General features: G+C 45.8%; 2 protein-coding genes and 1 non-coding gene across 6 annotated transcripts; 2 read left to right on the top strand and 1 right to left on the bottom strand.

Annotated features, from left to right (window-relative positions):
- Positions 1 to 5615: 5615 nt before the first annotated feature.
- Positions 5616 to 5689, bottom strand: TRNAR-UCU (transfer RNA arginine (anticodon UCU)). Its single transcript has one exon. It is a non-coding gene; the product is annotated as a tRNA-Arg (tRNA).
- Positions 5690 to 28886: 23197 nt separating this feature from the next.
- CADM3 (cell adhesion molecule 3) lies at positions 28887 to 57955 on the top strand. 3 transcript variants are annotated; one of them, XM_061183243.1, is made up of 10 exons: positions 28887 to 29091; positions 46971 to 47072; positions 49124 to 49264; positions 49773 to 49925; positions 50610 to 50747; positions 51125 to 51295; positions 53562 to 53652; positions 54089 to 54258; positions 56667 to 56792; positions 57703 to 57955. In XM_061183243.1, the coding sequence occupies exons 1-10, from the start codon at positions 29010 to 29012 to the stop codon at positions 57819 to 57821; spliced, it is 1293 nt and encodes a 430-aa protein (XP_061039226.1). In that variant the 5' UTR covers positions 28887 to 29009; the 3' UTR covers positions 57822 to 57955. The 3 variants fall into 3 exon arrangements, with proteins under 3 accessions (XP_061039226.1, XP_061039227.1, XP_061039228.1); XM_061183244.1 differs by having other exon boundaries at positions 57683 to 57795; XM_061183245.1 differs by lacking the exon at positions 46971 to 47072.
- A 3637-nt stretch (positions 57956 to 61592) lies between these two features.
- ACKR1 (atypical chemokine receptor 1 (Duffy blood group)) lies at positions 61593 to 63453 on the top strand. 2 transcript variants are annotated; one of them, XM_061183246.1, is made up of 2 exons: positions 61593 to 61805; positions 62420 to 63453. In XM_061183246.1, the coding sequence occupies exons 1-2, from the start codon at positions 61785 to 61787 to the stop codon at positions 63401 to 63403; spliced, it is 1005 nt and encodes a 334-aa protein (XP_061039229.1). In that variant the 5' UTR covers positions 61593 to 61784; the 3' UTR covers positions 63404 to 63453. The 2 variants fall into 2 exon arrangements, with proteins under 2 accessions (XP_061039229.1, XP_061039230.1); XM_061183247.1 differs by having other exon boundaries at positions 61594 to 61805; positions 62432 to 63453.
- Positions 63454 to 70981: the final 7528 nt, after the last annotated feature.

The raw sequence follows: 70981 nt of genomic DNA, 5'->3' as shown, positions 1-70981 counted from the left end.
AAAGTTGCATATTCCTTCAAAAGAAGTATAATTGGCTCTAAATTGTCTGCTATTTTGGATGGTACCATTTCCCTAAAAGGAAAGAAGGAAGAAGAATATTTGGGGTTGTTAGTGATTCCCAGATGATGCTTCTCCGAGACTCAGGACTGAACTGGGTGCATGGCAGGCAACACTCCCAGAAAGTGCCCTGGTCAGGAACACAGCAGCCAATCTCTGGTATCCTATCTCCTCCCAGCTCCCCAGGAATTTGTCTTTAGTCTCATCCCACCTTCCCTGTATAGACATACTTGCCCTCATACCTAGCTTTAAAGCCTTGCATTGCTCCTAGCAGAAAAGGCTTCGCATGACCCTCTCCACAGGGCCTGTGAAACCTTGTCCCCAGGGCTGGCCTAAGGATTGCTGCAAGGTTTCGATGCTCAGAGCCCTAGAGAGAAATCCAGGGCTCCCACAGTGACCACAGGGGAGTGAGTCCTCTTGAGGGTAACTACTATAGAAGATACATTGTGCACTTCTTACTTCCCTTGGCACTCTACTATGTCCAAGCATTTTCAAGGTGGAGAAACATGTGGTCCATGGCTAAGTCCCCCAGAGCCTCACGCAGGATCTCCAAGAAAATAGCTTGAGGTATGCAGTCTGAAGAAGTCTGGTTGGACAAACTGTCCATAAACAAAGGAAGCCAGTGTTTGTTTTTGCACCTACTATGTATCTACGTATCCAGACACTTTTCCATTTTACCTTATTTAATTCTAGATATTATTTGGCTCATTTTCTAGATGAGAAAACCAAGGCTCAAGAAACCTAGTGCATGCCCAAAGTTATGCAAGTAAAGAGGAAGCCCTCTGATGCAGACCCAGGTCCGTGTCATCCCCATGCAGTTTCTTCCTCCGCTATGCTCGTGTTTCCAGCTTCTCGTATCATATGACTCTGTGTCTCACCTGCTGTCCATTCTCTCAATGGAACCACCACAGGAAAACATTACCATTACAGAAGCAAAAAGATATATCTTCCAAGGAAGACACGGAGAAGTTTAAAGACATTCTGTTCCATTATAATTTATAGAAACTGCAAAAGACATAAACACTGAAATCATGATTAGGAGAATAAGTTCCATTTCCTACGGCTCTTAAATACAAACAAAATGAACATTTTTTTTCCCTAGTAAGTGGAATCATTGTAATGACAATAAATAAAAGTAGTTCCTAGACAAAATATAAATGATCCATGCCAGGCTGGCTCTCCAGAGATGATAAATCACTTTTGTAGGTGGGCATTGTTATAAAATCCTCCACTTCTGGTGGTACTAGCTCCACCACTTGCGAACCACAGTGCCACGTCCTGCTGCTTCTAAAAGATGTTGGGTCCAGCAGACCTGCAAACATTCCACTCCCCCCAATCCAGTCTATTCTTTACCAACAGCCAAAATTATCCTTTTAACATCTAAATCAGATTCTACCACTTCTATGCTCAAACCCACCAATGATTTTCATTAGTATGAAGGAAAGTTTGACCTACAAGCCTTATGTCAGCACTTGCCAGTTGGTCTGCAATTGCCCCGAGGTAGTGGTTTGAAAATTTAGTGGAGTATTTTTTGTTTTTGTAATGACTGGGGACCACTACTAGCCGCAGAGAGGAAGATTACCTGGGATTTGTGTGTCCTGCAATGTGTAGATGCATCTCACACAAAGAAGACTTTGCCCCATGTTGTGCACTTCTTTTGAATAACCTACTGAAAGGCTAGTTGTTGGTGTCTGGACCTAGGGTCTATCTTATTTTTCCATATAACTACAGTTTATGCGTGGTTTAAAACTTCCTAAAATATTCAGGAATGGAAAATGCTGCATACTTTGCAAGAAGATTTAATTTGTTTTGATCATAAATTTATCAAGTGTGCACCAGCTTGGAAAACCACAACACTGCTTGTGACTGACATTCCTTGTGATATTTAACACATGCCTGCATTTTTTTGGCATATATAACATCTATAGCTGTTGCACTGAAGGTGATTCTTCATATAGGTATGACTGCCAGTGTGGCATTTATGTATTAAAATACACAGCATTTATTACAAATTTATTTCCTTATATTACAAAGAGGATATTTTATTGATTTGTTTTAATTATGTGCATAGGAAGTTATATAACCTATAAATTTCACTGCAAGATATTAAAGGAAAAGTGAGGAGACACTGGACTTATTACACAAGGCAGAGTTGGCTGTGATAGGGTTGAGTACATTATCCTATATGACATGTCCCATATTAATCTCTGAACTTTACTCTTCATCACTCCCTCCCTTCCAACCACACTGACCTTTGTGCTTTCCCTCAAAGCCATCAAGCTCACGCCCAACTCAGGTTCTCTGCTCTTGCTGTTTCTCTGTTTGGAACACTCATCTTCTGGATCTCATTGAGCCCTCTTGCTTCATTCACTCTTCACTCAAATGCCACCTCCTGGGAAAGTCTTCTGTGACCACCACACTTCACATCACTCTATCTTTAATCATTAGTTCCTCCAGCAGGTATCCCTACCTACAATTCTATCATAATATTATTTACCTATCTATTCTTTATCTCGCCCATGGGAATATGCATTCCATGAGGGAAGTGGGCAATGCTATTTTGGATCCCAGTGCCTGCAACATGGAAAGTGGCATAAAGTGGGCACTTGATAAATATTTGTAAAGTGAATGAATTAATGCATGAAGATATCGCCTGTGTTCCTGATCTCTAGGAGCTCCGGTTCTTTCTCTTTCTTATCTACATAATTTATAGCCAGTCTAAGTCATCATTCATTCTTTCAAACATATCCATCAAACGCCGACCATATTTCAGGCAGTGCGAATACAATAATAAATAAGACATATCCTGCCTGCATACTTTGTAACTAATGATCATCGTCAGCACCTGTGAAGCATTTGAGTCCTACAGTGAAATGAGTCTATTAAAAAAACCCCACCCATTTCTATTTTATATTCTGAGTATGTTTAAGATACAATAATTATGATATTCATAAATTAGAAGTTCTCTCTCGTATGTTAAGAAGAAAGTTGTTATCACATATAAAAGAATTTTTACCAATGTGGAAAATCTTGCTGCCGCTGCTGGTGATGTCCTTCTTCAAGTCCCCAAAACATTACCCCTCAGAGGCTGAGGGAGCTAAAGGCTGATGATGTTTGAATAAGTGGAAGCTTTTATTTCCCTTCAGTGGTGTAGCCAGCAGGGGCCTCTACCCACCTGGCTGAGATGAACCCACCTCTGTAAGGCACAGAGGGACCATCTGCCCTCTGAAGGACTCCACTAGCTAGAAAGTCCATTCCATCCTCTTTGTTAGGGTGGCACAAGTCTGCATCAGCCCCAATTGGTGGCATACAGCCACAGTGGAGGTTCCAGGCAGGAGTTGATCATTCAGACCCTTTCATTTCCCTACTCTCTGGCCAGGCATCTTTCCCACATGCTGAGGAGAGAGACAAAAGCAATCCCAAAACTAACAGAGCCTATATACTTGTACAGAGCTGTACAATGGACTTTCTCATTCATTTTTACGTTTGGAGGATAGATAGTACCATTTTGTATTTATAAACTAGCAAATTAAAGTTCAGAGAGGTGGTTTAGAAACTTGGCAAAGCTGCAACTTAAACCAAGGTCTTCCGGTTCTAAGTTAGAAAATGGACATCATTGGCTAAAATAAGTTTGGGGGATTATCTGTGGGGTTTAATTCTCACTGGTATAGAACTTCACATAAGGAGCAGGCTACATTCCACCCTGATCAAACACTTGAACGAATCTCAATTCAGTGCCTACTTGGGCACACATTCCCTCCCAGTTCCCACAATTTCATAAAAACGACATTCCTAGAAAGCTTCTAGAAATGAGAAAACCTTAGAGTAGGCCATGATGAACCTGTACGCTTACCCCAAACTTTAACAGTGACAGAGGAACAACCCTCTTAACTTTTCAAAACTGTTACTGTTGAGCAGCACAATTATAATCGAATGATGCGGGGGGGGGGGGGGGGGGGCGGGGCTAAAAGATGTAGGTAGTATTCTGAATTAAGGCTGAAAACTCTGATATGCCCCTTCCCTAAACCTCCCCCCAAAACGCCCTCCCGCCACACACCCCCATCCACACACACAGACCAATTTCCTTTCAGGCCTGACCTTTAAGCAAAAATATCTAGGATAAACTGAGCTAAAAATAGGCTCCAGAAGGGCTGCCCAGGGATTTCAGGTCCACACCAGTATCCTCCAAAGGGCATATCCATGGGGCTGGTAGGAAAGAGTTAATATTCGAATTGGTGTTCTAGCAAAGTAACTCAGGAAGGTAAAGCTGTGTTGGTTCTTACTGCAAGAATCCTAAGTCCCTTTAAAGTACCAGACTGCTTCGAAAGAATTTCAGGAGTTTCAACTTGCTACAAACATGCATGTGTCCTAAAGGCTTAAAACACATCAGTCTCCTTCCAGTGTCCTCCTGTCTGCCCTATCAATTCCCCACCTCTTGGCATGGTTTGGATTCTCCTCTCTCAGCCCGCCCCAGCTTCCTTAGCGCAGGAGTGCACAGCTGGCTGTGTCCTCTGGTCGCCCGTCCAGAGCCCCATGTGGGAGAGATGCTGACTCCACAGCAGTCAGGAGGAGAGGTGTGTCTTCTCAGGTTTCCTGAGTTCACCTGAGGTAGAGGTCAGTTCCTGGCTTGGGTGGCTCCCTCTAGCTAATAGACTAGAGGCTGCAATGTGAAAGGGAGAGAGCCAGGCCAGCCCAAAGTAGAAAACCAATCTGACCGAGCTCCCAATCTTGCTGAATATGGCCCATTAGATGAGATAGGGAACGAGAGCAGAAGTGGATGCAGGGTGAGAGAGGTGGTGAGAAAAAGGCTTGCTGGAAACCAGGAATTATGAAAATAACATTCAGATACAAACTTCAAACTTTGTCCTGCAATCAGGAAAGGCTGCAAACTTTTCACAGCAAAGAGGACTTAAGACCTTGACTTTCTTGTACAAGTTTGTCTGCTGCTGGTAATTAGCATGCTGTTGTGTAGTTTATTCCACTGAGACAAAGAGCAATGATTACATCTCACCTTGTAGATGAGGAAGTGGGTGATGAGCATTAGCACAAAAAGCCCACCCTTTGGAATACAAAAGTATAGCCAACAAAGATAGCACAAGAAATCATCCTCTGCATGACCTCATCCATCTCCTGACCCACCTTGGTCAAGGTGATTGTCACCTTGGAACACAACTGGACCTTTCCTCATCAGCATATGGGACGATCTGCTTTTTTGTTTTCTCAGAGGTAAAGGGATGGAACCATAGTGGTTCCAAAACCTATGGCCAGGCGTCTCCGTCCCTCTGTGCCAATGATTTTTCTATGAAGCAAAGGATTCAAAGGCTGTGTCAGGCTGAGCAGAGAGATGCAGCAGACATCTGAGCCTTCATTAGACAATGAAAATTAGTAAGGGAGGAACAGAGAAAGAACAAAGAAGGAGGAGACAGAAAAAGAGGGGAGGTCCAGGATTCCCAAGGAAAGGGGTTTCCTTTCTCTTCCCAGAGCCCCAGGAAGGAATAAATATAATTATCGACCTAGCATGACAGCATACAAAATAAAAGAGGTACCTGCCAGGTGACCATCTCTGCCGGGACTCGAACCCGGAACCTCTGGATTAGAAGTCCAGCGCGCTCGTCCATTGCGCCACAGAGACCTCACCACACACACAGCATCAGCACCAGAACTGAAAAAGCACATACCTTCTGCATCACCGAGCCATCTCAGCATCCTGCTCTCTGAGCGGTGGGGGGACAGGGACAGCTGGAAAATCTGGAGTGGAGATCTACCAGCCGGCTCCATCAAAGCTTTTCTCAATACCGTGGGTCCTGGGGTCCTCAGAGGATTGCAGAAATGTGAAGGTGGTCATTTTCCCAGTCCCAGAATCTCTGATGGAGTAGGACAGAGCTACAGCCTTTGCTCTTCTTTCCTCTCCATCCCTAAGGGAGGATAGGGAGAATGCCTTTCTATTCTCATGCTAATTAAGCAGAGCGCACCCAGCCCAGCAGAGAAAACTGAAGCCTTCTCTACCTCCACCCCTCTCCCTCGCTGTGGTTTCATCCCATTCCAGCTATTCTCACACAGGGGCTGGGTAAAGCTGGGAGATTCAGGAAAACCCTCGATCCCTGAGACAAAGGAGCTGCCTCCGTAAAGAAACAGTGTGAATGGCAGCAGCGGCTAGCGGGGAAGCTGGGCTCCAGGAGACTGGTCCAGTTCTCAGCTTTGAGAGCAGTATCTGTCGAGTCTGGGGAAGAGGTAACGGGAGTCTGACATGATGTTCCTTTAGCATCTTCACTAGAATTAAGGATGGGAGTGGAGTTGGAGCAGCAGTGAGTGCGTGTGTATGTGTGTGTGTGTGTGTGTGAGAGACAGAGAAAGTGAGAGAGAGAGAGAGAGAGAGAGGGAGGGAGAGCATACACAGGGAAGAGGGTGAGAGTGGCAGCTCTGTAATGAAATACAGATGGTCTTCAAGCAGCCCTCCACGAATACCTGCTTCCCTTCCCCCACCTTCCCCAGCTCCAAGTCTGCCTTTCTTTCCTTCCAGGACTGTCTCATTTAAAGAATGAGGATTTCTCAGCTGTCTGGGCTTGCTAGACGTGTCCCAGGACAATCAAACTGACCATCCCTCCACAACCATACATAAAGACCTCCATACCCAGCCCAGACCCAGTAACACAGTTCCTATTTTTAAAAGCCTCCTAGAGAAGACAATGCCATAATCACTGTTTCCACTATGCCAGTCCTTCTGAAAGTCTAATCTAAGCCCTTCTTACCTCACCTTCAGCTCATTTTATCTTATTTGATTCCCAGATACATCAGGGGACAATGCATTGATCTGAAGACTTTGATTCAGTGTTCAGGACCCCACTCCCACTCAAAAGGTTGCAATAAGAGCAAAGCGCCGGCTCAGACTCCCCTCCTGCTCCCTCAGTGTGTGCTTCTTAGGGCCCACGGCTCTGGGCACTGCCACCTGACTCCGATTATAACTCAAGATCTAGGTGATGGCCAAGTGAAGAACAATATGACAATATGAAGGGCTTCAATTAGAGGAATCTTTAAGGGCTCTTGTAACTCTCAGACTACATCCTAGTGCAATATCTCACACTTCCCTATCCGTTCCTATAGCCCCAACGATGGGATCTGGGAGAGAACGGACCAAGGTGATTCAGTCAGGCTGGGATAAAAGGGGAAGACTAACACCTGGGGAAAAACAGCCACTCCAGTCAAGCTTGCCTTCCATCTAGGACCTAGAGATAGGAGCTCAGAAAAGTGAAACAGATTATGCATATTACAAACCTAAAGCAAGGAGGCACATTATAGGCCATTCTTAATACATTTACCCTAGACAACTCCAAGAACCTGACACATAGAACTCCATGCTGGCCAGAGATTGTATTACTTTGAGTGGCTAGTAGCAAGGTCAAGTCAAGGAATTCACCAGGAGATCCGTGTGCCTGTAAAGGGAAGCTCAACCCTTAGGCCAGCCATGAACCCCTTGGGCACAAGGAATAGGAAAGCCTAGGTTCTCAGGGTACTTCGCACCAGGCTCTGTCCATGTTCTCTGAGACACGACACACATCCTTTGCTCTTCATAACGATATAGCCCTACACCCAAGAAATCTATCAGTCCCAAGTTTTGCCCAAAGCTTCACTACCTTAAGAGATCATGTGTTCTCCACAACCTGAATGAAGAGCCCCAGCTCTCCAACTCCCTCCAGGACCTTCATTCGCTGTTCGTAATGTTCTCACTTGGGGCTGGGGATACAATGATGAGAGATAATAATGACATGGTCCCACCCTCAAGGATCCTGTAGGCAAATTCTAATCTAGGAACAACTCTGAAAGACTTACAGGAAAAGATGGAATCAGTCTTATTACCCACCAAATAAGGTGTCCATTTTCCAAGTTCACACCAAGACTGTAACTCTGGAAACAGAAAGATCCAGCTTCAGTAGCAAGCTGTGCAGCTTACTTGCTTCAAAACCCTGGGAAAATGACTTATCTTCTCTATCTTCCATTTCCTCCTTATAAACTGAGGCAAATAAAAAATGCTGTTGAGAAAGATGATCTGAGACTTCATGGTACACGCCGTTGTCCCCTTCCTTCCTCTGTCCCATGAGTTATAATTCTTGACTATCTTGCCTGGATTGCCTCCTTCCTCTCAAATACCCTTCACCCCCACAGCAACTTCTCCATTCTCTCAAAAAAAAACACCCCTCCTCAACAAGAGTCTTTCCAGGACCCCTTATACTTACAATCTATATCAATAAAAATACCCTTGGACTTTGTCCAAGGGTTTTTTATCAAATAAGGAATGTCCCTCTGACATCTGTTATTTCACTTTCCATTCATAAATCAGATAAAGCTTCTTGATAAGTGTGAATACTGTCTCTCAACTAGGTTTTAATTTAAAAATAAGAAGGGAAACAATCAAAGAAAGTGATAGCTTTTAAAGGGGCAGGAAAGATAAGGTTAAGCCATTCAAAATGATTAAAGAGAGTACATCTTTTTTCTTCTTTTAAACTAGGTAGGTCATTTGTGTTTATGTAAACCCTTAAGAAGATGAGTACATTCTCCTTCCAAAAGAAATTTTGTACTGATTGAATTCTCCAAAGATCTGTGACTCAAGCATTACTCATGCCTCTAATTGAATACCACCCTTTGACCCCACAGACACACTGGTGATGCTCATACATTATTTCATTCACAAAGTGTTGCTGGGATACATATGATAAATGCCAAAATAAATTCTCGCATTGGCCCAGAAACAAATACAATTAAATCCCACATCCTACTGTGGTCCTGCTGACAGCTTCCCTAAAGGTACTTATACCAACTAGTCCATGTTTTAAATACTAAGGGATATTAGATGGAGTAAGACAGTGTAATAGTCATTTGGATATCACAGCCTTTAAACACTATACTTTCATCTTTCAGTCCCTACAATGTTCCAAACCTTATTCATTCACATCTATGTGGGCACATCCTCCAGAAGTGGTTTCCATATACCATTTTCTAGTGTCCCTAATGACTAAAAGTTCCCTCTTACTTTTTCACCCCTACAAGTCAGCCCACTTCATTCCTCCTGTCAGCACCTCCCAGGGAGGTTGAGAAACGTGTTTTGCAAGGTCAGGCCTGTGGGGCTAGGCCCATTCTGCAGAAGTAACAGATGCTCAGCTCCTAACTCCCTACCCCTTAAAGAAGGGCAGCAGAGACATATCCATAAGGCTGGCAAAAGGCCTTGAGTTCTTTTCCAGATATTGCATCCTTTTTGGGCCTTGCTCCGTGTCATTTGTCTATTCCTCTCATGCATTTTTCTAACCCATGATAATAAAGCATTTATGTTCCTAAAGCCTTCTATTTCCTTCCTTCTTCAGTCAAGGAGCTTGACTGAAGATTGCTTGTTCCATCCTCGTCTTTTTCCTGTTCTCTAAGCAGAAAGAAGTGAGTTAATGCAGGTAATAATTGAGCCTGAGATCAAGCCAAAGGAGAACAAATACTGAGCAAATTTTGCTTTAATCATCACATCCAACTTTCAGAAACCATTCCATGTCTAGCCCAGTCCCATTGGGTTACCCAGCCCTCTCAAGCTTCCCCAAAGGTAGACCTAGAACCAATCTATCTTGACAACGGGCTGGACTTCCAGTGATTAGTCAAGGTCACAATGGAGTCCACCCAGGGTCAACCTCCTACGGGAGTCTAAATAATGCCAAAGAATCTGGAGATAGAATCTGCCTTTCCTGGTTGCCTCTATCTCCCATCTTTCTCAACCTTCTCTAGGAAACTGTCTACAAAGTTCAAGAGGGCATGTCTCCAAGGATATGAATTCTCTGTTTGGTCAAAAAAGATGAGGCAGCTAGCAGTGTCTAACAAAAGAAGAGGAAGTGAGTCGATATGTCCCACCAGATCTTTCTGGGAATTTGCTGGAAAATGTTCCCCCCAAAATGAATTAATTTCTGGTATTTCCTCTCTAGTTCAACGCCTTTTCTTCTTTTTAAAATCCAGGGTCTTGCAGACATAGAGAATGGACTTGAGGACACGGGGAGTGGGAAGGATAAGCTGGGACGAAGTGGGAGAGTGGTATGGACATATATACACTACCAAATGTAAAATAGATAGCTAGTGGGAAGCAGCCACATAGGACAGGGAGATCAGCTCGGTGTTTTGTGACCACCTAGAGGATAGGGAAGGTGGGAGGGAGACGCAAGAGGGAGGAGATATGGGGATATATGTATATGTATGGCTGATTCACTTTGCTATACAGCAGAAACTAACACACCACTGTAAATCAATTATACTCCAATAAAGATGTTAAAAAAATTTTTTTTAATTAAAAAAAATAAAATAAAATAAAATCCAGGGTCTCTATGCCTCCATTGCTAACCCCAAGCCATCCCCTTCTTGTGTGTTCAGTACTAACTCCCCCGTCGTGTTTTCTTACAGTTTCTTCTCATCATCTCCATCAATTTCTCCTTTTTCCTCAGGGTACATCAACCTTAGTCATTTCCTGATTTAAAATGTCCCTTCCCCCTCTGCCCACACCACTCCTCACTCGTGTTCATTTCACTTCTTCCCACATTCTGCAGTTGACATTCCCTAATCTTTTCCCACCCAGTCCCTATCCCCTGCAAGGCTCAATTTCTTGGCCATTTTCCTACCTGTTCTCATCTGCCCTTGGATTCATCTATTCTAAGGACTATTGCCCAAACTCACTGTGCCTGGTCTTTCCCGGATTCAGCCCACTGCTCCTCTCTGTCTCTGTCCCCGTAGCCACCATCCTGAAGACTTTCTGAGTTTCGCAGGCCCCCAAGCTCCTCGACCCTCACCCTAAATCATTATACTCTGTCACTTGGCTCCAGAGTCTTGGTATTGTCTTTCCTTCATCCTCAGGCTTTTTCCTTCCTCTAGATCTCATTCCCCAGATCTCTTTATTTTCCTCCCATCTTTTCAGCCCAGATCTCTTCTCCTTCTTAAATCTTCAGTCTATAGTACCTGTTCTGAATCTCCTCCTACCCAGTCCATACGGTGCCAGATTTCTGAGGGTTGTCCAGAATGACTTGCTGGTCCTTCCCTTCTTCACCATGTTCACCTCCAGACATCCTGGAATCTTCCAGTCTCTACAACACACCTGTGTCTCTTTTACTTCTTTGCCTGGGACTCCGTGCACCACTGGCTTTAAAACTGGGAGACCCTGAATAGGGTCCTGCTAATCCCCACGGCACTGAGTTACCATAGGGATGGGCTGGCAACCAGGATCCTTAATCTTCACAGTGACCATGGGGCCCTTGGTCCTTAAAGGGACAGATGTTCTAGGACAGAGGCCAAAGAATTAGAAGATGGATCCTCAAAAGGCCAATTATTCTGTAGTCATTGGCCAAGGGATTCAAGAACCTTGGTTTTGCCTAATACTAGGAGTAAACTGAGCTTTCTTTCTCTTTCGTTTACCTCAGCTCCACTTCCCTTTCAGCCTGGAAGGAACCTTGAGGTGAACACAATAAAGCAGGCTCCACAATGGCCAGACAAGAAAGGTACTCATCTTTTACAATGCATCAGTTTAATTAAACAAAAAAGTACAACCATGAAAGTTTCAATCCCAGGATCTAAACTTGTCCTTACATAAGGACCTTCTGTTTGACAAACCATAGCAACATCTATATACAGTTTATCCTTACACAACAGTTTATCACTGCCTACAGAGGATTGGGCCTTCTAAAGTCTGTCCTAAAGAGTGTTCAGTCCCCACAATGAAAACAGGGTCAAGGGAAAGCATTTTACCTTGAGTAAGCCAGTTAATCTCCTTCAGGCTCAGCTTCTCCTCCTTTAAAAGGTGGTAGCTGAATTTTCAAGGTCCTTCCTCATGCTACCTGTCTGCGATTCTAAGAAACATTATTAACAGTAGTCATAATGATGATAAAAGGTTTTGGAATTCTTTATCTCATCTTATCATCAGAACGACCCTAGATTGTGGAAAAAGTGATTATCGTTATCCTCCTTTTACAAAGAAAAACTTTGATCAAAGACATTAAGTGGCTTGGGACTTCCCTGGTGGTGCAGTGGTTAAGAATCCGCCTGCCAATGCAGGGGACACGGGCTCAAGCCCTGGTTCAGGAAGATCCCACATGCCATGGAGCAACTAAGCCCGTGCACCACAACTACTGAGCCTGCGTGCCACAGTTACTGAAGCCACTGTGCCTAGAGCCTGTGCTCTGCAACAAGAGAAGCCACCACAGTGAGAAGCCCGCGCACCGCAACGAAGCGTAGCCCCACGCACAGCAACAAAGACCCAGTGCAGCCAAAAATAAATAATGAATAAAATAAATAAATAAATAACACAACCTTTAAAAAAAAAAAGACATTAAGTGGCTTGCCCAAAGTCACTCAGCTCAGAAGTGGTGGGGCAAAGAGCCACCGGTGCCGTGTTCTGACTTCTGCCACCACTCCAGCCAGCTGTCCACAGAAGAGATCTGCTGATAGGCACAGGCTGCCTGTAAGATTTGTCCCAGGAAGTGAGATTCTGAGACATTTCCCCGCCTTTGCACACACAGGGTGGTGGCCCAGGGAAGGACAGAAGGGCCAGGCAAGTCTGGAAAGAGCCGCAGGGCGGAGGAAGAGGCTATGGTGCTTAGAAGACAGACAGCAGCATTGGGTAAGGCAGCTCTCTACGGGCTCCCCTTTAGTGGCTCACTCCCCTTTCAGTTACTTTAAGTCAAAACACAGGAAACATTTATCTGATATCCAGATAAATAAAATAACTTGCTCAAGATCAGTCAACTAGTCATTCACAAAGCTGGCACTCAATTCTAGGTTTTCTGACTCCTACTTTAGTGCAAAAAAGTAGGAGTCAGAAAACATCAAACATCTTTTAATGAAATACATCAAATAACAGGTAAGCGAAAAAAGCATTTTAACAGATTCAATCCTTAGAGAAAATACAGCGCTCATTCATTTCATACAGATACAATTTTTTAAAAATATTTTTCCTTGTGCTGAGAACTCTCAGGATTTGCTCTCTTAACAACTTTCCTAGATAACACACAGCAGTGATAAACTTCAGCGCCCTTTTTATTCTATTATAGTGTCACCAATTCACTCTAGAATCTTCAGTATCGCCCTATGCAGTGCGTGTGGGGAAGGGGAGGGAAGACCAACATGCTTAGTATTCCGTCTTAACTGAGAAATTAAAAAATCAAAAGTATTGAATAAACTCTTCCCAGAATCACTGAAGGCTCAAAATAGAAAAAGAGTTTAAAATAATTAAGTCTCCATTTTTAACCTTATGCATCAGTTGAATTTTTACCACATGCTCTTATGACACTAATAAATTAAAAAAAAACTGATTTGAAGATTAAACTGATAATGCTAAGTGGGTGCATGCTTGCTCTTTATTTTCTATATTTCTGTAGTCTGTAATTTTTGTCGACCCTCTCCATCTGTAATTACATAGATTAGTAAACTCATGACCATAGAAATTAAATTACTTATCCAAAATTACAAAAATAGACTAATCATAGTGGTCCAATTGGAAAACTACAGACTTTAAAGTCAGGATTGACCAAGGTTTGAATCTCAGTTCTGCAACTTACTATGTGATAATGGGCACCGAAGGGCACCTAAATGTACCTCTCTGGGGTTTGAATTACTCATTTGATTTTTTAAATGCACACAAGTAATAATGCCATGTAAGGTCATTATAAGGAATAAATGAGATAAAGGATGAGAAAATCCTTAGTAGACTAGTGCCAGGTAGTCTCCATTTTTACAGAGAAGAACTTATACCCAGGCTTTTTCCCTTACCCCCGACCCATACCACGATTGACTTCAACCTAGCTAATGCAAAAATGTTCTCACTAAAGTCACTAATGGCTTCCTAATTGCCAAATTCAATAGTCTCACTTCACCTTTCTGCAGCATTTCACACTAGTGACCACACCTCTGTTCTCGAAAATGTTCACTCCTCTGGTTTCTGTGACACATGCTACTCTCTTCTAATTTGCCTCCTACTTCTTGCCCCCCACCCCTTTTCAGTCTCCTTCACTAGCCCCTCCTATTCCTTCTTAAATATCAGTGTTCCACAGAGCAGCGTTTATCAGACTGCCAGTCAGCATGTTAGCAGCATTTTTATATTATTAAACAGAAGAGAAAAGAAATGATGGGATAGGATGAGACAGGACAAAATAAAAAAGAAAATATCAGAGGGCATCACCTTCTAATAAGATCATGTACTGGTTCATAAAATTTTGTTTTAGTTACATGTACATGGATTTGTGTGGACTTGTATGTTCTGGGGCACAATAAAAATTAACTTTTTCTGTGAGTTGTGGTCAAAAGTACTGTGCCAAAGTGTGCCTCGCTCTCTTCTCATATTTTCACCCTGAATGATCTTAAATAGCACCATACCACATACTACCAACTACGAACTAAAAATTCCCATACCCATATTTTAAAGCCAGACATCTCACCTGAAAGCCAGATTGGTGTATTTGGCTGCCTTGAAATAGCCATCCCTATGTGACTCACAGGCATCTCAACTGTAAAATGTACAAATCTGAACTTATAGTTCCCCGTAAATCTCCTGCTCTTCATAATCCACCAATCTAGCTAATGTTAGTGCCATCCACCTACTCATTTATTCATTTATTGATTTCGCAAACCCACAAACATGTACTATATACCAAGAAAGTGCTAAGCATTTGAGACACAGAGATCATGAAGATACCATATCTGCCCTGGATAGAGTCACAGTCAGAAACAAAATATACAGATTCATAAAACAAAAAAGTTGCCCAACTGTAGACATAGGTCCAGCGTCCTACAATATCAAAGAATATGGGCAAACTAATCCAGGCTGGAGAACCTGAGAAAGTTTTCTAGAGCTGCAGACCTAACCTGAGGTTTAAAGTAAGAACAGTTGTGAATCTGAGCAAAAGAGGTTAGAGCGGGGAGAGTGCATGCATATGTGCGTGTGTGCGTGTGTGTGTGTGTGTGTGTATGTGTGTGTTGGGGAAACAGAGAAAGAAAGGCATTCTAAGGAGAGGGGACAGCACAAGCAATGATATAGCTCTGTGTAAGATACTACAAGAAATGAGGGGTTGCTTAAGTCCAAAGTCTCAGGCAGGGAGTTACAAAGAACGTGGCTAGAAAGACCACATCCTGGAGACATTCATATGTCATGTTAAAGGCTTTCGATTTTCATCCTGCAGCAGATGCAGAGGCAGTGATGGACAAGTTTTAAGTGAGGGAGAACTATGATTTGATTTGCATTTAAGATAGATCGTTCGGGATGCGGCACGGTGGATAATTTCAAGAGGTCACAGTGAGGAGGCTTTGGCAGTCATCAAGGTAAGTTATGATGGAGATCTGGACCCCAGTATTAGAAGAGATTCCACAACAGTAAATTGACAGGAGAAGACTGATTTGACATAAAGAGTACTGAGGAGAAAGAACTGGTCATCCATTCACTTAAGCTGGAAACATGGAGACTGTCAAGGCTCCTTCCCTCACCTTTATCCTCCAAATTTAATCAGCTACTGTGTTCTATCAATTCTGCCTCTTTTCTAGCTCTCAAATCTATCCCTCACTTTCCATTCTCATCGCTTTTAGTTCATCCTTTGTAACCAGGGCAATTTAAAAATTTTAATAACCCATCTCCTGTCTACCTGCAACCATCCCTGTGCCCCTTCTACCGATCTGCCATACCACCAACAAGAGCAATTGTGATTTTTCTGGAAGGCGAAACCCCTCAATGTTTCTCCATGGCCTAGAGAAGAGCCTAAAGGCCATTTATGATCTGATCTCTGCCCCCCTTTTCAATGCATTTACTAATACTCCCCACCCCTACCCCCCATGTTGTGCCATGCCAAAGTACTTACAGTTCCCTAAAATAGAAACAAAATAAACCAGAATGAAAAACCTGTTCCAATCCCATGCTAACATGCTTTGGGATGCAATGCTTCCTCTTTCTGGAAGGCCCTTCCCTTCTCCCCACCCTCACATCTGCCTGGAGAACTGCTCCTCCTGCTTGAAGATTCAACTCCGTCACCTCATTTTCTATCATATCTTCCCCGACCTCCTCCATAGCCCTAAGCAGACTGGATCACACCCATCTTCACACAACCCTGTGCAGATGGCACCAAGCACACTGTACTGCAATCAATTTTGTGCAGGTCTCTCTCCGACCAGATGGTGAGCAACTGAGTTCCTTCTACTTCGTCAGTCCAGCAGCGTCTGGCACATGGGAGTTGCTCAACATATGTTTGCTGGGTAAAAAAAAAAAAAAATGAATAGACAAACAAACTGACTAGAACTGGTCTCTGTCCCACCCCCCAGCCACCCAGAAATTGTTCTATAATACTACAATAATTTTTTTTATAATGGAAATATTAGATGGAAACCCTTAAAATGAGTCCTAAGAACTGGAGACTTTTTCTGCTGTTCTACCTCAAAGCGGTAGTTGGAACTTTCTCCAGAGCTCCAGTTTTTATATCCAATCTACTGAATATTTATTAGATGGGTTTCCAGAAGCTTAAATAACATAGTTTAAACAAAACTAACCTCCCTCCATCCCAAAATACTACACCCCACAGAAAGATTCTCCTGCCTCCACTATTTCTTTCCAGGGTTCAGCATTTTCCAAGTCAATCACTCAAACCCGCAAACTGAGAGTGGCCCCTGCCTTCTCCCTCTCTCGGTCTTTCCATCACCAACACCAAACACAGAGCTTCCTTTCCATTCCCAGTGCCATCACCCTAGCTCAGGACTATTTGACTTTGTTCTTGGATTTCTATAATCATCTTTGGACAACCTCTTTAAAATAAGCTTTTAAAATTATCTTAAATCTGAAAATCTCACTCCCACCCCCAAAATAATAATTTTCCAAGTTTAATATGTGTCTGAATAATAGGAGCACTCATCAAGTATGTCCTATGTGCCAGGCACTATTCAAAGCACTTTAAATAGTTTAATTTATTTAAGCCTCACATCACACAACCCTAGGACACATGTACTCTTATTATCTCTATTTTCCATTCAAGGAGAATAAAATATTGAGAGGTTAAGCATCTTGCCCGAGGTCACACAGCCAGCAAGTAGCTATTCATTTACTTAAACACATTTTCACATATGTTATATGTGAAATATAACATATACAAAAATATCGTTTTAGTCCTTTCTCTTATTTTACACAAAAGGGATAACAGTATGAGTATTTTCTTTGCATTTGCTCTTAACAATACATCTTGGTTATCTTTCCATGTTGGTACATATAGATTCACCTCATTCTTTGTTATATGTTATTACAAAGTATGGCTATAGCATAATTTATTTGACCAATTCACTGTTGATGGATATTCAGGTTGTTTTCCATTTTTCACTACTGTAAACAATGACGTGATTCCTATGTACATAAATCACAGCACTCATGTGAATAGATTTATAGCACAGATTGGTGGAAATAGCACTGCTGGTATTTCCATTTTTAATTTTGATACATTCTGCCAAAATATCTCCAAAAAAACTGCACCGATTTACATTCTCACTAACAATAAATAAATGTGCCCGTTCTTCCAAATGCTTGGCAGCCTGGATATTATCCATCATTTTAATTTTTAACAATCTAGGGTCTCTTTGTTGCTTTAACTTGCATTTCTCAAAATTCACAGGCAGTAGATCATCTTTTCAGATGTTTATTGGACAACTATACTTTTTCTGAAAATTCCTACTCATGCCCTTTGTCCAATTTTCTATTGAATTGTTTGCCTTTTACGTGTATTTATTAAATATTCTACATATTATCAATTTAATACTTTGTTATATATGTTGTAAATAAAATTATCCCAATCTGTAACTTACTTTTAAATTTTGCCTACAGTGTCTACAATTATATCAATCTTTAAAAATCCTGCAGTAACCTACTGTATAGCACAAGGAACTCTCCTCGATATTCTGTAATAACCTAAATGGGAAAAGAATTTGAAAAAGAATATATATATATATATAACCAAATCACTTTGGTTATTCAATCACATAACATTCTGCACAAAAATTTTTCTCACTGACATTGGGCTAAAGATAAAACTTTTCAGTGTCTGGTTTTCACGTCCTACCTTCTCAAATTTGGTTTAAAGCCACCTCACCAAATTTATTTCCCTTTATTCTTATCCACAAAGTTTTTCAAACAAACTAGTGTACTTGACTGTATCCTAAATAATCCTTCATTACCTTTGTTAGACATGCTTTGCAATTAGGAGAGAAAGAAAGCAGATACATTCTTTGTCTACACATCTTTAGTCTGAAGTACTGGCATTGTGGGTCTATCCAAGGTCCACCACTACCCTTTGGCAAGGCAAGAATGGGTGTATTTTCTGTTACTAACTTAAAAAGCTCTGACGTTGAGGGCAAAAAAGAGGGGATTTCTATGATTAAATAACCTATGGCAGCATACCGCTCTTTCAGCATTCTTAGGCCAGAGAACTTGGTGTTAAACAAGGCAACAGATAATGGGATCTGAAACTTGAAGAAGCCTTACTGGCATCCAAACTCGTAACATTCAGGATGCATTTCTTACAGAGTCTCTGACTGATGAGATGAATATTAGAAAGGAATCAGGAGAGGTTAGAAGAACTGAGATAATACTACCTGAAGAGAAAAGACTGAAGTTAACCTGAAAAATGCTGTATGTATGTGTTCAAAACTCAGAGGAGTTGGGAGCCAGTTCAGCTGAGAAGCTGGGAAGAGGCTGCATTACAGCAAAGCAACCACGGCGAGGGAGCAGAGGACCAGGAATGGTGAGGGGTCAGGGTGGCCACACGAGGGTAGCAGAGAGCAGGCTAAACAGAAACGCTCTGGGTAAGACTGAACAAGTTATTGGAACCGAACATCTAGACCCAAGAAGTACTTTCTATTCAGACAATGGGCACAGAGCAAAATTGCATGGTACACACAGGCAGAACAGAGAAACATCCCTCACACATCTGCTCTAAGGTGAAGGGGCACACAGAAAGGTAACTAACATGGATTGAGTTCTTAGCTAGGAGTTTTGCAGAAATGTCTTCATTTAATCTTCACAACAAGATGGAAAATAATAATGTGGAATATTCAACAAGTGAAAAGACTGATCTCAAATAAAAGAAGTGGCACGGTTGGTATTTAAGCCCAGGAGAGTCCAACTTCAAAAGCCATCCTTTGTCCTGCACTGTTTCTACAAGGAGTCAGGAATAGCTCCTTGCAGCTGGACCCCAGAACCTGTTTAACTTCCTTAGAGCAGGACACACAGCCTTTCCTGGCCTCCTTCGTCCACACCAGCACTAGCCAGGGCTCCACGTGACTGTAGAAAGAACACCCTAATGTACCTGCCTCGGCGTCTGGCTTCATTCGCCACAAGAAGAGCAGCAGCAATGGTCAGCCTGACAGGTGGTGACAGGTAGTGGGGATAGTAGTCCACAAGGAAGCCCTGGGACTGGAATCTCTGGTGGCGAATCTCATCAAGTGTCACCTGGCAAGGGAATACTACTCGAGTGGTAGCAAGCTCTGGACTTTTAGGGCTTAAAAAGGTCTTAGGACCAACATGGACCACAAGTGATCATGAGTTAGCCAAGAAGACAGATTTAAAATCAAGGATAGCAGAAAAATATACAAGAGAGCCTGGAATAGTATCTCATGTTCAACTCATAACCATCAGCCATGGCCTTACTCACCTACTGGGACCTGTTCTGAACTCAACTATCTAAGAGAAATCAGAGGAAAGGTTCTGAAATGAGAAAGGATATGGCAGAAGGTTAAGAATTAGAACACTTCACCTGATATATAGGAGGTTGAGGGGCAATTTAATAACAGTCTTGAAGCCTCTAGAGGGACATTACACAGATGCTAGGAAAGAGAAAGAGATGTCTTCTTTCGTGAACCAGAGGGAAAAGCCTTTAATGACAGTGGGAGGTTCTTGATTGTAAAATCAACGTGTAGAATCAAAGAATGTGGACACTCTTCTCCAAATGTGATGGATAGAGTTCTCTTTCATGCATTCATTCAAACAACATTTAATAAGCACCGATTATGTGCCAAGCATTCTAATGTGCAATATCCTTTCTGTTTCTGACAACACAACTTGACAGAAAAATTGACAGGGCTTCTTTCCTCATGAAGTTTACATCTACTGGGAGAAGGAGTACAGACAACAAATAAACCAAAGATAAATTATTAAGAAAATCGCAGAAAATGCTAACTGATTACAAGGCAATGAGAAGGCTTCTCTGAGGAGGCGACATTTTAAGCTGAGATGTGCAAGCAAGGCCAGCTTTGCATAGAGCAGAGAGGGAAGATTCCAGATCAGGAAGGCCAGCCAGTGCAAAGGATTAGGGTGAGCATGAGCTTGGTGCATTAGAGATACAAAAGGAAGAACAGTGTGGGAGGAGTAGTGTGGCCAAAAAGTAACATGAGGTCAGAGGCATAGGCAAGGGCCAGATTGCATAGGGTTTTATAAACAAGGTCAGCAATCGCTGGAGAGGAAGAGTCAAGGAAATTATGTGTTGAAAGACTCAGTTATATTTTTTGGTTTTAAAACTTAACACAAAAGACTATTTACAGACACAGTTCTCTCAGGAGTCAGTGAGCCCCTTATGAGGAGACACAAGCTGTGGTATGTTGCTTCTCAGGAATGTCAGAACCTAGGCATCATTTGGAAGCACTTATTAACAGTGAGGTCAGGAATCTTTATTATTACCCTATGGAACAAGAATCTCCTGGGTACCTGTATTATTTTTAACCAGTGCCCCCGTGTAATTCCTATGATCAGGCACAGATGGATATACTGGGTTTCTGGATGACCAAGGACTCCACCAGTTAATGTGTGACTTGTAGGAAGTTACCACATTTCCTGAGCCTCATTTTCTTCATCTGTAAACTGGGAATAATAATCCCGACAAGACACAGGGCCGTGTGTGAAGGCTGAATGATATAGCATGAGCAAAGTGCCAGGCACATAGTAAGCACTCCATGAATGCTGAAGGAATAAATATATGTGTGAATATTTGTCACCCTTCAGTAACCACAAGGAATGGGTTCCAGGCCCCCACCCCTACCCCCAGGATACCAAATCTGCAGATGCTCGAGTCCCTTACAATTGGCGCTCGGTATCGTCAGGTCCCACATCCTCCAACGGAGAGGGCTGACTACATGTATTGAAAAAAATCCACGTGTAAGTGGACCAGTGCAGTTCAAACTCGTGTTGTTCAAGGGTCAACTGTATATGAACTCCATGCATGAATGAAAAGCTAAATATATACATTCAATTCATTCTTTGCAATCCTTTCTGTTTCAAGTCTGCAGTGCTCCTTACCACCAGCAGAGAGCCCAGGATCTCAGAGAGAATGGAGGTGAGATCCTGGACCAGAAACCAACTTCCACCCTCTGCCTCCTACTTAGCCTTTCCTCTTCCCTCTTGTTCAACTGGCCTAGCTATTCTGACTCATCGCCACCTCTACCCCTTCCCACTGCTACCCTCCCCTAAAACAGAAAAGAGAACACTCAGCTTTCCTCCCACTCCAGCCTGCCCTGGAGATGACCCCAGCTTGCCAGGGAGATGGTCTAAGTAACAGGTGCCCCTGAATGCAGGCTGTTTCTGCCAGGAACTGCCTAAGGAGACCAACCTCATCTGAGTTTGTCTGGAACTTTGCCAATTTTAGCACTGAAAGTCCTGGCAAGTGCCTCTGGCAAGCAGGGACAGTTGGTCATGGTACCTAACCCCTTTCTCTATACAACTTTACATTGCTGTGCACCACTGTTTGGGTCTGTATGCTCCACAGCATTGTCTACACTATATATTGATGTCTGGGTCCTACAACAGTATCCTGGGGTTATCTTCACCCTACCCATAGGATCAGACAAGACCACACTCAGTGGGTCCTATTCAATGTCATGGAACTGGATTTGTGGTCCCCAGAAGGGTCAGCCTTCTGAATCAAATGATGTGCCTCCTCCAGTACATCCATCCACCACTGCCAGAGTTATCGCTCTAAAATGCAAATGTGGCACTGACATTTCCCTGCTTAAAACCCCTCAATGACTGCTTGTCTGCAGAATAAAGAGCAATCTCTAGCATAAATTCCCTTCACAATCTAGCCACAACAGACTATACTGTTGCCTGCTTTCCTGCTTTTGTATATGCTGTTCCCTTTTGCAATACCTTTCATGCTTTTTATACGTGACCAACTCCTAGTCATTTCTTAAGGTTTTCCATAAATTTAATCCCCGCCCCTTCCCTGATTCTATGATGCCGTATATATAATTGTACTGTAGCATTTATCACATGGTGTAGTAATTATATGTTTGCCTATCTTTCCTACTGGACTATGAGTTCCTTGAAGGTAAATTTCATGACTTATCTTTGTATTCTCTAGAGGCCAACGCTAGACATAACATTTTTTAACGTTCACTCCTACTTTATGATTCTAAAAAGTAAACCATTACTGTCAGATTGGTCTTCATCATCATGAACTTTGCATCCCTGAATATTATCCCGACCCTTGCATTATTCCTTGCAGATAAAGTGAGGCTCAAAAAACAGGGTGGGAATTGGGGATGGGGTAAGAGCATCCACTGATCATTTTGTTTTGTCATTATAAAAATAAAACCTGGGTTTATAGATTTTTTTTATAGATTGCAACAAAACAGCTGTGTCAAAACACCCACTTTCAACTAGCATTGTGCACTGCACATAAAAACTCAATAAACTATAAATGAATGAATGAATGAATGATCAGGGATCTATTCTGGACAAATGATTTTTTGTGTCCTTATACTCGAGTGTGACTATAAAATGACAAAACTCCTGTTTGACTTTGTTTGTATTTACAAACTGATCAGAATGTCACTGCTCAGAAATTTTCTAGAACTCCTCTTCAGAAACTGCCTTAAGAACCAACATATTAGTCAACCTATAAGCCATTTACTATTACTTTACAGCCAAATCTTGTTTTTGTATTACCCAACATGAACCACCACTTATCTATAAGGCTTGAATGCCAAAGACTTTGGCTATTTTCAAAATTAAAAGCTAACCTCCAAGGATAAAAATTTTCCACAATTGAAGATATGTAAAAGGAAGAGGCAGGCTCCAAGTCAACTCCAAGAATTACAAAATGTATCTTGAATAAGTGGATGAAAATATGTGTACATGTGTATTAGACTCATTCACCTAATTTGGGACACATTGTATCTATATGAACACATACAAACGTACAGGAAGTATATACCAATGAAATCAGTGTGCCCATGCTTCTGAAAAAAAAATCGGTTGATTAAGCCTATGTGTTTGTAAACATATCATTTCAGTTTAATTCAGCAGAATTAACTGAGAATCTACTATTTTTCTGTTTCTACACTAAGCACTGGGAATAACAAGATTCATAAAATATTATTCCTGCCCTCAAGGAGCTCACAGTTAGAAGAGAAAAACATGTAGACAAACTATCGTAACACAGTGAAAAAAGTGTAACAGTGGAAGGATATATGCAATATCGTGGTAGCACCTAGCAAGGAGTGATTAACTCTGTGCAGAAGGCTTCACAGAGGCAACGACACCTAATCAAAGTTTGGATGAATAAACACAAACACAAGTTTCATCAGGCTTAATAAGATGGGCAATCCAGGTATAGAAAATAGTATGTGCAAAGACACTGAGGCATGAAACAACATACTGTGTTTGGGAAATTACAAGCCATTTGATATCGATGGAGCACGGAATGTAAGGGGAGGGATGCGGAGATATTTTGTTGGAGAGGCTACAGATACCCATGTAACTGAAATGTGTATTTTTGTTTGCAGATGATTATGTGTGCCTACTGTCTTTCCAAAATACATCAACCAGCCTGTAGCTGAAACAACAGTGGCACACATATTTATTACATGATTTTATTTTTGCCTGAATTCATCACAAAAAATTCCCCGGGGTCTCTGCTCGTATTTGTTCTATTTCCCTGTTATGCTCTCACCTTTTACTCATTTCCCTCCATTTGTTAGCCACCTTGCTCCTTTTCCCCTTGTATTGTCTCCTCCCATATCGATCTGAGTCTATCTACAGTCTCATAGGTCATCCTCCTCTCTAATATCAAGCAACTTCCCTTCTCTCCTTTAGAACAAAGCTCAAATGACCTCTTTCTCTAACAAGCCTCCTTGGCTAAGTCTAGTGGTTAAAAATTGAGGCTGTGTAGTAAGACAAATCTGTCTTTGAAACCTGTGTCTCCCATTCACGTCTTTGTGATTTTGTGCCAGTCATTTGGCTTCTCCAGGCCTTGCTGTCCTCATCTGTAAAATAGGGGTAAGGCATACTCTGCACCAGGAGCTAGTGAATATTAAAAGGGATAATAAATGTAAAGAGCTCAGCATAGAACCTGGCACACCCCTAGCCTTTAACAGTTATTGTTAATCGTAAATTCAAATTGTCTAGAGGGCCTCAAGCCTAAGTCGTGCATATATACGGTGATTTCATTGGTAGGTATTTATTTTGACTTTAAGTGCTTTCCTGATACACAGTGGGAGGCAGGGCAGCTGTGCTGCAAAACTCCAATGGGAACAATGCCCCCAGGGGTAGCGCAAGCCTGGGGAGGAGAAGGAGGCTTTTCCTTTTAGTTTGTTTCTTTCCATAGTTTGATTAGTTTAACTCTATAAATACATTACTTTAATGTTTTAAAGTGTCAGTGGGGTTTCTGGGCAGGGAAAATTTGGGCCTTTTCGTTGGTTTGTTTGGTTTCTATTTTGTACCACTATTTTTTTTTTAAAGGTAACTAATAATATACTTTCAAGAAACTCAGTATTTTAGAAGTTATTCTAGTCAGAATTAGGATTTTAGGAAAAGATGGATCAGAAAGTATTTGTTAGCAGAAAGAGAGATGAGCATCAACAGTGGATTTGGATCCACTATTTACAAATTACATAATCTCATTAAACCTTTATTTCCTCATATCTGTAAGGCAGCTAATAATTCCAACCACATTAGGGTACTTTCAGGTACCTAAATAACATACTGTGCCTGTAAAGTACCCAGTACAAAGTCTGGCATACAACGGATTCCCAAAAAATGGTACCTGTGATCAATTTTATTATGTGCAAGTTGCTGTCCTAAATTGGTGGCTTATAGCAGGTTAGAATTAAGAGGTTGCTTAAAATTAACAATTAAATTGGGGTTGGTATTAGGATTAGTAGTTAGAGTCTGTAATAGATTAGGGTTAGGGTTGAAATTAGAATTCAATTAAGGTTAGAATTAAAACACGTACAAAGGTTATTATCAAGGATAGGGTTAATTAAAACTGTATAATAGAAACAAGAAACAGTATGAGGAATCCTGGTTTAGTTGGGTGGAAAATTAAAGGGGAAAGCAAATATGGAAACCTGTGTAGAATGTACTGATAAAGAAGAAGTCATACAGAGGCGAAGGGTTAGAGGGCAAAGCAGAACTGAGCCAGGCTTCTGAGATTTTTCCTTCAGGTGCTGTCATCCCCCTCCTAGATGAATATGTAGTATTCCCCCTACTCAGGCCGAGTTCCTGCCCTCCCCCCTCCCTGAGAGGAGGCGCGTGGGGAAAGGAATGCCCAGGGCCCACACAGCTGCATCCAGCCCAGCACCAGTGCCAGCACCACATTCCTCAACCCTAGCCACCCAGGCTGCTGCTGAGTGGATAGGGGCACCCAGGAGCCAGAACTCGCCTTCTCTCCACTCCCCTTCACTGTCCCCCCCAGTTTTCACTGTGGTGACCAGTTCTTTAATCCCACAGACAACCTACTCCAGACTTTGTGCAAGTCTCTGGGAAACGCAGATTGTATGTCGTAGCATTTTAGAGTGAAAAGTAACCATAGAGATCACAATGCAGCATGGATACTTTTATTTTACCTGTTTTCAGGATGAGGATAATCCTTGTAGGTCAGGCTTTCTTTGTAAAATTCTATTCCTAGTGAAAAGGGTGCCTGTAAGATGCTGGGTACACAGGGACAAAGGGCATTAGAGTGATTATAGGTAATGAGTTATTCCAAATGGAGACATCTGCCTCTGTAGGAGACACTACCCTTTCACTCTGAGATACGCAGAAGAGGAGATTCCTCAGAGGACACTGCTGGAGAGTAATGATTCTCCTTATTCCTCCTGCCCCCAAGAGTATATCTGCCTCCTTTATCCAATACCTTAACCCCTCTACTACATACCGGTGTGAACACAGAAAGTCACCTAACTTCTCTGAGTTTCATTTTCCTCATCTGTTCAGCAAGGGGTATTAATTAGGTAATCCTGAAGGTCCCTTACAATTCTAATACTCTTTTATCCTATAATTCTAAAAGCCAATGACTGCTTCCTATTCCCAGGGCCTAAAGTGCTGCCAAACTGATGCTAATGATGCAGAAAAGAGAAGGAGCCAGTAGGAAAAGAGCATTCCAGAGTCTCATTTGCTTGCTCTAATACTCTCTCTCCACAAAAGCTCTCCCCCTCTCCTCCCACCCTTGGTTCTCATCCCGTGCAGCTACAGTAGAGGGTGGGGACAGACTAGCAGAGTCATTAGAGAATTAAAGGGGATCACGGCAGAGTAGCAGATGGAAAAGGTGATTAGTTACAGGAGCTTGGGACCTAATCCCACATCCTGCCATCCCAATCCCACCCATCCCCACTCTCATTCCCCCCAACACTAACCTGTCCTCTCTTAATCCCACTTAGATGATCTCTAAAACTTCTTCTAGCTCCAAAGATAATACTCTTTATCCATCAAGGCTCTTTAACTAGGATAGCCTGATCCTTATTTGAAGCCTTATTCTCTCTTTGAAAACACACCCACTCGTTCCTTTTCTCTGCAGGACTGAACTCATGCCAACCTAATCCCACCTCTGTCAGAAGGTCCAATTTTCCCCTTATCTCCCCTCCTGCCCCACCCCATAGCCCAGTCTCACCTCTCTCTTACATTCAGGTGTCTGTATCCCTCGACCACACTCCTCCCTCTAGCTTTGCCTCTTACAGATTTCAAGGTGTCAGAGAACCCCCAGGGAGGCAGAATGGTTTGGAGTCACTAAGATGTGTCAAGGTAGGCAAGTCAGGCAACCCAAGGTGGTCAAAAACTCTTACAAATAATTCTTAATAAACACCCAAACACTCAGGAAGTGTTCAAGAGGTAGGCAGAGCTCTTCTCCCAGAAACCATAGATAAACTCCACGAACAGCGAGAAGAAAAACAGAGGGGCAGCTTTCTGGCTATCCTCAAGGGTCTTCCTGGAGAATATTCTCTCTCATCCTCGCCACCAGTGACTAACATTTATATAGAGCTTTACTGATTACAAAGTACTTTCCACATCCTTGTCCTTGAGTTACTAGGTGACAGAGACATTAAGTCCATCACAAACAGCTGCGAAAGCCTATCTGAGAGGAGGAAAGATTACCCAAACGCTGAAGATTAGCACAGTGAGGTACAGGCAGTTCAGAGAGGGGACTGGTCCAGGGCTTAGAAGACAGGCACCCAAATCCCTCATCTAGGGACAAAATTGGCCTCCCAAGATTGGATGGCACTTTAAAAATCATATGATTCCATGTCCTAGCCAACACTTGTGTTTTCTACTATTAATTGTCAGTATAACCTTGGGTAGATCAATTCATATACCCTTTGGATCTCAGTTACACCTGTGTAATAAGGGATTGGACCAAATACTTTCTAAGAATCCTTATATACATAAAATTCTTTGATTCAGAGATTCTAAAATTTAGGAATGTATTCCCGAAAGCTAAGTTTGAGCAAAACTGACTCAGAAGGATCTCTTTCTGAGATGTACCAAGACTCTTCCAGAGAACTTCAATCACAAAAAAAAAAGCAAACCCCAGGGGCTTGGGATTCATGAGCCAAGAGCAAGTACAGACACCCCGCCTCTCCCATTCATCTTATATCTGGCCTCAGGGGCAAGAACTGCATTAGCCACAGATGCACTGGCCCTTAAGAGGGCAGCTTCCTGAGGGTCTGTAGATCGGATCATTCACCCAGGAATCTTACTCACTAAAATTTGAGAAGGAAGGACAAACTCCTTTGAAATATTAAGAAGAAAAATATTGGGGGTAAGGGCTGGGAGTAAAGTGGGTGAATAGGAAGGATTAAGGTGGGAAACCACTGAGTTGCTTTGTAGGCAGTTTGGCTGGGCAGAGTCTGAAGGGAAGTCATTGTTTTTAGATGGAGAGTAATTTCTTGGAGGAGGGATTGAGGGAAGTGTTGATTCCCATGGCCTGGGGGCTTGCTGGAAGATGCCTTTCAAAGGAAATTGCCTGGGGCCACAAATTGTTACTGGGCGTATAACTAGGGGCTCGTTTGGTCAGAGGAACTAGGGATGTTAGTGCTTTGGAGAATGACCAGGGTAACTGGTTACCCATTGAAGAGACGTCCCTGGGCATACTGTTGATAGGGGAACCCCAGGGCTCCTGGGGATCCCCGGTTGCCAAAGGAGGGAGGGCGGGGCTGGAGGATCTCGGACTAGTGGGCACGCCCTTGCCCAGGCCTGCAGTGGCCTCTCCCGCCAGTTGGCCCAGGGCCCTGCCCGACCCCCCGTCTCCCTCCACCCCAAGCCTAAGAGGGGTGGGCGCCAGGTCCCACTGCTGAGCCAGCTCTCTCCCTCTGCTCCACGCCCGAGCCGGGCTGCTGGAGCTCCCGAGGGAGAAGGTGGAAGGCACCAGGACTGCGCGGAAGGGGTGCAGGAGGCGGGGGGGAGTCGGGAATGCGGCAACCTGTCCCCCCCGCGACCAGCCCAGCCCCCGTCACCCCCCCTCCACCTCCAACCGAATGGTTTGCTCCGAGCGCCCTATTTAATCCCCGCGACTGCAGCAGCGCCGGCTCCCTCCCGGTCCCCGCCTCGGCCCCGGGCTCCGAAGCGGCTCGGGGGCGCCCTTTCGGTCAGTGTCGTCGTCTACCCCCTCCCCAGCCCCAGCCCCTGGGGACCCAGGCTCGCCAGCGCCCAGCCAGGGAGCCGGCCGGGAAGCGCGATGGGGGCCCCTTCCGCCCTGCCCCTGCTCCTGCTTTTCGCCAGCTGCTGGGCGCCCGGCGGGGCCAACCTCTCCCAGGACGGTGAGTGAGGGAGGGGGCGGCGCCAGGGGAGGTGGGGAGGGACCGGGGCGGGGGTTCCGACCGGCTGCGGGGGCGGGGGGAGCCTGTTGGCTTTGTTTGGAAGCGGGGGTTAAAGTCGCCAGCCGCTGCTGATACCCCTGTGTCTGTCTCTGAGCGTCCGTGTCTCTGTGGATCGTGGGGTGTGCCGGGTATGCCCCCTCCTTGTACACCGTCGAGTGTGTCTGCGTGTGCAGTCGGGGTTTGGGTCTGTTATGAGCATCCCGGGGTATGGATGTGTTGATGTCCGTGTGTGTGTCTGGGTGTGCGCGTCTGTGTTGGTGTCTGGTTCTGCGTTTCTGTGTCAGTATCTGTGTGTATGTCTGTGTCAGTGTGTGTTGGGGGCGGAGTGAGATTTGTCGCTGTTTCAGTCAGGGCGTGTGTCGGGTGTTTGTGTATGTATGTCTGGAGGGGTTGGGTAGCCAGTGCAGTCCCCCAAACTGCTGTATGCAAACATTTCTGCTCCCCAGCCCGTCCCCCCCACCCACGGCGGAGCTCCGAGTGGGCAGGGAAGGGAGCCTGGGTGAGGCTCTTGAGGGGGGCGTGGGCAAGAAAGTGGGGGGCTTCTCCTTGGAGCAAAACAACAACACTGGGCGGAGAGGGCCCCGGGATGGCAACATCCCTAGAGGTGGCAGAAGCTGGTAAAAGAAACCCAGACGAGAGCGGAGGAGGGGGGCGGGGGGGCAGTGGGGAGAGGCTGGGCAAAGGGAAGGATGAAGACATTTGGGGAGGAGAATGCATAGAAAACCCAAAGCTTTCCTGGGCTAAGGATTGATTTGCCAAATTTGGGGTGGGGTGTCTTGCCTAGCCTCCTTTGCTTCAGTCAGGAACTCAAACCTTCTTGGGTTTGTCACGGTAGAAAGATGAAGGAAGAGAGTGGTGAGGGGGGGGAAGGAGGCGGGGCCAGGGGTGAGGGGACTTGGGGCCCCCTCCTGCCCTGGACCGGGCTATGTAGGTCAGCTCTGTCGGAGCACCTCATCTTTCTTAAAGGCTGCTGACGATTAATGGGGTGGCAGGGGGCAGTTTGTAGGGAGACCAGGAAGGGAGCCACAGCTTCGAGCCTCAGGTCCCTGGAGGAGGGAGGGCAGGCTGTGAAGGGACTAAAGGAATGCATCCTTCGGTCTCTCCGCCCCTATCTGAGGCAGGCTGGGCTGGGGGAGGGGAAGAGGGACCGGGACCTCTGCAGAGCCAAGGGATGTGGGGACAGTGAAGGGGAGGGTGGTGGCTATGCCCGGCCAGATGCCAACGAAAAACAGAAAGAACCGCAGGGGAGGAGAAAGGGGAGGCGGCTCCTGGGTGATGGACCCAGTGGCCAGAAAGGATGGGCACAGGGCGGGGCGGGGGTGGAGAGGGGAGGGGTTGAAACTGGGGATGATGATGTAGAGAATTTCATCTGAAGGAAACAGGCGAAGAGCCAGGGTGCTGGAGGAATAATTGCTCCATCTCTCCTGACCTGCTCCCCCAGCCCTGTCTCCATCATGATAAAGGAGTTTCTGCTGGTATGAGGACACTGGGGATCCCCTACCTACAGCTGGCTGGCTGAGTCCTTCTACTCTGTACCCATTAACACTCCCCAAGGGAGTTCCTGCCCAAGTCACCATAGAGACAGCGGCCCCTCCTCTCCCCTGTGTGGAATCCCCCTTCCCCAGAGGACTGTACTGATGACCTTACTCACTGAGGAGGTGAAGAGAGTCCTGAGGGAGGGCAGGCTAAGTGCAAGGCAAGGAGAGGCTGCTGGGTGTATGTACCACAATAACGAGTCTCTACTAAGCCTTGACTTTCAGCTGCAGCCCCTGGCCTTCCCATCCTGGTAGCTGGGTTTAAGAGAGACAAGCATGACCCAAACTGCCCCTGTTCGGCAATGGGAACTGATGGGGCCAGGCTGAGACCTAAACAGAATGAAGTCATCCCAGAAAGCTGTGCGCTCAATTCTAGGATGTAAACATTGGAGAAGAGAGTAAATCCATATCCTAGCCAAGTCTTTCTTCACCAACTGCACTATTCTTTCTTGGTCTTCAATTTGGGCTCCAGCCCCTACTCAGGCTTTAAGGTTTAGAGGAAGAGAAATGCTTTATCCATATATATATATATATATATATATATATATGTATCAGAGCAATGGCTTGAGGGAAGAGTGGAAGGAAGTAAATTTTGAATGGAGAATGTCCGGAGGAGGGGTTGAGAATTTGGGGATGGGGAGGGAGATCTGTTCCCAAGAAAGAGTCAAATCAAGCATCACTTTCCTTGTAGAGCATCATCTGTCCAGACAGTGGACATATGTCTGGTTGTAATGTCTCAGGATGTACTGATGTACAAGAGGCACAACCACATGTGATCTTCTATCTAAATTAATTCTACTTCTTAGCTTCAGGATCAAAAAAGACCCACTCTGATGGGGGAGGTAGGTGCATAGATTTAATGCTCATGGGTGGTGATCCTAAGGCCATTCTGCCCAGGATCATGAAGAAGGTGTGTCTAGTACCCCTGACTTGGCCTGAGGACCCTGGGCAGGGAGCTAGGCAGTATATAGCTTACTTGGTAACATTTGACCAAAACAAGAAAAGATGTGGTGTGAAAGTTTAAGGACAAGATATCCTAATACACAGATGCTGGAGTGGTCAAGGGTGTATGGCAGAGTGGCTATTACCATTTAGAATGAGGAAAACAAACTTCATATGCTGCTGGGGTATACAGCTCCCTGAAGTACAGCATACATTTTTGTTTTAGGTTTCATAAGGCTGAACAGGGATTGAGAGGTTGGAGAAGGGCAAACAACTGTTATCTGAATCTGGCCATGAGTGCTGTGGCTAGAAACTCAGGAATGGCTCAGATATTCAGAGTTTGCCACCTGCCCCTTCCTTCTCACGTTTGTCCACTAGTATTGGCAGAAGTTGGCAGTTCAGCTTTGGGGGATACAAGGCCTGTGAACTTAATGTATTCTGCGGTTGTCTTTCTGGTGAGCAGCTCAACATTCAACATTGTAACCAGACTTCCTTGGATTCTTCCTTTTCAAGTTATTTCCAGCACTCTGTGCGTTGATCTAGTGCAGAGACAGACAGGTGGGCAGCGTCACTTTGCTTTATACCAGGATATAGCAGTTTAACTTTGGACTGCACTGCCTCACACATGAATATCTTTCCCTTCCCAATGACCTTCCGTCCACTGCCATCCATTCTGCAGCCCCCTGGCCAGGTGCCCAGTGCAGAGATCATGCCCAGTGTGCCGGAGAAGTCCAGCAGGCATTCACTCTAGAGCTGCCCACAGATCTGCTTGGCAGTCCTACTCCATCCAGTTTCTGTTCCTAGTTGCAGCTGTAGCTGTTCTGTTTCTGTTCCTGTTCTCTTCCCAGTTGCAGCTGGGAACCCCTGGGAAGGAGATGCTCTCCCTTCAGACATGTGCATTTTCTGGCACAAAGAAGTTGAAACCATCAGAGAGACACTGGTATCATAGAGTTGAGTTGATACTATGCAGAACCAGTCTGTCTGATGTGGGGTCCAAGCTGTGGCATATCAGCTGCCTATCCAGCAGTTACACCAAAGATTCTGTCCTAAGCTCTCCCTATGGCTAGGCAGCACTGTTGGTTTTAGTAGTTTCTTTTAGTACAGTGGTTTTCTCACTTTTATCTTTAAGGATGTGAAATTCCTTTATCAAATAAATAAAACAGATCCAAGGAGAATTACTCTTATTGAAACAGATAAGTAAGACCTGGAGCCCTCTCACCCTTCTTCTTGGCTTCCCCTACACTCCCCCTAATCCTTAAGGCACAGACAGAGGTTCTGCCACATACAGTTTGAAATCCTCTGCCCTAGACTGACAGTAAATGAGACAGCTCACTACCCTTAGGTGTCTTCTCTCTCTCTCTCTTCTTCCAACTGAGGAGAAAAGGAGGGCCAAATCTAATTTCAAGAGCGCCTTGTTGGAGACATTCACTATTCACTTGAAGAATGACTCATAGTTCTGCAGCCATAAAATTCCACAGATGGCATCTTTTTGGTGCTCTGGTCACTTTGAAACAGCAGACTAAGTAGTTATGCCATTGCTCTGAAAATCCTTAGATCTGATTTTGGTACCCCTTGTTATTACTACTACTTTCTTGCAGTCCAAATAATATATACAATAGAATCAAAAGCTGCTTGTCCTTAGGTCACAAAAAAATAACCTAGGAAAAGATCCTCACAGTTATCATCAGAGAAATAATAAAACCCCTGGGGCTGTGGCTAGTCACGTTCTTTGTTGTTTCCTACTCCAATAGAACCAGCTCAACAATCCCTTTTTTGTCATCTATTTCTCAGTAATGGAATTTCACTGAAGGGTGGTAGTCTAGGCTCCAGGTTGTCCATGAAAGCAAGCTGTGGACTGGACCAGCTCCTTACTGACTACTGAATGAAAAAGCCAGGGTATTAGATAGTTTTGTTAATTATATCTTCTCCTTTCATTTTTCAGGCTAAAAGTTAATATTTCCTGTTTAATCATTGGCTATAGGTCCACATACTGGAACATTTTGTTTCCTGGATAAGGTCATGTCCTAGAGGTCCATCCATAAATTCCGAGAATAGCAATCCTCATGGGAATGCTTATAAGAAATAGAGAGAAACAAACCACCAGAAAAGCAAGCCATCAGAAAAAGATTCAGGGTCTCTAAGAACTCAGTCAAATTAAGAACAAACACTCCACGTAATTGTAAAATACAGAAGAACAAGTCTCTGGGGCCAAAGATCTGCTTCTTCCTCTAGGACCAGCAGCAGAGATGATTCTTTCCAAAGTCAGAACCAGCTGATGCTCAGAAGTTTTATAACCCAAGTAAAAACCCAATCCAATCCTGTTATAACAAGGAGATCCATCCATTCTAGCACTGAGAAGTCAAGTTGTCAAGAGTCTTGAACACATGAAGCTGCTGAGATTTTTACAAAATACAAGCTCATTAAAGCTACCTATTCTTCACGGAAGCAACAAGTACTGAAAGAGAGAACTATCTGTCCCTTTACTGAAATTCCCCTAAGTCTAAAGAAAGTGGCCAAATTTCCCAACTAACACAGAGGCCTCTAAGTCCTGAGGACAATACCCTTTTTAAGAGTCATAGTCCATTCCATTTTTCTGTGTATGATCAACACTGGAATGTTCACAGCAATTTGGGGTGCCTTAGAGCACTCGGACTCTGATACGTCTCATACCCTATCTGACTGTAATACACATTTTGGTTTCCTCATGCCTAGTGTGTCTCTGAGGGGACACAGGCTTTGTGGTGCTCTTTTTCCCACAATGAAAGATACTATTAATTTCATTCATAATTGGTTGTAGCAAGTCAAAACCTCTTCCACCACCACTGATACTAATGTAATTTTCATAATCACTGAGGCTCATGTTGACCAACTCAGTCTGGTGGTGGTCCTCACTTTTTAGCACAATCTCTTGGTTGTATGTGTGGCAGGTTCAAACAGAGTACTTCAGGAGGCCTTTGAGAGCAAGTGATGTGTGTGGCGTGATCCTAGCAGAAGCCCTGATGTCTGGTTTGTTTGGTTTGTTTGAGAGCTGGCTGCCTTAACCTACGATCCTGGTTGCCCTGTTCTTTGTGGAACAAACCACAGGTGCTTTGAGCTCTCCATGGTGCTAGCCCCTGACAGGGACACTCCAGGCTCTTCTTGCTGCTCTCCGTGGTCCTGCTCCCCATCCAAGCTCCTAATCTCTTTACTCTCTGCAGTGCAGCCCTCAGAACGGGGCTGGAATTTCCCTCCCCCTACCACAAACACACACATGATCTTGTTATGATCCCTGACCTGCTCCACCAGAAAGAGGTAAACAAGACCTGTAGATATAGATCTGGAGATTCTTCATTACCACCTAATCCCCTGTAGGAAGGGGACAGAAAGAGCAAATAATACTGAGGTTGAAAAGAAGTGTTGTTTGCAGTGTTCAGGAGACTAGGACATAGAGTGACCTCAGATGGCCTCAAAAGAACTGAATGTTTTGCCACATATGGACTCATAGATTTAAAACAGAACTACAAATAGTCGTGGTTTAGATTGAGACAGCATTGCTCATATACTATAACCACATATACACTATAAATGTGGAAGGCAAAATGAGTCCTACTCAGTTTATGAGCATGTACCTCTTAACACCACTCTGAGCCTGACAACCAACTCTAATTGTCCTGTCATGGTACCCATTGTTCCTGTCCCCTCAGCCTTAGCAGTAAACGTAAAGACAACATATAGGATAGGTTATCAGAATAGATAATAGAGGAATTCAATATATGAGAGGCATAGAAGATAAATATCAAATCCCTGACTCATGTCCCTCATCATTATAACCATCTAGTACAGACTACATGGCCTTAAATATAACCATCCTATCCCAGAGTCCAAGTCCTTGGCCAGATCTCAGGAGATGGATCTTTAAACTGGACTCTGCTACTCTTTTCAGGTACTGCCAGTGATTCCAATGAGAATGTTCAGCCCCTGCCAGTCTGAGACTAGATAGCCTGTTCCTCCCATCACACCAAAGCTACACAAGCTTCTCTTCCCCTAAATGCTGATTTCCCCATGTCAGTTTTGCATAATAGTTCATATAATAGTTAACACTTACGAATGACCTACACCAGAGTGAGGCTGGGGAGACAGGTTTCCAGAATTAATTTCCAGGACCCCTCTTCCATTTCCTTATTTGATTCAAGGAGAAACTTCATTCCTCAAGGACAGGTAATGGAAGTGATTTATCTCCATGAGTGAGCCTTCAAGAAGACAGAATTAGGGTTATGGTAACAGCTGGAGTTTCTCCCATCTACTCATCTCCCTGAGACCCCGTTCTCATAAAGAGCAGACATGTTTCTGAAAGGATTCTAATGCAGAGACTCCAACATTTTTTTCAATATGTGTATCATTCTTCTATGTGAGCTCTTACCTCTGGGATTCTTTAGCCCTCTCATCTCTCTCCATCTTTCTCCTGGATGTCTCCAGGAGAATAAGAAAGCTAAATAATATAAAGAACTAAAATGTTGTTTTCTCTAAGGATTTATTTTTCCTTACCCCAGCTAGACCTACACTAATTGTGTATTGATTGCTAATTATAAGCACCTTTGGCTCATTTACTTCCAGTTCAGGGTCAGAAAGGTCAGATGCATCACCTCACCCTAGGGAAAAAAGAAAAAGAAATGAAGGCTGATATCTCAGCCATTCATCTCTAAGCTAGCCATTACTTAGTTCTCCATTTCCTTCATATAGTCCCAGGTGTTAGCAAAATAGAATGGAGAACTATACTTCCAATACCAGATTTCATTGGGAATATGCAAATCCTTGTTTCTTGTATTCATTTTTCTTCTGGGACCTGGCTCTTTGCTTCCAATTTGGATTCTAGAATTCCAGCCAAAGTCTCAGACAGAGTAAAAAGCTCCAGAAGGTGAACTGGTTTATTGAGTCTCTGACTTAAATACCCGATACTCCTTGGAAACCCAGCAAACCTCTAATAAATACATCGATGACAAGTAACTTAAGACTTAGCCTAGCCTAGGTCAGTCTTTGAAGAGCCTGGAGTCAAGTTCTCTCATTATCATAAAAAGAGGGGCCCATTTTACCGTCTGTTCCTAATCATTTGTCCCTCAGCAAATGCAAACTTAACAGTGAGACAATTATACTCACTTGTTCTTACTAGTTCTTACTCTAGTTCTTAAGGATGAAATTTCCAAACACATATGATATATTCCCTCCTCTAATCTCCATCCTATAATCTCAAACAAATATAAAAACCACCATCACTAAGCCCATGGGCCTCACACATTCTCATTTATCCTCTACTGCTGCTTAATGCCAACTCTCTTCTGGTTTCCAAGCCCCGGAGCCCAGTGTCAGTGACAGATGGACTGAGCCTCAGCCCTGGGGAGAAGAGGATTCTGGCCCTCTCCTGGGGAGTTTGAGCAGGAGAGAGAGCCTGAATTCTGCTTTGGGGAGAATCTGAGTTTAAACCATATGGTTTGCTGGACATTAGGGGTTCTGATTAATAACAGGCTGGTGAAAAGGGCTCTGTATCTGGGTCATAAGAAAAAGCTGTGTTTATGACCAAAAAAAAAAAAAATGAAAACAGAGATACAAATAGTGAAAATGGTAGTCATCATGTGTGTAGTGAGGGACACATACTGAAGGAGAAAAAGAGAGTAACCAGGTTGGAATATATGTGCATCTTGGGGAACAAAATCGAATGTATATCAACATTGAAGAAGAGACTCTCAACGAAGATTTAAGGAGAGGAGGAGATCTCTGGGTCAGAACAGAATTATTTGCCATATCGGGAACTGTGAGGTCTGCAGACTTGGAAGAATGTGTCTATCTCACAGAAGGGTTACATTCCCAGGAAGGCCCAAAGTAAGGCTAATTGAACAACCACCTACTGAAAAATACATTTTTAGGTGAGAAAGGTGAAGGGCAGAGACTACAGCTCAGCTAGGATTGGCAGAAGAGGGGAACCCGGAGTAGTGTGGGTGTGTAGAGCAGACCACCTTTTTCCCCATGTGATCCTCCTAATCACTGCCCTGCACCTGTCATCCACACCCTGATTCTGATGACCCAGTGAAGAGAAACAGTAAAAACAAGTCAGTAAAATGAGAGCCAGCCGAGATGAATGCTTTCTTGCCTGACTTCTAACAAATTAAACTTTTTCACAGCATTGTTATCCCGCCACACCAAGCCATCAGCCTGAAATATCTAAAGTGCGACATTAAAGAGCAAAGAATGAGATAGAGCTTGTTGAGAAGGGAATGCAGCCACGCACTCAAACAGGTATTGAGGCTCTGGAGGGTTAGGAGCAAGGCTTTGGCACCTGGCTGGAGATTCCTCAGGGAATCTGTTCTTTACTTCTCCCCAGGGTCCCTGGGCTTTCCCTCCCATTCCCAGTCCCTATTTTCTCATAGCTAAACATATTTTCCAACAAGTTAAACTGAATTATGCTTTCATTTACTCCACACTGACTCTGTTATGTATCCTTTCCTAAGTACTTTCCTAAGATGGGGTGATTTTTTTCCCCAGTTCTATTACATACGTGTGAAAGCAGCTAGATACATTTAGGGAAAGGGTATAAAAGTGCCTGCACTTGGTTCAAGGGACATCTGAGAGTTCAAAGTCTAGACTCCTGACTCTCTGTTGCATTAGAATACAGACTCCAGGTCATACCTGTTGTGATTTCTGAGTATGTGAGCATGGTGGGAAGGGAATGAGGAGATAGGGGTAAAAGGACACTTCTAAAATGGCTCAAGGCTGTCATCAACTGGAGTGATTTCATGCCCGACCTTAGGGACTTGCTTGAGAAATAACTGATGAAAGTCAAAGCCCTGCATAGAACCCATGCTCCCAGCAGCCCTTACTGAGCCATCCGTTCTGCTCTGTCTCATCACCTCCCCCCAGCCTCTTAGTACAGAACACTAGACACTTGTCTGGAGCACAGAGCCCAGTCCTAGAAGGTAGGCGCTAAGGCGAGGAAGGGGCTCTTTTGGGATTAGATCCCCTTCCTTTCTGTCTCCCAACTGCAGTTCTTACTACAACACAGTATTGGCTCCAGAGGGGCTTGTTTTTGTTGGGGGCCAGCCCAAGGCTCCCTCCCAGTACTAATGCACCGAGAACACTGACTCAATAGCAAATCAAAGCAACAGCTGTCCCCACCTCCTTCTCTGCCACCCACTTCCCAGTCTCTGCTCCTCAGAATCTTAACTAAGTCTCCGAGAGGCCCCCCTCAGCCTACTGCAAGCCCACTTCTGCCTCCAGATTTTTTCTCTCACTAGCTCAAGAATAGGAAAAGCTCCTCTGCGTTTTTCTCTCTTCTAGTCTCTGTCTCCCACATCACAATCAGGTTAGCAGCCTCCAGCTCTCCACCACACAGATGCTAGCACGCACACGTACACACGGCCTGTCCTCCTCATCACCCTTTTAACTCCTAAAGGGCATGGAAGTGGCTTCTTCCCCATGGCCTCCTCTTTTGTGAGAACCGGAATCTGCCACGAAGACCCTGACATTTGTGACGATGCCATTCTTCGCACCTTCAGGGACTCCTTCCTCATCTCACCCCAACTTCTCTAACCTGCCCGGCATTTAGTAGAGTTACTTCCCTTGAGATCTAGGGTCCTGGGGTTCCCCACTACAATGCACAGGGAGATGGGAAGCAGGAAGAGTGGATGTCACTGGAAGTAAAATCACACTAAATGGCAACTTAACTTCCAAATTAGCTAGTTCACAGGACTGCTATCAAATGGCAACGAGAACAAAAGACTGGGGTTATAACCACAGCTCCCACTAGCTGCCTGTGTGACCATGCTTAAGTTTCTAAGCCTCTCTGAGCCTTGGTTCTTCATCTTTTAAATGGGAAGTTTGCACTAGATGCTACTTAAGATTTTTATCAACTCTAAAAGTCTATGCTTCTAAGAATCATAGACGGGAAAATATTTTAGGAAGAATGAGGTGCAGAAAGAGAAGGCAAGGAATTACTGAACTTTGGTAATAGGGAGTCAGAAAGGACATCAGTTCCATCCTCTGTCTAGAAGACTCAAAAAGATCTTAGGAATAACCACCTCTGGCCATTAGGGGTCAGTAGAAAATGACTAGAACATGCAAATTGACTGCAGGGTTTTAGCAAATGTATCAAATATAGTTACTCACGGCACTTAAACTTGTATACTTTTTTAACATTTGGATATAGGAAAACATTTGGAATAAGTGGGTTTTTTTTTTTTCAGTGAAAAGAGGGTTAACATCAAGATGTGCTTTTTGTTTTAACCCCACCCTCACGCCCACCACAGGCAAGCTAGCCAACTAGCCAAGTACCCTAAAGATTCCCTCCTCTTCATTCAGCCTAGAAAAGCTAAGCCCCACACCATTCCAAACCCAGGAAACAAAAGCCTTTCATTTTCAACAACTGCTTAGGATGGAACCAAAAGGTATCTGCCTTCATGCAATAATAAACCTGTTTGAGCCCAGATCCGTCCTTTCCAAACCTAAATCTCTTGGATCATCTAACAGAATAGGATCCCTGGTTCTATAAATCTGTACCTCTTGGCCACACTTTACCAAGCTATGAGGCTAATCAGTATAGCAGGGACTTCTTACAGGGAAGGTACTCTTCCCCACCCTATTCACCTTCCAGTTTCACTTATATCGTGTACGCCTCCTGGGAGAGTAAAGCTACACCCAGAGAGTAGTGACTTCGGGCCCAAGAGGCTGTTGGGAGCCAGAGAGAAAGTAGATAAACAAGACTCCAGGAGGGAAAACCAGACAGCAACAGAAATAATGGAGGGAGGGAACACAAAGGAGCAAGGTCTCAGCAGCTCAAGCCAGAAAAGGTGGAGAGGCCAGCGAGCTGGAGAGAAGGCCTAGATCAGGGAGGCAGGCAGCTGAAGCGTGACTGAGCTGTGAGGCTCTGAAGTGGATGTGAGCCGGAGCATATCTGAGCTGAGCAAGGAGATCCTTTAGGGGATCCTACTGCCTGCGAGGGGACAGGGGCCTGCCCTGAAGAGCAACAGGAAGGGAAGGAAGTATACCTGAAAAGACAGACAAGCCCCCATGACAGAATAACTCTTACCTCTATGGCCCCAGCTTTCTTTCGTCTGACTGCACTATAACATTGGGAATGGAAGCGAATTGGGAGCTTGGAGAGGACAAAGTTAGAAAGGAACGTAGAGCAGGTAGTGAGAGAATATTTTGACACTCCTGCCCTCAGTGTCTTAGACTAGGAAACTACACAGTAACTTCTGCAGAAGTAGCATAATTCCTGGCAACCTAAGAGCAAATGTAGAAAATTAAGTTTAAAGAGAGTCCTTTGTGATCAGGGTGTTGTGCTCTAAAGTTACTCAGGTCAAAGTAACTCCCCTCCCAAATCTTGGAGTTATCGATTAAATCAGGCCTCAGGTGAGATTGGTCCACTTTCCTCCAAATGTGGAAGCAGACATTCACTGCTAAAGAAAAATGTGGCTCTGCGTATAAAGAAAAGATTAAGGCGCTGAGTTCTAGTTCTGATTTCATGGACATTCTCTTCAGTGTGTGATCGAAATACATATAAGAATTCACTGCGTAGCTAGTGTTAGGGAAGAATCAGAGTGAGATCACCTGGCCAGGGAGCCCAGTGATGGGGGTGGGTAAACCATTCTAAAAGTGGGTCCCTTCGGCATTCTGGGCCACAGCCCCCAATGTGTTTTTCCCTTGGAGATAACACTCCTCCACCCACCTGTCATGGTAGTCGTGAGGAATAACAAGTAGGCTGGGATGAAGAGTATTTTTAACTCTGGAGTTAGAGAAATGCTGAATCATCATCATCATCATCATCATCATCATCATCACCATCATCATCAACTCCTACTCGGGGAGTTGGTGTTCTCTATAATCTGGTAAGTGGAGTTCTGGACCCAAGCACTGGCAAGGCCAGCAACAGTTATGCAGGGGAGCTCTGTCCCCTTGTCCCACCATCCCAAATGTGCACCCGTGACCCTGTACATGGCCCTAAGGCCCATGCAATGTAGATTCCCAAAACAGACAGGGCAGGGAAGATACATAAACGAAGCAATAAGGGGTTATACTGACATATAAACTTCCTTACTAGCATCACTTAAATTGGAAACGTAATACATTTTTATTCATTTGAGTTATTTATTTATTCAATAAATATTGAGCACTTACTATGTGTGAGGTCCTGTACTATGGATGAAAAATGAAATCAGAGGTGCCAATGTATGCTTTAAAAGGCACATTAATAAGTCCCTGGTTCCCACCTCTGCTACTCTTAATATGAACAATTAATCAGAAGGAAATCAGTGGGTGAAAGGGCTACTTTGTCCTTTAAAATGCTGGGAGTCTTAAAGCTACTGGAACCCATGAGTAAATAGACCAAGAATTAAGAAACCTCCCAGACAACTGAGAGCAAATAAGAAGACAATCTTAGTTCGTAGCCTAGGTGCTAGAGTGCTATGAAAACGTGAGGGCACTCTTAGTTTTAACCAGACACGTCTATTGCTTGGTTAACTGAAGAATCATCCCAAATTATAAGGCCTTTGGGGTGAGCCCCCAAAGATATAGATGAAGACACACCAAGAAATCCAATTAAAAATGTAATTCAGTGGATACAAATCACACCACCACCACAAGCACTCATTTCCAACTTGCTACACTGTTATTTTTATCATATTGCAGGTAAGCGTTGTGAATTTTGTTTAGGTGAGCACCCCCAGGCCAGCAATGCAAGAAGGAATCTTTCCACCTGTAACCTCTGCCCTCCCCCACCACACACACACACACACACACACACACACACACACACGAAGCACATGCTCCTGCAAAGGGAGGCAGTGAACTGAAGATATGCAGAAAGTCTGGGCTCTATGGTCAGAGAGATCTAAGTTTATCCCAACACTTACTGGTTGCATCATATGGATAAGTTACTTAACTTTTCTGAGTCTTAGTCTCTGAGTCTTAGTTAACTCATCCTTAGCATGTGCATAATAATACCTATTAAAGGGTTATTCTGGAATAATGAATATAGAGCACCTCGCTTGGATCATGACACACAGAAGGTAATCAATAAATAGAGATTTCCACCCATCTTGTAAACTTATAGAGCTTCAGCTTCTGGATGATCTACCCTCTTCCTTGGCCCATTTCTTCCTAGCCTTTTTGGTTTGCTATTTCCTCTTCACTGGCAGATTTTGAACCTAGCTCTCACAGTTGAAGATGTTAAGCATCTTGGATTCATTTATTAAATAAGTACTCATTAAGCACCTTCTAAGTGCAATATGCTGTATTAGGGCCAGTACCAGATACAGAGACGAATCAGATATCAACCCTACCTGCAGAATCGTTAAAATTTAGGAAGAAAGCGAAACTTGCAGTACAAAGTAAAGAGTGATGCATAATTTAAGAAAAGTAGATAAAGTGTTGTGACTCAAAAAAAAATCAAATTATTTCCATCTGAGGCAATCAGGGAATCAGGGGAGGCTTCTTGAAGGAAGTGCCACAGAAAATAGGCTTTTTAGGGCTTAGATGTGTGAAGATGGGTGAAGAGCATTATCAACAGAGTGACTGTGGGAAAGGGAATGTATGCAGGAAAGGAAAGGGTTTATAGAAAGAATTCCAAATAGCGTCATATGTCTGGGATATGGGGTGAGTGAAGTAAAGAAAAAACAAAGCTGAAAGGCGTATTGGCATCAGACCGTGCAGGATCTTATAAGCCAGGCTAACAAATCCGGATATCATCTGCAGACAATGGGAAGTCAGTGAGGGTTTCTAAGCAGGGAAACAATATGACCCATATGACTGGAGCTCTCTTTATCTGTTTTTCAATGTGATTAACCTGGGCCCTCCCCTTACTAACAGTCTTGTGGACTCAAAGTCTGCATTTCCTTCCAATGACCCTGCCTGAGCAGCACTGTCATTATTTCCACTTCAAAGTGCATGCCACCTTTTCAGAGCACTCTTAAGTTTTCCTTTTGAGTCTGAATCCATTGAAGGAATTTATGCTGATGTCATAAACAGTTGGCAAGCTCTAAATCCAAAGAACAAGGCTTTCACATTCCGAGTTATAATTTCTGCCATTTATCCATGTTTCTGTGAATAACATTATAATCACTCATGTGCACCCAGGGGAGTGGCTATTCGGAATTTATCATTACAGGTGTACAATTTTATAAAAACAGCAAGAAAACTTTCAGGCATATTAACAGACAGTTCTCAAGAGGAGACATGAGATCATAAGTACTTTGGAGAATTACAAGGTAAAATATCACCCCCAGGAGGAAAAAAAAAAAACCCAGCTACTTCTTAATCAGTTTCTTAAAACACAACAAACCAGAGTGAGTTCCTTGTAAACCTACAGGGACAATACTGTATATCAAGCATATCCCCAATATGCCATTTATTGGAGATTATTTGTTTAGTTATCAGACCCCTCATCTAAACAATTCAGTTTAGTTTGAATGACCGACATCATCATTTCACTTATTCATCCTATTCAGAAAAAAAAAAAAAAATGCCAGCAAAATGCAGGAGGAGGGGAGGGATGAAAGGAATATAAGCAAGGAGAAAAGCAACTGAGAAGAAGGCAGAAAACAGCACAAATGAAATAAGGAGCAAGAGAATGAAGACTAAACCTATGCTATCTGGACAGAAGACGTGCTCTGCCTGAGTAAGAATGGACACAGCAGAGTGCCAATTGTGACTGAATGAATTACCAGAGCCAGTTAAATGTACTGAGAGCCCACTATGGGCTAAGTGCTGAAAATACAAAGATGAATAAGGGAAGGCTCCTTTTCTTCACCAACTCTGAGTTTAGATGAGGAGGCTGATAACGAAACAAGTAAATTGCAATACAATGGACTGAAATGCTATAAGAAACGGAAGCTGTTGAAAAAGCTTTGAGTGCACCACCAGCAGGAGAAAGAGGATCCTTGAGAGGGTGTTACTTGTGTGCCTTTAGGTAAGTCACTGAACCCCTCTAAACCTCATCTCTAAAAACTGATTCTGGGCTTCCCTGGTGGCGCAGTGGTTGAGACTCTGCCTGCCAATGCAGGGGACACGGGTTCGAGCCCTGGTCTGGGAAGATCCCACATGCCGCGGAGCAACTAGGCCCGTGAGCCACAACTACTGAGCCTGCGCATCTGGAGCCTGTGTTCCGCAACAAGAGAGACCGTGATAGTGAGAGGCCCGTGCACCGCGATGAAGAGTGGCCCCCGCTCGCCACAACTAGAGAAGGCCCTTGCACAGAAACGAAGACCCAACACAGCCAAAAAAATAAATAAATTAAAATTTAAAAAAAAAAAAATGATTCTATCTGGCTGCCTCTCCCTCAAGGTTGTTTGGACATGAATTCATGATTGAAAATCCACTCTGCAAACTGAAAGCCCTATGCCAGCATAGGAGATGGCTATTTTATCCATTTGAGCAAAGGTCTATTTAGTGCTTACTTGGTGCACTAGGTACCAATACTGTGGTGTGGAGCACTGACCCCTCTCTGGCTTCTCCTTGTCCCTCCACCATTCCAAGCTTTAGCACAACCAGTTTGGCTTCCCACTGTGTGTGGAAGCGCCCACAAACAGACGACCTGGAAAATACCGTGAAACACTCACCAACTTCCGGTTGCCTCCATTCTTGATGTCCACAGAAGGCAGCAGGGCGAGGGCACCCAGGGGGACTCTCTGTTGGATCTGAGCGCCCTGGTCCTCTTCCTGGCCGCCATTCCTTCTCCCATCCTCATCTTTTCTTGCCTCTCTTCACCAACACTTTCTTTGTTCGCTTTCTTGCCTACTTCTACCTGTTACAGATACTCTTTTTTTTTCCACTGCTTTACTCCCCCTCCCCATTTGGGCATTGGCGCTTCTCCTGTTCGGGAACAGAGTCATTTCTCAAACCTCCTGGAGGATGTCTGAGGAACAGTGGAGAGGGGAGGCGTCTCCTTGAAGGCCAGTGAACCTCTGAAGCTATCTTAGAGCCCTGTCCCGAGGCTAGGACTCTTTCTAACACCCTCTCCCTTCCCCCATCCCTCTCCCTTCCCCGTACTCCCTTCCCTCCCTCCCCCACTCTCTCCTCTCCCTCACCCTTCTTTCCCTTTGATTCTGCAACTCTCTTCCTCGTCCCCTTTCTTCTCGTGGACCCTAAGACCACGTCCCACTTATCTTTTTAGTCTCACACCCCTGCCACCCCGTACCCTCCCCACCTCCCCTACCCATCCTCCTCGGTCCCATCGCCCCCTTCTCGTCCTTTCCTCTCCCACCGCCCTTCCCCGCTGCCTCTGGAGCGGGCGCGCTGGGACAATTGGCGAAGTTCTGCCGGACTCCAGGCCCGGGACAAGGAGCAGTTCCGGACTCTGCTCAGCAGCCGATGACGTTACTGAATTGTGCGCATGTGATTGGCTACTGGCTTTACAACGGGAGCTCCTGAAGAGATTCTCAAGGCCGGTTTCTTTGTCCCTCCGTCTCTCAGGTTGAGTTGGGGGAAACAGGCCATGGAAACTATACAGTACTTCACAAAAGGGTTTAGGGCCTACCAACTAGGCAGAGAGCCGGTGACTCAAGCCTTGGGCGTGTGCTGTGCCAGATGAGGGAGCAGAGTCAATGATATAAAATGGTGAGTGGGACTGAGAGTGGAGGAGGAAAGCTTAAGAATCGGAGCACCGGATAGAAGGTAACAATCTAGGAAGGCGTGGGGTAACTTTCAACCCCAGCTGTGGTCTCTTGTCTTCAGTGCTAAGGGTGTCACCTTGAAACAGAGCTTTGGATTTGGAATCAGGCATTTAATTTCCAGTCTTTGTTCTTCTGTTTGTAGGACCTTGGGCAAGTCACTTCATTCTGTTTCCTCTCTTCAAGGTAGAAGTGATAATACCGACGTACTTATTTAACTGGTTTTATTAAAAGGATTAAATGGGAACGTACTTTTTAATTATTAAACCTGTCATTATTTTAGTAGATAATTTGGTGTAGCAGAAAGAATCCCGGATCAGGAATGAAAAGTCTTTGGTTATCTTTCCTGTTTCTGTATGACCTTCGCCAAGTCACTTTTAACCCTAGTGGGCGTCCGTGTCCTCACCTATGAACTGGGAGAACTGGACCAGATGATCTCTAAGATCTCTGTTGGCTCTAACATTATGTGATTGACTGCTAAAGCTTAGCATCCTCCTTTAATTCACCCCTTCGGAGGAAGACTTCACTTCCCTTTTCAGGACTTGAGTTAATCTCCCCCTTTTGTGAGAAAGCCACCTTCTCTTAGGTACCCTGGTGAACCTGCTTTTCACAGAGTTCAGTCCTCTCCCCCATCCCCAACAATGAAAGTACAGATCCCAAACAGTAGCAGCTTACATGTAGGGCTCATCCTTCATGGAGACTCTCTCCCCAGGCTACTGGCAAGAGCAGAATTTGGAGCTGGGGACTCTGGCTCCACTCGAAGAGGCCATGAGCTCCACAGTCTGGAGCAGCCCTGACATGCTGGCCAGTCAAGGTGAGAATCCAGGCCCCCTCATCTCAACGTCCCTCAGTTCCCTCCGCCATCCTCACATCATCTCCCACTCATGTTGCCTCCACCCTGTGTTCTCACTCCCCTCATTACCACACAACTCTTCCCCCTCTCCATTTGACATTTTAGTACTTAGTTCTACACCACCAACTCCCCTGGCACCTACTCCTCCTTCCCTCACTCCGGTACAGGGACCTCTGTATCCCTTACACCTTTTTACAAAAATAAAATGATTCCAGGAGGAGTGTATTACTCAGAACAAAGAGGTTCTGGAAGGACACAATCAAGATAGAATTCTTCAAAAGGAACCAGGGACAATGGGATTACCAGTCAAAAATCGGTTTATGGCTAGCAGTAAATGATAGGTTTCCCAAACCTTTCGTTGAGATATATTTAAGGAAGATATCACTTCCACCTTTATTCAGCCAGCTCAGTCTCTGGCTTGCTAACATTAAAGTCGTAGTTTTGATTCTCAAGTTAGATGATTACCTGAGGCGCATTCCAGTGAAAAGAGCACTGCCTTGAGAGTCAGGATTCTGGTCCTAACTAGAATCACTGATCGGTAGAATGATCTTAAGCAATCACTTCGTGTCCATTGCCTCATTGTCTACATCTGTAAAATGAGGGAATTGGATTCCATGATTCCTAAGATCCCTGTCAGTTCTAATTTTTATGATTCTAAACGCTAAAACTAGCAGCCAGGCTTTGGGCTCCAATTTGGAGACAGCCACTCAGAAGCGTTGGTGTTTGGTGTCAGCTCCGGCAGGTGCCACCTTCCCTCTTCAGGGCCCCTTCTCTGCTAGGAACGCTCATTGAATATTCCTTGGAAATGGAGCCCTGGTGACCAGGAAAGACAGGAATAAGCAGATAGGGCAGGGGTAAGGTTGGTGCCATAGGGAGCATGGAAATTGGTTTAAATTGCTCAATTAGGGAATGTAGGAAGTACATTTCTTGGTTTCTGATTCAGAGGCAACAGTGCTGGTTAAGTAATTTAGTACCATAGAAGAAATTGTGTGGTTGTTTCAGGAATCAGAGCTAGAAGGTGTTACTTTAGCTCTGCAGAGGTCAGTGCCATTGGGTCACAGGAAGTCAGACCTGAAGATGAGGGAATCAATATTAGGAATCAGAATCCATGCTTTGGGGAACATGGGACAATATTGGGTGGAGGAAGCAAGTGTCACACAGACTGAGGGGCTCACAGCTAGGCCTCATTAGAAGGCATATTTGGGATTCAAATGACTCATCCTCACGATATCTTACTAGTCCTTTTTTTGTTTAACTTGACTAAGTAGAGAGGGATTAGAAACCATATTTCTATCACATCGAAGGGAAAACTTTAATCCATTATTCTTTAAAAGAACGTCAGGATAGTGATTTGGGTTTGTGTGTTGATTTGGGAGGCGGGTAGTACTGATACTGAAAGGAATATGTTAAGGGAGCTGATGATTGAAGGGAAGTTATTGTTGGAGGAATTGAAAAGTCTGTCAAAACGTTTTAGGTTTTTTTAAAAATCTTTTTTGTTTATTTTGCAGTTTTATTAGCTACCTCTTGTGTAAATGAATGTGCAACCCACATTCTTGGGGGTTGGCCTTTTCTTCGCTTTTATAGTTTGGGCATTATTACAACCATTTCTGTTCTTGCTCTTATATGCAGGTGGTGGCAGGAAGGTAAAACAGAATGACAGACTCGTATGTGTGTTTTCAAAGGTGAATGGTAGAACTCTATCAGAAAAGATACATGGGGAGTGGTATGTGTAGATTTGGGGTGCTTTTATCCCTCTAAATGTTTGTGGCCCTGTCAGTTCATTCAGCAAATATTCAACAAGTGACTGTTTTTCTGTGCATTCAAAGCAAGAGGAAGTAAGGTCTGTCTTCCGCTGCCTCACCCCCACCTCTATTCCTTCCCCCATGATGCGTTAAGAGAATACAGAGACGTGGGCCTTGGATGGTCTGAATTAGATGAGGCGGACTGTGGCCCAGAAATGGGTGGAGGGGCTAGTGCTGCCTTAGGAAACTAACCCAATTCTACTCCTGCAGACAGTCAGCCCTGGACATCTGATGAGACAGTGGTGGCTGGTGGCACCGTGGTGCTCAAGTGCCAAGTCAAAGATCATGAGGATTCATCCCTGCAATGGTCTAACCCTGCCCAGCAGACTCTCTACTTTGGGGAGAAGAGAGGTAGTGTCCCATGAGTTATCTGCCTCCATGGGAAACATGGGCTGGAGAAGGGGGCTGCAGAGCTGAGAGGAAATGTCCCTGTAGTCCAGAGGCTGAGAAACATGAAGGGATGCTGTTTGGGGAAGCAGCAGGCCATGGGCTCCTCAGCTGGTTCCAGAGAAACTTCATAATTACGGCTCTGACCTAGGCCATGCATGGTCTTATAGGGTCCTGGAGTGACTCACCCCAAAGGAGCCCTAAGAGACAGCTAATGTCAGTGTTGCCCCAATGTGGCCCACAAATCCAACCTACTTTTCTGAGTGTCTCTGAGGCTACTGAACCCAATGGCCCAGGAAAGTAACTGAATAAACTAAAGACTACTCAAACTCAGGAGCAGTTTTTTTTTTTTTTCCCCCTGCCCCAAACCACACTAGACCCTTTCTTGAAAAAAAAGCTGGCCTGGGATTGGAAGATAAAGATGAAAGTCACCAGTAAAAGCCTTGCTTCCAATTCTCCCAATTTCCCCCAGCCCTTCGAGATAATCGGATTCAGCTGGTTAGATCTACGCCCCATGAGCTCAGCATCAGCATCAGCAACGTGGCCCTGGCAGACGAGGGTGAATACACTTGCTCCATCTTCACTATGCCCGTGAGAACTGCAAAGTCCCTCGTCACCGTGCTCGGTGAGGCTCCCAAACCCCAGTGTCTCCACAGCGTGCTTCCTTGCAAACAAATCTCCCTGGGTGGGCCCCTGAAGCAGCCTAGAGCCAAGCAAGTCTCCAAGCATTTTGGGAAAGTTCAGCGTGTGTTTCCGTTGCAATGGAATGAAATGCAAAGAGTGCTGGGGTCTAATCTTTTCTCCTTTACTTACTGTTTGCTCTGGGACAAATCTCTTACTCTCTTTGAGCCTGACTTTCCTAACCTGTAACAAAAGGATGATAGTGTCTGTTCCACTTACCTCCCAAGATTGTGTAAGGGAAACATGAGAAGTATGTGCAGTGTATGATTATAATTTCCAAGATGAGCACCCCAGTTGTTTGCATGCTCTCATCTTGATCCTACATTTCAATTTCCTTCTTTGCTCCCCTGAGCCTCACACTATGTCTGTGGCCACCCAGTTGTGCTTTTGGGTTGTTGGGTCATGTATCATCTCAGGTGTGGTAAATCTCTCACCACCATATCTCCTCCCCTGGGGTGGTCTTTCTCTTATCAAAGAGAAAGATAATTTCTCTAGCCTTCTACCCATCATAAACCAAAATAAAACTCAGATATCCTAACCCTCAGAGAGTCTGTCTCGGCAGGGAGAGATAAGGTGTGACCTCAGGGTGCTTTTCTTTCCTATCCTGGCCATCCCCTATCCATGGCAGGAATCCCACAGAAGCCCGTAATCACTGGCTACAAGTCATCATTACGGGAAAAGGATACAACTACCCTAAACTGTCAGTCTTCTGGGAGCAAACCTGCAGCCCAGCTCACCTGGAGGAAGGGTGACCAAGAGCTTCATGGTAAGTTCCTCCTGCCTTGGGGGGGGTGACAGGAGGAGGTGGTGCTGGGACAGCCGGGAGGAGAGAGGGAGTGAGGGGTACATGTCTATATGCCTGTGTATGTGCACATAAGGCATGGTGTAGAAGAAGAAAGGGGAATGACAGATATTCTGTGTACAGTCGTGTGTGTGTGTGTGTGTGTGTGTGTGTGCGCGCGTGCGCGCGTTGGGGACTCCATCCTCCTTGTGTGTACATATCCATTTCACAACTTCCTAAGTCTGCCTAAGTTGAGACGCACCATCTGTATGTCTACAGTGGGGCCCACACAATCTCTGCATGTTAGGGCTCACTCTGTGTCTATGTGTGTGTGCGAGTGTGTGTCTGTTTCTGCTCTCTAGGGGAACCAACCCGAATACAGGAAGATCCCAATGGCAAAACCTTCACCGTGAGCAGCTCAGTCACCTTCCAGGTCACCCGGGAGGACGATGGGGCAGACATTGTATGCTCTGTGAACCATGAATCTCTAAAGGGAGCTGACAGATCCACCGCTCAACGCATTGAAGTTTTATGTATGTCATGGGCTTGTGAGTGAAGAGTATCCGGTCTGAGATGGGGAGTGGGGAAAAGAAACGTGCGGGTTACTGTATATGAAGCACCAGGCACAGATAAGTAAATAGGTTAAAAAAAAATAAGACAAGAGTTGCCAGGGTTAGGCCAAGGGTCAGCAAACTTTTTCTAGGAATGGCCCAATAGTCAGCGCTTTAGGTTTTGAGGGCCATGTGGTCTCTGTCTCAACTACTTAACTCTGCTGTTGCTGCAGGGATGTAGCCATAGATCATATGTAAACAAATGAACGTAGCTATGTTCCAATAAGACTTTATTTACAGAAACATGTAGCTGGCAGGATTTGGCCCGATAGGTAAATTTACCATCTCCTAGGCTAGGCCAGTGTTATGCATCTAGATTGTAAATTGTAGCAGTAACTGTAGCAAATCAAGAATTAGAAGACAGATTCTAGTCTGCCCTCCACCGCTTACTAGCTGAGTGATGTTAAGGAAATTACCCCACTGAGCTTGATTCTTTATTTGCTAAATGAGAAGATGGACATGGAATCACAAAGGCTTCTTCTTGGTCTAACATACTATGAGTTCAAGAAAAGAGGTGGTAGGAAAACATGCTCTCTCTGGCATCATTATTCCCAGATTTTTCCCTATAGTACCCCCACTAGTCTGCCCCAGGTCTATGATTTTTCTTGGGATTCTGACCTGAAATGGCCACTGTCAAAATCACTACTCCCAACCTTTCCAAGGATCCTCATCCCTCTATGGAATCTGCCTTGAATATGGGTAGGAAACGACCCACTCACCTGAGGAAATTTACAAATTTTCAAAAAGAACTTTTCTGAGTGGAAAAGGTATGGGGAAAAAAAATGAAGTAGAAAGGCAGAAGATAATGAGTTATAAAAGAATGCATTTCTTGTCCTAACTTATCTAAAGGCTGGGTGTTTTTCTAAAATAACTCAAACCTTTCATCTCTTCCTTATGGAAGATCCAGGCCTGACTTCAGTGCTCTTTAAATCAATTGCTAGACCCATTGCTGAAACCTGACCATGAGGTAGGTTTGGGGTGGTGTCACTGTCCGTTTAGCAGACTCTCAATCTGGAAACAGATAACCTGGATTCTAGCCGCAGAGCCACTGCTTACTAGCTGTGTCACTTTCACCAAAGCATTTAATCTCATAGTGGCCCCTTCTTACTTCAGTGAATTTTCATGAGGATAAATGAAACGCTATATAATGAAAGAACTTTGTAAACTTCAAAGTTCTGTATTGCTATAAGGTGTTTCTCTGATTACTAGTTCTGAATGTAAAGCCCCCGGCCTTGGGCTCCTTGTCCAGGGCCTGGTCCCTGGCCAGGGCTAAAGAAGGCCCTCCCCTGTCTGAGCCCCAGAGACTTCTCTGTTAGGTACTGGACCATCTGGCAGTTACTCTCCAGGGATCATTTTGGCCCAACTGTGATCAGCAGTCAGTCAACAAATGCTATCCTCCAGGTGCTGCACTAGAGGCTTCTCTGGCTGTGGGCCCCTGGAACACCTGTTCTCTTACCTGGCCTGATTCCCTTTGTCCTGTTTGATTGGACTGAAACACGTTCATTAACCGGATGTTAAGGTTGGCTCTATCCTTAGGGGAAGCTCGGCCTCTTTATCTGTTGTTCTAAACCGGCATCTGGTTGTATTGTTCTATGCGGCCATCTGGACCCAGCCTCCTAAGCAGCCCTTCGGCATCGGTGGCAGATGCCATCATTCCTTCCCAGAACCCATCTATATTGTGTCAGGGCCTTTTTGCAGCCAAAATATGACCTCCATCTCTTGCTGTTTCAAAGCTCTCACTTCATTTTTGGACCAGCCACTAAAAATGATATTCTGCATTAAAGCATTGCTTCCCGTTTAAGCTCCCTTGCAGAGAGGATGGAGAGGTTGTGAACTCAATCAGTGATCAAATTCAAGTTTATTTGTTCCGTCAGAAACGTGTATTAAGTCCCATTTATGTGCTAGGCACAGATGATCCAGTGATCCCCCTTCTCAGCTGTTAAGACATCCCTTGGGTCCCCAGCAAGGACAGACCTTCCATAATCCTACCTCTGCAAGGTTGCCATATGACTCCCTCACACATCCAACAGCAATAGTGGTCTTTGCTCACAGAGGTTGGGGGGTGGTCTTTGTTCACAGCCTCTTGGGCTCCTGGGCCTTTAAGGGTGGCGGCTGAAACGCATAACTGGATGATTCTGAGATCGAGGTGACCTTGAGTTTCACGTTGACCCCATTTCCTTCTCCACAGACACACCAACAGCGAAGATTAGGCCAGACCCTCCGCATCCCCGCGAGGGCCAGAAGCTGTTGCTTCACTGCGAGGGGCGTGGCAATCCCGCGTAAGAAGATCCATTTCCTGGATTGTAATACACCTCTACAGACTAAGACTTTGCCTAAAGTCTTCCCATCTCCTTCGTCCTGTCTGAGCCTCTCATTTTCCCTGACACTGTCTAACAACGCCCATCCTCTGACTGCTTCTCCTGCAGAGCAACAGAAGTGGGGAGGGGCCGCCCCCTGGCTGAGCCCCTGAGGGTCCTGTAAGGAACCAAGTCACAGTTAGATACAAGCGAGGCAATCTTCCTCGTCCCCAGACTGAACCCCAAGGAGTCACTCTCTGCCTGCCTCTGAGCAGCTCAGTGTCTCTGGCCCCTATAACTGCTCGAGCCTTCATCAAACTGTCCTTGACTTCCTTGCTCCCAGGTTTGTGTTGTTTTGTCCTTCTTTAGCTCCCTGCCCTACTCTTTTCTGAACACTTCGATTTCTCTGCCTCAACAGCCCCCAGCAGTACCTATGGGAGAAGGAGGGCAGTGTGCCACCGCTAAAGATGACCCAGGAGAGCGCCCTGATCTTCCCCTTCCTCAACAAGAGTGACAGCGGCACCTACGGCTGCACAGCCACCAGCAACATGGGCAGCTACAAGGCTTACTACACTCTCAATGTGAACGGTGAGCCCTCCGCAGCTCTCCTCCAGCAAACCACTTCTCCTCTCCTCTGCTATCCGGTACCCTGGTCTTTCCATCTCCTGATAGCATCCCCAGACCATAGTTAGGACTGGGCTAGTAGGGCAACAGCCCACCACCAGAGGGCCTGAGGACTTAGGCTCTAGGTCCATTCTAGAATGTGGAATAAGGAAAAATCAGTGGAATGGTGGACTTTCATCTGCCTTTGTTTAGCAGTGGTGACCCAGGCAACACCATCCTCCAGCCCCTGCACTCACCTGGCAACAAGAGTAAGAATTCTGTGTGTAGAGGCCCCAGAGCCGCTCAAGTGTGAGTGTAGATGCATCTCCCTTTGCAACAGGCTGTCCTCAGAGTTGCTCCTCCTGTGACTAGTACAGGATGCATGCTGCTGCTGTCATCTCCTTTTTCCACAGACCTTGGACACACTATACAGAATCTGGGTGGAAAATAGAGATAAGTTCGTACTATGCTGAGAGGCAGTCAGAATCTTTTCTCAGATGCCATATTTTTTAGAGAGACTAGATGATGTTCCTTCTCTGAAGTTCTTCCCAAAGGTGTGACCACACAATCCAGCTTCAGGAGAAGTGATAGGCTAGGACAGAGGCCGCTTTATGCAGAGTTGGCAGGAGGTTTTTTGAAGACCCCAACAGCAGTGGGGTCCTGCCAGAAAGCCTTAATAAGCCTTTCCTCAGAATAGGGGAAATGCATCGTCAGGGGAACATGAGAGACTCCCGTATGTGAAATGCCCATTAAAGCAGTGTAGGGATAGTAGCCAGGCCTCCCAGGGATAAGAGATCGGAGATCTCGGGACCAAAGTGTCTAGATGGGGTGATTCCAACTCCAGGAGCAGACCTCAGCATGTGGGAGCTGCCTCAGCACAACAAACAAAGCTATTGTAGGGTGCCAGGAGCAAGGACAATGCACTGCGGTCCTGTGTCTGCCCCCAGAGATCTGACGATGATTGGCAGTGAGAGAAAATTCCTGTGCCCTTGTGGTTGGTCTTTTGCTGATCCCCCCCAACCCTGTGCTAGAAAGTGTGGTCCTGTTTGACGGCATCTGCTGCCAGTGCTGACGCCTGGTGGTAGCATGAGTTACTGCATCTCCTTCAGTGGATAACCTCACTGTGCTTCCTCCAGATTACACCATCACACCCACCCCTCGTATCATAGAGCCCCGGGGACCTTCTTCTCCCTCCCTCCCAAGCAGAGCATAAAAACCAGAGCATAAGTTTTTTTTCCAAATAAGGCAGAGACAGGCAAGGAACTAAAAAGCTGGTCCAGTCAAGCCTGAGGAGACATAAGGCAGGAGAGACAAAATGTATGAGGAGTCAATGAGGCATCAAGGCTCAAGCTGAGTCTATAAAAAAAACAGAAGCTCTCCCATGGGTGGGAGAGCCGCAACTACAGCTCATGTAATTTGGGACACATCAGAACTGTGTCCTGGGCCTGTGCACTGTCTCCTCAGATCTGCGGAACTCTGACTAAGGCTGCGGCTCTCCTTCGCATGCCTGGCCAAACCTGTGCTTGGGAATCTGTCCTCTATAGATGCTGCTATGGAGGACAGATTCTCTATATCCAGTGGCCGAGACCTTGCCATCATGGGAGGAAGCAGTTCAGTCTTTGTCCTTCCCACAAACCTTTGGTTGGTGGGAAAGTGAAGATGGAGTCCCAGACCTCTCTGATGAGACCTGCTGGAGGATTGGGTGTTACTGGAACTCCAAGCTCCCCTACCAAGAAGGAACACTGTTCTTTATGCAGGGAGTCACATTCCATCGTCTTTTGTAAGGTGCTCTCAAAGTGCCTATTCCTGGCTCCATCAGTTTTTCACTTCTCCTTCCCTATCTGATATCCGGACAATGGGTGGATATGGTGAGAAGCCCCCCTAGAAAGGCCAGCTCAGAATATAAAGCAGACGGGAGGGTAAGAGGGCATGGGGGATAGGGAAGGAATACTCTGATAACCCAGAAATTGAAAGAAAGAGAGAGACAGACAGACACACCACACACACAAACACACACACACACACACCCCCAGAGAGAGAGAGAGAGAGAGAGAGAGAGAGAGAGAACAAGAGATGATTTAGACATGAAAGTGATGATCTTTGACCAAGGTCAAGCTTCAGGTTCACGAACTCAACTTAAAAGGTTCAGTGTGGGCAGATGTATCTATTTATTCATGATTACATTATTTTAAAACAATTACTCTGTTCCAGATACTCTGTAAGAAACTAGGTACAAAATAAGACGTATCCCTCTTTGCTGGATGATGCCACTCCATTCTCCTGATGTTAGTCCATGTTCTGTGCCGTGTAAGATGATCCATGGCCAGGTCAGAAATGCTGTAAGATAAAGGGTTCTTCCCAGACCTGACTGTGTGCATCCCACCTCCCTCCAGATCCCAGTCCGGTGCCCTCATCCTCCAGCACCTACCACGCCATCATTGGTGGGATTGTAGCTTTCATCGTCTTCCTGCTGCTCATCCTGCTCATCTTCCTTGGCCACTACTTGATCCGGCACAAAGGTCAGAGGCATGAGGGAAGCCTCAGGAGGACTTGGGCGTGGGTAGGGAGATCAGTGAGTGAAGGGCAGGCTGGTAGGAGCAGGCTGCAGGAAGGGCCTTTGGAGACTCAGTCGGCCCCTTGGAGAGTTTGAGGAGGAAGGAACACAGCCAACCCTGTGATAAACTGAGCACCTCCAACCCCACAGTAGAGCCTGATCACTTGGTGATCATCCAAGTAAAATCAAACCTTCCCACTCAGTCAGCCCCTGCTTCCCCCCTGCTGCTCTGCCTCCAGGGTCTCCTGCCGTAAGACAGAGAACTGCCGAAAACTCTGCATCTTCTTCCCATTCCTTCCTGCACTTTCCTCCTTTCTGTTTAGCCTCATGTTTTTTGTCCTTTGGTCTCCCTGTGCCTTGTCCTCACACCACCCCTTTGCTTTTCTCTCCTCTCCTGTATCCCTGCCATCTCTCCCTCCCCTCTTCTCACATGCCTTCCTCTCAGACCTCCCCCTCTGTTATTCCTTCTCGCCAGCAGCTGGACTTATGTGGACTGGGCAAATGCTAGCCAATCTCAGGTTCGTTGTCATGGAGCTGACCTAGCAGTTTCCCTATCACCACCTTACATGCACACACGCATATATACACACATACACACAGATATACAGACACATACACACACCATTTTTTTTTTTTTTTGGCCTGTATTATAGATCAGACTCTAATTAAAGGCAGGATTCATTAATTCTTGGAGGTGTGAGCAGGTGATGGATGTTGGCAGCAAGATGCAAATCAGGGCAGGTGGGGAGGAAGAAAGCTCTAGGCAGGAGAAAAATTACAGAAGCAAGGTGTGGGTGGGTGGTGGGAAAGTGGACAGAGGGGCTTCAGGGGTTTGGAAACTGCTCCTAAAAGAAGGAGCCTCTCTCTCTCCCCAGGAACCTACCTGACACATGAGGCGAAAGGCTCTGACGACGCCCCAGATGCGGACACAGCCATCATCAACGCAGAAGGCGGGCAGTCGGGCGGGGACGACAAGAAGGAATATTTCATCTAGGGGCAGCCCCCCAGGGACCCCGTGGGCACTGCTGGGGCCATCACCAACCTGGACTTGTACAGAGCGACCCCAGGGCCGCCCCTCCCGCTTGATCCCCAGCCCCCCCCCCCACCCCCCTGTACAGAATGTCTGCTTTGGGTGCGGTTTTGTACTCGGTTTGGAATGGGGAGGGAGGAGGGCGGGGGGAGGGAAGGTTGCCCTCAGCCCTTTCCGTGGCTTCTCTGCGTTTGGGTTATTATTATTTTTGTAACAATCCCAAATCAAATCCGTCTCCAGGCTGGAGGGGCAGGGGTCCTGGGGTGAGGAAAGCAAAAAAACAAAAAAAAACAAAAACAAAATTTAAAAAACCCAGAGTGTTAGGAGGAGAATGAGGAGAGGGTAAGGGCAGGAAAGAAGCGGGGTCAGTTTGGTGGGGGGCTCTCACCAGCCCTCCATCTTCTACAGCAGGGGCTCTTCCCAGACTTCTCCAGGGATGGGGAGGTTGTGAGCAGGAGCTGGAGGTGGCTTCTCCTCTGTTAGTCGCACACCTTGAACTCTGGACAGAGGAGCAGGTACCATCTGACACCCCCTTCTCCACCCCAACAGGAAAGGAGTGAATGGGGGTCCCCGAGGGGATGTGACCTGCAGGTGGCATGCAGCCACGCGCGCGGGGGCCCAGGGCTTCCCCGTGGGGGAGGACACAGGTCCTTGCAGGAGGGGCAGATTTGGAGAGGAAGGATGGCAGAGATGGCCCGCCACGATGAATGAAGCCAGGCCCTTTTCCCAGGAACCGCTCTCGGTGGGGATAGCAGAGCAAGGCTGCCCCTCCTTGCTCCAGCAGCTGTGGGAGAGGCACTGCTCTGGGCCCTAAACTGCATCCGCTTCCCCGCCGAGGGGCCCTTCACTCTCACCCGAGCCCTGGACTGTGGCAACCACTCATCTTATGGCATTGCTCGGCAACTCCTCCTCCCTGTCTTGTGCTGCCCTGTGCCCCTTCCTGTTCCAGAAGCTGTCCCTTAGTCCTCCCTCCCTCCCTCAGCAGCCAGGCAGACATAACAACAAAAATACTAAAAGGAGCTTCACTGCACTGAGCTGTTTCCTGCCCAAACGAAGGGAATAATGTGAGTGCGTGTCTGTGTGTGTCTGTGCACGTATGTGTGTGTGTGAGTGAGAGGCAGAGGGGCTCCTGGGCTTGTGGGCGGGCTGTGGGGGGAGGGCTCCTGTAAAGGAGGGCTTTGGGAGCTGACGGTCCCTAGGCAGGCTGTGTACCTCACCTGGGATGTTGCCCCATCCTGGTATTTTCCATGCCGTCCCCAGCGCCCATCTGTCATGGAGAAAACAGTCCCAGGGTGTGTTTTTGCTCACGTCCGCCTCATCTCTCCCTAAAACACAGGGCATTCAACCCCTGCCTCCATTTCCCCTCTAAGAGCCAGGGAGTCAGTGCCACAGCCTTTGCTATGCATCCCTCAGGCCTCTCCCTGGCGCTGACCCCTGGAATGACCACTGTCACTTCTTGTTCCCATAGTCTGTACCCGGCGCGTTGAGGGCTGGGAGTGATGCTGCCTCTCTCCTTCCCATCTCCACCCCTGCTTTTGATTTTCTGTCTTCCTTGTGGCCGAGCCGGTTGCCGTGGAGACGAGACTGCTCGCCCCTCCCCGCCAGCCGGCCGCCCTGCCTCAGACCCAGGGTGCCCCTTGGCACTGCTCTCCCCCTCCTCCAGCATGTCCTCCTGCCCTGACAACCCAGGGGCGTGCAAAGTGGGGGCAGCTGCAGGCAGCAGATCTGCCACCCTTTTCAGTTCAGGTAATACCGTTGTGAATCTTCCAGCCGCTGGTTAGAGCCCGGGGTCCCCTCCTCGTACAGCAGCAAGGCAGCCTAGGGCCCCAGGCCTGTGGGCTCCCTGCCTCCCAGCACCCGCTTTTGGGAAAATGACTTTTCCTCTTTGAGCTGAACCACTCTGTCCATATTACACAGAAGCCATATTTGTACGGGGTGGGGGGAGGGGGAGAGGGGCCGTTGTGCTGTGTGTGTGTGTCTGTGGGGGGGGGGCGGGGCAGGGAGCAGCGAGGGCATCGTGTATCTTTATAATCTTTCTAACTCTCCTGTGCTAATCTCAGAGGGGCCACCCTCAATATATCTGGATTATCCGTGTCCTTCGGCTGCCTCCTTCTTGCCGCTCTTGCTCCTGTTGGGATGCGTGTGTGTAAGGGCTGTTCTGCTGGTCCCCCTGCACGTGGCGCCTCCAGGGGTGGTGTGTGCCTTGCCGTGCTGCTCCCCCCAGGGCATCTTGTATGGAATGGATATAACTCTCCAAGGGAGAGAAGTGCGTTCATCCCCTTTGGCCAGGTCCTTTCATTCCACAGCACCTGACTGCTCCCCATGCCCTCTGCCAGGCTGTGCTGGAGAAGGAGGAGACCCCCCCAACACCATGCCAGGACCACTTCAACAGACCCCCCCCCCCAAAACTCCCTTTCTAGCCCACGTCATGTTGAACCTGAAACTGAAGCTGGAGTCCTGGGAGAAAGGGGACCATCTTAGCAAGATGGCCATCCCTCTGCACCTTTGCTTCCGTCTCCAGGCGGCGCTGTGTGAGTGGGAAAGACCACTCGTCAGAACTGACGCTACCACATCCCGCGCTTTCCTGGACAAATGAAACAGTGTCGCCTAACCAACTCTGTTTATCTCATCGTTCCAACTCGGACACTCCATGACTCACCCCTCCCAATGTCCAGGCTAAGTGTCCCCAAGTGAGGAAATAAAATGCAGGGTAGGGGTGGAGGGAACAAAAGAGCAGAGATCACGTGAAAGCAGTGGGATGGTGGGGAGAGGGGGTACCAAAGAGCAGAGGTGTCGGTTTAGGGGCATCCTCCTGCAGGGTACACGCCTTTTCTCCCTGTGCCAACTGGAGAGAAATAGCTCTCCCCCACCACAAGAAACTTTACATCTTGCTAAGATGCCAGGCCAGTGTAGCATTTCCAGAGCTTTTATGTCCCCCAACAGAAATATGAATAGAGATTACCCCATAGGCAACAGTCCCATTTTAAAATATGCTGTCCCATTGTCCCCTGGAGCCTGCTTTAACTTGTCACGTCATGTGTTCTGCTTGGTATGGAAGATGCATTCGCTGTGCCCATAGGTGGCTGGGCAAGTGCCCAATCGCTCCCTGAAGTAGCTTCATTATGCAACCTTGACAGCTGCCCCCAAGCCCTCCCTCCTCTCACACTGAAACACCCAGACCTGGAGATAGCAGTACACACACCAAGACACGTGCCTAAAACCTAGCACTAAGATATGATACACAGGATACACAATACACAGCCACACACACAGACAAGTACAGATAAGTAAGTACATTCCTACACCCAGACTGATACACAAAGAGCCCCTGCTCACACACATGTGGCTCAGGCTGTCAGTATCACATGGATCCAGCCACAAGCAGCACTAATACCCCCTCCCACAAACACGTCCCTTTTGAACTATCTTTCCTTGGATCAAGTTCAAGGGGACAGAGAAGCAGCGAGAGCCATCAGCTGCCCTTTCCCTCCAACTTCCCAGCACATCTCTTATCTCTGTCTCACACTTCACCTCTGGCCCCCTCTTCCTTCCTTGTGCTTGAAGAATCCCTTTATGCTGGGAACCCCCTGGCTTCTCCACCTTCGGAAAGCCTCCCTTTCCACCTTCGGGAAAATACCCACCTTCTGGTCCCCACCTTTTTCCTTTCCTGAGTGCAGGTCCCCACCAGCGGAATCCACCCTCAAAACAGGAAGCCCCGGGCCAGGGCCTCAAGTGGTCCTGAGGCTCAGGCAGGCAGTGGGCGTGGGGTAAAGACTTCCTGAATGCATCCCCATCCTGCACTGCCCGCCCCATAGCCCTGCCCAGAGCCAATGGCCTTCATTAGTCCCTGGCACTTATCTGGGAACCACAGCCACTGACAGAATTATCCCAGCCCATCTCTCTGCCTGCCCTGAGCCCAGCAGTGCCATGGGGAACTGTCTGCACCCGGTGAGTGTGGGGCTGAGCCCACAGCCCCTCCCTCTCTGCCCCCCACCCCTCCTTCTGTCTGCCCCTCGGGTCTGTATACCTCTCTCCTTCTCTCATCTCTTGTCCCTTCCCTCGTTTTCCTTCTCCCCTTGTTACCTCAGTGTCCTAGGTCCCCCATTATTTGCCTCCTCATTCATCTTTGTCAGTTCCATCCAGACCTCCCCCCTCTCCCAGTCCTGTCCACTCCCCTTCCCTTGCTTTTCTTTTCTTTTTTTTTTTTTTAAAGATTTTTTTTGACATGGACCATTTTTTTAAGTCTTTATTGAATTTGTTACAATATTGCTTCTGTTTTATGTTTTGGTTTTTTGGCCGCGAGGCATGTGGGATTTTAGCTCCCCGACCAGGGATCAAACCCGCATCCCATGCACTGGACCACCAGGGAAGTCCCTTCCCTTGCTTTTCTATGACTCTTGGCTCCTCCTGAGTCGCCCTGCCTTGTCCTCTCCCACCATCCCCACTCCATCCAGCTCTTCCAGCCCCCACTTCCCCACTGTCTTTCTCTCCCCACCTCTTGCCCTCGGTTCCCAGGATACCCTTCAGTGGGGTAACTAGATGCTCTGATTGCCCCTTCTGAGAATGTCCTCCAGGTGGCTGATGAAAACTCTACTAAGTTGGCCATTGAAGACAAGAATTGGAGTGAATTTCTTGAGTTGTACGACGCAGACTATAACTTCACCGATGTGGAAGCAGCTGCGCCCTGCCACTCCTGTATCCTGCTCGACAACTCCTCACTGCCCTTCTTCATCCTCGCCAGTGTCCTGGGCATCCTGATGAGTGGAGCTGTCCTCTACGCGTTTCTCAGACCTCTGTTCCCCCGTCGGGTCTACCAGAACCGGTCTATCCTGGTGCAGTTGGCTGTGGGCAGTGCTCTCTTCAGCATTATGGTGCCCATCCTGGCACGGGGGCTAAGTGGGGCCCTCATCACCTCCCTGTGCCACCTAGCTCACTTGGTCTCGTATGGCTCAGCCTTTGCCCAAGCTCTTCTGATAGGGTGTCATGCCTGCCTGGGCCCCAAACTGGGTATAGGTCACGTCCCAGGCCTCAGGCTGGGGATCAGTGTGGGACTTTGGGGAGTGGCTGCCCTATTGTCACTGCCAATCACGCTGGGCAGTGACACTTCCCATGGACTCTGCACAGTGACCTTCAGCGGGGAATGGGAAATTTTGCGGTACATACATGCTGCAGCCTGTTTTGCCATCTTCATCTTGTTGCCACTGGGTTTGTTGGGAGCCAAGGGGCTGAAGAAGGCATTGGGCAGGGGGCCATGTCCCTGGGTTGATATCCTATGTGTCTGGTTCATTTTCTGGTGGCCTCAGGGCATGGTTCTGGGATTGGACTCCCTGGTGAGGTCCAGAGCCATAGTGGTGTCAACATGTCTGGCCCAGCAGGCCCTGGACGTGCTGCTGGACCTGGCAGAAGCCCTGGCAATATTGCACTGTGTGGCTACACCCCTGCTCCTCGCCCAGGTCTGCTACCAGGCCATTCAAACTTCTCTGCCCTCCCTGCCTCTCTCGGCAGCACAGTCTTCTCATCTGGACATCCTTGGATGCAAATCCTAGCTCTCTTCCCACCTGTCAACCTGAATTAAAGTCTACGCTGTTTTTATGAAGCTGGTGGTTTCTTGTTTTGTCTGGGGATGTAGAGGAGAGGGAGGAGAATGGAGAGAGAGAGAGATTTCACACCAGACTTTCCTGGCAGCGTCTGCTTCTCTGGCTGGCCTGGGGAGAAAATGAATGATGTGCAAACATCCTCGGGGCACACAGATGTTCTCTTGAGAGAGGTTACTGTGGGGTTACTGCCATCTCAAGGGGGGAGAGCAGGGGGACCAGAATATGAGGAGAGCAGCCAAACCTAAACTGGAAGAGATGGCTTAGCTAGTAAAGAAAGAAGAGAAGCTGTTGCAGAAAGCAAATGAAATCGGAATAGAAGCCAGAGAGAGAAAAACAGAGAAAACTGAAGATGAGGCCAGAGCATGACTCCTCCTCTCTGCTCAGCCTGTCCAGCCTTCCTCCCTGCCTTCTGTCTCCCTGTTGGCTTTGCTTAGAGATCAGGTTGGTGGTAGGGAAGGTGGAGAGAAGCATCCTGGGGGATCTTACTTAGTCCAGGGAACATATCAAGATAATTCTAAAGCCACTTCCCAGGAGTCACCTCTCCGAGGTTTATTCCTCAGCATAATCCTAATGCCCGTGTGTGTGTGTGCATGTGTGCATCTGTCTGTGCTCAATCTGTTAGAACCTATATCCACGTTCGATGCATGCATGTAATAACAGATGTCTACGTGTATACTTGCCTCTCCATCAGTGTCTGATTTGCATTTGTGTATGCTCTGATCTCTCTCAGGCCTCTCCCTCCACCTCATTCTGTTCTCCTTCCTTGTTCTCAGGATATGGAATCAGAATTTGTAACTCACTTTTTACCAAATGAGTTTTCCTTACTCCAGTTTCTGTATCTAGTCTTCTCCGTGAAGGCTGTGTAGAGGGAACTAAAAAAACCAAGAAGTTGTGAAGTCTGAGATACTTAATGGGAAAGGGCGGGATCTGGCTGGGTCATCTTCTTGGAATCCCCTAAATTTCCCTTTCAAACACCTTTCAGCTCTCAAAATAAACCTTTTTTGTTTGCCACACAAATATATCCTTCCGCTTTCCACGCTGTACCCTTTCACCCTGGGCGCCCTACCCACCCCCACCCCCCACCCCCGCCCCTTTCTCAGGATGCTTAGTCATGATCCTGAGGGCTTTTAAAATCTCAGCCAAGTTCGGGTGATGATGGGAAGGACCATGAATAAGCCCCACTTCATAAGGGGAACAACTTCTACTGGCACCAACAAATTCACCGTCTACCCAAGATGCCACACACACACACAAATGAGTTTCTCCCTCCAACCCAGTTAAAAAGCTGGGGAGACTTGAGAGGTACCTTACATCTGTCTGAATCTAGGTATGGTCTTTCATTTTTCAAAGATGTGCTGTAACTGGTTTCTCCCCTAAACCGTTTCTGCTTGACTCTGGACTTTGGAGATAAGTAGGAGCGTGCAGGAGAGGAGCAGAGATGAGTTAGAGCATCCTAGGCTCAGGGAATTTTCCTGGGTGGGTGCAGTGACAAATCCTCTCAATCCCCCACCTCCTGTCTCCTAGCAACCACCAGATTAGCTGCCGATTGGTGGATCCTAAATTGAAAGGCGGGATTGAGGGACCTATTGAGAGGCGGGAGACTTTCTGAAACAGAAAGGAAGACAGAAAATGAAGAAAAAAGACATAATTTACAAACCTAAATTATGCTAAGGTCTCCAACCACAGTTTATGCATGTGTCCCAGTGTTCTCTTTTTTCTTACTCCCTTTCCCGTCTATTCTCATAGTTTGCCCCCTCCAGCACCTGACCACTCTCAATCCTTCAGACATTGGCCAACTCCCTTACAAGCTACTGGATTCGGAGGCTGACCTGGTTAAGGGGGGAGGAGAGGGCATTTTCGACTTGCTTGTTGAATCTTCCAGTGTCAACCTGATGCAAGGGAGGCTTAATTTAAGACCACTGGGGTTGTCTTATCTACACCCCAAGCCATGCCTCCAGATAGAAATCCCTCTTTGCTCAGTCCTGTTAGAGAGACCCTCAGAGAGCTCTGCAGCTCTCACATCTTTCACAAAAGAAAGGCAGAGGCAGAAGCCTGCAGCTGATAAGAGGTCAGGATGGGTTGGCGACGCCTCCCCATGGCTATCTCCTCCCCATTCCACCTCTACAGCTTTGCCCCAGTCCCCTAGGGGGCTGGCCTTTCCCTGTGTTATCTACACTGCATTTGGATAGTTCTTCTGTAAGTCTAACCCTGGCCTCAGTCATTTCTTTAAGGCTTTCCTGGGGTCCTGTCACCCCAGTCCATTTAACCCACTGAATGCCACCAACCACTCCCAAACTAGTCTAACATCTGGCATCTTTTCTGCAACCCTTCAGGAATACAAATCCTATTTCCTTTGAACCCTTAAGAATTTAATCTCAGGGAAGGCAAAGACTTTAGCTGTGTATGAGTTATTGGGCCTAAAGAAAAAATCCTCTCAGAAAGATGACAGCCAGGGAGCAAGCTCTTGGGAACACTCCACGCCCTGGGGAGGGTCAGTCTGCATTGCTTCTTTATGGAGAGAGACTTATTTCCTAAGGGAAGGTGGAAGATCACATTGGCGCCCATAGTTCATTGATTTCAAACTGCAACCCCTCCCAAAGGATTTAGGAAGCAAATACCTGGTCCTCACACCCTTTTATCTACTCCTATTTGTGTAAACCCCCAGCCCCATCATCACCTTCCTCCAGAAACCACCCTCAGAGAATTCTGATTGAAAACTTCACTGGGGTTTCAAACCCAATTCATCTCCAACTCTAATTGCCAGGGATTTGCATGAAAACCATTGTATGCTATCCAATTATTCTCTGGGCACAAGGAGAATCGCAGTTTTAATTAACAATAACGCACCTTGCAGACGAATGTGACTGTTTAGGTTAATAAACAAGTCCAAGCCCTTCCAAATCATCTCTGCACACCTTCTAGTGATTTGGGCAGGAGGGGCATGGGGCACGCAGGGTGTGGGGGGAGGTTAGAAGTCCATTCAGCCAAAATGCGTGTCAGCTTTCATCTTCCCTATAACTATCTGGTGAAGGGAAGAGGGAATCTCCAGGAGAAAGGGGTCCTTGAAAAAACTGATTTAGGGAAATCTAGGGGCATAGTATTAGGGGGATTTTAGGCATCTTTACATCACCCTTAGACTTTTAGAAACCTTTTAGACACAGTTGTAGAAACAAGAGGAAGAGGTCCTTGTAATGCTCAAATATCTCTGATTCATTGTCCAGTTGCTTGCAAATTTGATGTCTTCCATGAGATTCCCAACATTCCCAACCCTGCCATTTCTCCCCATATTTTTGGGTATGTTCCTACCATATTTGGGGGACACTTAGAAGTTGCTTACTGCCTAAGATTTCACAGATAATGTCCCAAGTTCCACCCTTGACCTCCTCAAGGATCATTCTTTGTACTTTTTTTCCTGGGTAATTCTCTGCATCCTGGAAGAATACACTGCATGTGACTCCAAACTGGATGTTTCTGAAGGGCCTGGGCCTTCTCTTCTCCCTCTACATCAGGTATCATTCATGTATGGGGGAGGGGAGATCACAGGTCTCTTGGAAAATCTGATGAAAGTTGTGAAGTCTCTTTTCAGGAAAATATAATATTACACCCCAAATTTGGTATTTAGTTCTCCCCTGCTGTACCCAGAGCTAAACTCACATGCTTTCCCACTGCCTATTGGGACTTCCATAAGTCTCCTCCCTGCTCAGTAAGCCAGAGGCCCAGTGGCCTAGGGGACTTTCTGTTCTTTGAATGGGCAAGTCCTGTTTCCACTATAAGAGTCTTTGCCCTTGACATCTCTTCTACCCAGAACACTCTTTCCTGTGCTTTTTCCGTGACTGACACCTTCCCATACTTGAGATCTCAATGCAAATCTCGCCTCCTCCAAGAATGACCTTCCCTGACATCCAATGGGCTATAGCCCCCAGCCACCTCACGCACCTACTGATTCCCCATCAATTCACCTGGGACGTTTCCAGTGTACCATGTATCACACATTGAAATCGTCTCTTTCTTCATTTGTTTGCTTACCAACCTATTGCTAATCTACCCTTCCTCCCACCACTAGAAAACAAGCACCAAGAGTGCAAGAACTTTTCCCCTTTTGTGACTGGAGCATAGTCAGAGCTCAGTAAACATGTGCTAAATATGGGAATTAATTAATTTTATATGAAGAAAGCATGGTCCCCACCCTGGAGGGTTTACGGTCCCGTGGGGGAGAGGAACAAGTAAGCAAAGAATTAGCACAGAAGAACTGCCAGAAAACGGAGCTCCTCTCCCTAAGTCCTATAGGCCATCTCTCCCACACCATGCAAGCATTTGGTGGCTGAAGAGACTGGAAGGCTGTCAGCACACAATTTCTGAGAACCTGTTTTCTGGATCAACTTTCAGGTGGCTCGAGCTGGGGGACTTCACCACTTCACCACAGTTCCCCAGCCACGTCGGAGGAATAATGCGTGCTTTCCTTTGGGACAAAGCTGCGAACTTTGGACAGCAGGGGAGAGCTGGGAAGGGCTGTCATTCTTCATCTTTACTTGTGGAAAAGTGAGTCCCAGGAGACTCACCAGAGTTCTGGGAGACAGTTTTCCATTGGCTCAGAACCAAATTTGGAGCCTAGCCACCTCCTCACATTTCATCACACTCAGCGGGAGAGCCCACACCCTCCTTGGATCTAAAAGTCATTTCCGTCTCCTTGCTGATTTTTTTCTTCTCTCTTCTCCCTCCTCCTCTTCTTTAGTTCCAGGTTAGTGTCCCTGCCCCCTAGCCCTTCCCAACCTCTGAACTCTGGTTCCTTCTTTCCCATTCTGGCCTCTGTAGCCAGAAGGTGGTATTTATCTCTCTGCAGTTCTAGGTACTTGGTCGGGTTAACCCTTTAAGGCACTTAGGGGTGTATAATTCATTTCATTTAAAGGATGTGTTGAGTGCCTTCTAAGTTCAAGACACTGTGAGAGGTCCCAGAAGACACAGAAGTGAATCAGACACAATTCTGGACATCAGCATCTCTCTGGACTCATTTGGTCCCCTCCTGTCCCCTTCCTTCCTTGGTTCGCAGGCTTTACCAGCCCTCTCCCTAATAACCCTGAACATATCCGGATCCCAGGACACACTGGAAATCCACAAGGCCCTCCATCACATAGACCGCTCCGTCCAGGCCTCTGTTTCACAGCTACAGACCCTTAGCAAACCATAAAGCCCCCGGCCAATGGGTAGTTCTGTCTCACTGTCACATCCAGAATGTTCTTTATGTACAGATACAGAGAAGATACAAGAATAAAGGACATTTTTCCTTTCACACTCTTATAAGGTAGATGTGGTGGATTCTGGAAGCCAGTGCAGTGAAGGCCAATTACCCAGAAAAGAGGGGATGGGTGTGGAGCATTGGAAAAGAAAGCTGTTTGCAAATCATTTGGCCCTTTTCTGTCTGTGACCTGAGAGAGAGGTGAGGAAGAAGTGGACTCTCTTGACTATCAGCCTGGAAGCTTCCAAAAATACGACCATGTTTCTCCTCCTCTACACCCACTCCTTCAGTCCCCAGAAGAGGGCTGCTCACTTCACATTCTTGATTGATTGACAGAGGGAGATCTATGGAAAGCTCTGGAAGTGTGAAAGGAGTAAGTTGGAGGGAAGGTCACTGAGATAGAAAAAAATTTTGCAGAAATTAAATAAAGTTTGAGAGATTAATGCAAAACCTGTGTTTTAAAAAATCAGTTGCACAAAAGCAGGATGGAAGAGGCCTGGCTCAACAAAAGTTCTTATGAAAAAAAAAAATTTAGAGGTTTCGCTTGGGCACAGGCTAAAGATGATTCAATAGTGTGTGTAGCAGCCAAAAAAGCTAATGCAGACTCCAGCTGCATTAAGAGATGCCGTGTACAGGACAAGAGAGGGCACCATCCCAACACCATCCTCTCCTGCCCAGGACAGGCCATTTGGGGAATAAACGGCTCAACTCTGGGTACCAAATGTTGAAAGGGACACTAACAAATCAGAGCTCTTCCAAGGGGGGGTTGTCAAAATGATGCCACTCCGGAGACCATGCCTCTTCTATAAGCAGGGGCTGAAAGAGCAGGGTTGAGTGCGGGTGCGGCATTGACACTGGAAAAGTAGAAAAATACATAGCTATCTTTGTATAACTGAAGAGTTGTCCTTGAAAGAAGCATTAAACATATACGTAGCTGGAGCTTTAGAACTAGAAACACGGGATGCGGAGAAATAACAGAGATTGATTTTGACTGAATGTTAGGAAAGGCTTTCCTCAACAGGATTGCAGATTACAGGGATGGGCTGTGGCATTCTTGATAATGTAAAAAAATAATACACACACACATGCACATACACATACACACACTATGTGCTCTATACTGCTCTGTGTCCTTGTTTCACAGTGATGAGCATATCGGATGAGGGCCTTGCTTTTGTCAAGTTTAGAGACAATAAGAGAGTCAGAGATTAGACACTAAACACACAGATAAATTACAAATGCTGTTATAAGAGAAAAGAACCGGTGCCATGGAAAATAATAAGAGGATAGAACTGATTTGAGTCAGGATTTCACAGTAACAGAAAGGACTCAAGCTGAGGCTGGACAGTTAACAAATCATCAAAATATAGTCGAGGGATATCCCATGCTTTGGGATAGAGCCAGGACCAGTCCAGCAGCTTTTTCCCAAATTGGCAGTGCATCAGAATCTCCCGGGGAGAGATTTTTTCCACAGCCCTTGACTCAATTCAGGATACTCTGAACCCGAATAGTTGGGACTAGAAGACTCTGAAAACCCTAAGGTGATATGTTAAATGAAAGAGCTAGACTAAAATGCATATTCTTTGATTCTGGTGTCTGGGTCTCACTTGTGACGATTTTAATCTCTTTGCTTGGATCATCGAATTAAAGTCCTCTGGTTCAGAGCTGGGATGCTTTGGTCTCTTCCAGACCTGGTTTGTAGAACAATAAAGGGATTCTTAGCCAGATATGCACCTGACCTGAATTTTTCCAGGCGGTGGGTCCCATTCCAGGCACCAGCTGCTGCAGAAAAATTGTAGCTGGTGCCTGGGGTCCCTCTAGTGGTCAGAAATTATCACTTCAGCTCCACTTCTCCAGACCCCCGTTTAGCCAGAGAATTATTTTCTGACACAGGCTCTATGAAGATGAGGGGCCTTATGAAAATAAAGCAGAGAAGCCTAAATACATATTTTAGAAAGTTATTCACTAGAATTAACATTAATAAATAGAAGTGGTAAAACTAAGAAATTGCTTACCAAATTCCTCCTGCCCCTTGCCATGTCTTAGATGATCTCAATTTAGGTAAAAACTTCTAAAAACCAGAGTTGACAACTCCCCAGGACACCAGGCCATCAATTAGGGACTCCACGGGTCATTTCAATTCCCTGGGAAAATACAAAATATATGAGGAATGGGTATTGGGATAGAGCATTGGGTTGAGTTGGGAGACAGGGATCATGGCATTCTGAAATTTGTCATTTACCAGCTTTTTGAGGTTTAGTTTTCCCACCTGAGAAAAAGCAGGTAATGACATT

The sequence above is a fragment of the Eubalaena glacialis genome, chromosome 3 (assembly GCF_028564815.1).
Source record: "Eubalaena glacialis isolate mEubGla1 chromosome 3, mEubGla1.1.hap2.+ XY, whole genome shotgun sequence".
Taxonomy (NCBI): Eukaryota; Metazoa; Chordata; class Mammalia; order Artiodactyla; family Balaenidae; genus Eubalaena; species Eubalaena glacialis.
The sequence above is the reverse complement of the archived record's forward strand: the minus strand, read 5'-3'. Positions and strand labels throughout refer to the sequence as shown.

What these genes read in the sequence shown, in the direction of transcription:
- CADM3 (XM_061183243.1), top strand. Translation starts at nt 29,010, where the DNA reads ATGGGGGCCCCTTCCGCCCTGCCCCTGCTCCTGCTTTTCGCCAGCTGC. An exon ending in GTCCCTCGTCACCGTGCTCG is followed by an intron (nt 49,926 to 50,609) that starts GTGAGGCTCCCA and finishes TATCCATGGCAG; the next exon opens with GAATCCCACAGAAGCCCGTA. An exon ending in TCAACGCATTGAAGTTTTAT is followed by an intron (nt 51,296 to 53,561) that starts GTATGTCATGGG and finishes CCTTCTCCACAG; the next exon opens with ACACACCAACAGCGAAGATT.
- ACKR1 (XM_061183246.1), top strand. Translation starts at nt 61,785, where the DNA reads ATGGGGAACTGTCTGCACCCG. An exon ending in TGGGGAACTGTCTGCACCCG is followed by an intron (nt 61,806 to 62,419) that starts GTGAGTGTGGGG and finishes GCCCCTTCTGAG; the next exon opens with AATGTCCTCCAGGTGGCTGA.